Source organism: Corythoichthys intestinalis, chromosome 18 (genome assembly GCF_030265065.1).
Source record: "Corythoichthys intestinalis isolate RoL2023-P3 chromosome 18, ASM3026506v1, whole genome shotgun sequence".
Taxonomy (NCBI): Eukaryota; Metazoa; Chordata; class Actinopteri; order Syngnathiformes; family Syngnathidae; genus Corythoichthys; species Corythoichthys intestinalis.
This window is the reverse complement of record NC_080412.1, coordinates 13,324,371-13,380,512: the sequence shown is the minus strand read 5'-3', so window position 1 is coordinate 13,380,512 and position 56,142 is coordinate 13,324,371. Positions and strand designations below refer to the sequence as shown.

Here is a 56,142-nt window from a genome sequence, read left to right as displayed (position 1 = left end):
TTAAGAGTTATTTGGGACAATAACGACAGTGTTTTTATGCTTTATTCATTTTGAATTTATTAATGTTGTTTTTAATCAACATTTGATAAATGTATTCAGAAAAAAAAAGATATTTTTAAAAATTGATAATATATACAGTGTATCACAAAAGTGAGTACACCCCTCGCATTTCTGCAGATATTTAAGTATATCTTTTCATGGGACAACACTGACAAAATGACACTTTGACACAATGAAAAGTAGTCTGTGTGCAGCTTATATAATAAAGTTATTTTTTTCCCCTCAAAATAACTCAAAATATAGCCATTAATATGTAAACCCCTGGCAACAAAATTGAGTACACCCCTTAGAAACTACGTACATCCCTAAATGTCCAAATTGAGTACTGCTTGTCATTTTCCCTCCAAAATGTCACGTGACTCGTTACAGGAGTGCTGTCAGCATTGTTGCAGAGATTGAAGAGGTGGGGGGTCAGCCTGTTAGTGCTCAGACCATACGCCGCACTCTACATCAAATTGGTGTGCATGGCTATCACCCCAGGAGGAAGTCTCTTCTGAAGACGGTACACAAGAAAGCCCGCAAACAGTTTGCTGAATACATGTCAACAAAGCACATGGATTACTGGAACCAATTCCTATGGTCTGATGAGACGGGTGGGCTTTCTTGTGGACATTTAGGGATGTACATAGTTTCTAAGGGGTTTACTCACTTTTGATGCCAGGGATTTGGATATTAATGGCTCTATTTTGAGTTATTTTGAGGGGAAAATAAACTAACTTTATTATATAAGCTGCACACAGACTACTTTTCATTGTGTCAAAGTGTCATTTTGTCAGTGTTGTCTCATGAAAAGATATACTTAAATATCTGCAGAAATTTAGGGGTGTACTCACTTTTGTGATGCACCGTATATAATAAAGTTCAAAATGTACTACGACCTCCCGACTTGCTCCCTGAACATCTCGTCAGTCCAGAGACAAGATAAACGTACATGCCTTCTTCTGGCTAACTTGAAACCCACAGGCAACAATAAGTCCGCGATTAAATCAGCACTGTCAGGGAAAAAAAAAGAAAAATTGGGCTTCTGTCTACATCCCTACAATACACCTACCAGATTTCATTCTGATCCATCCACAAATAATGGATAAGTAGAATTTTAGTAAGCGTCCTCACCAGTGTTGTAATAACGCCGTTAGAATATAACGGCGTTACTAACGGTGTTATTTTCTTCAGTAGTGAGTAATCTAATTAATTACTTTTCTCATTTTGGCAACACCGTTACAGTTACCGAGGCGGGAAAGGCGTGCATTACTATCTCGGTTGACTGACGCCAGAAAAGTCTGAGAAAGACGGACTCACGGAGACGAGGGAGCAGAGCAGGAGTGGGGAGGAGGCAAGGGAGTGTGACACCGTTGCAAACGCGATGCTACTATGTTAGCTGGCTCCAATAATACCTGACTGTAGCCGATAGCCTACAAACTACGTCCACATGATGCTATGGTAGATATCACATATAGACCCTACCCACGTGACGTCACAACTCCGTCCTCCTGACTGGTACCGCCCAATTGTCCGTCAACACATCGTGTTTACCTGTTACGGCTACGTACATTCCTCCTCTTTACGGCGTGTTTTTCTGCTCGTTAACATTAATAATCAAAATGGTGAAGGCGTGTGTGGCGGTCGGTTGCAATAACAGAGAAGATAGACGGAGAGACTTGAAGTTCTACCGGATTCCGAGAGACCCAGAGAGGAGAGAGCAAGATGTGCTGCTGCAATTCGACGAGAAAACTGGGCTCCAAACGATTACCACAGATTATGTAGTAGTCATTTTATATCTGGTAAGATGCATTTAATATATATTTAGAGGGTTTTGGGCTGACAACCACAATTAAGATCATTGCTAGGCTAATCGCCGACAACATACACGTATGTATGTAGTGAGAGTGCTATCGCTAAACCATATAAACATTAAAAGCCCTAACTCCATTGACAAACGACATGAAATACATTAGACTTGACAGTGGATGTTAGCAATAACAAAAGATTTTGAATTGAAAATTTTGTAACTCACCTTTCCAAGCACAAGATAGATTCCTGCCGAATTTTCGTGGACGAGGACCTGTTTCACCCAACCAGCAACGAAGTATTTATAAAGTGTTTTTCAAACTTTCGTGAGAATAGGCTGATTTTGTGTGGACAAGATAGTTGTACAGTTCAGGGTAGCTAGCAGATGTCAGGCAAATACGGCAGAGACAGCGGGTCGAAAAACATCGATTTAGGCATCAAATATGGATCTGGCGAATGGATAAACTGAAGCTTTTCCACATAACGCCTTTTATGCAACGCATCAAGTGAGTTTACGGCATCCGAAAGCGCCGGGTCTTCCATGAAATGCATTATAAGTTGATCGATCAATTGAGACCATTGATAATACAGACACAAAATGACGGACAAGGGGGCGGAACAATACAGCGATCACGTGATTTTGTGACGTCGGTGGGTAGGGTCTATATACAGAACTAGATACAAATGACAGACACGACGACATTAGCAACATGTATAAAGAACTAGATTAGTAGCGTTAGTAAACATCCGCCATCTTAAAGCAGTAGACTTCTCAGGAATGCTCTGTTGTAGAGAACCTTCCAAGCGAACCTAAGTAACTTTTTATCTAAAATGCTCCTAAATCGGCAAAACTTAAATCTATCTTTAAATGATAAAACAGTTTTAAAACTTACATATGTCAAAAGTAGACAGAAGGAAACTAATGCAATAACGGGAGCAATTTTAACAACTTTAACGGTTGATTCACAACATTAAAAGACTTCCACACATAGCAAAGGTTATCGCAATACCCCTGTGTCTAGTTAAGTTTAGAGTAAAGAATTGGGCTAGGGCCAATTGTACCAAAAACCCTTTAAACTTCACATTGTGTGACCTGGGTTTTTTTTTTTTTTTCTTTCTTTCTAAAAAAATCATCACCAGTTACTTTGCTATGTCACTAATTACTCTTACGTTCAGGTAACAGAGTTACTAACGCAATTACTTTTGGGCAGAAGTAATTTGTAACTGTAATTAATTATTTTTTAAAGTAAGATCAACAACACTGGTCCTCACCAAAAAAATAAAATAAAATAACAAGAAAACGTAGCAAGTGAGAACGTGAGCCCTCCCTCCAGACGGTCTAATAAAACCAACCAAAACATAGTCACTGGCTGTAGTCAGTGTTAAACTACAAGCTCTTATTTTGAAACTTGGATCCTCCTACTTCCTGTCACATGCGCAAGTCATTAACAGGACTAAGTAAAGTTTGTCACGTCGGAGGAGGGGACAAACTTGCTTGTCCCGCCAGTAGGCGGGAGACTGTAGACAAGAGACCGGTCGATGAGAGGATGGACGCCGGCGCGTGGGTCTCCGTGTCGGCGCTGGCCGTCGCGGTGCTGCTCAGCGAGCTGCTCCGCCGTGCCGCCGCGCGTTCCCTCCGCGGAGTTGCCGGAGCTTTGGCTCTGGAGGCGGCGTCCACCTTTCAGCTCTGCTGCTGCACACACGAACTCAAGCTGCTCGGGAACGCCGGGCTGATGGAACCGGCATACGGCCTGACGCTGGGTTACGCGGTCACGGTCGTGCACTTGCTGTCTTTCCGGGGAGCTTCGTGCAACCCCTGCGGCGTTGTGGAGCGCGCGTGCCGGGGAACGTGCCGAGGCAGTGCGGCCCTCGCCCTGGTCGCCGGCCAGTTCGGCGCCGCGTTGGCCGCCCGCTACGCCGCAGCCTCCGTCTGGTCGCTGGGGCTGGCGGAGCACCACGTTCAGCAAGGACGCTTCGGCTTCAGGTGCTTCGACCCGTTAGGCGGCACCGTGCTGGAGGCCGCCGCCGTGGAGTTGGCCTGCGCTTTTGCGGTCCAGACGGCGGCTCTTCACATCCACAAGGTGGATGACAAACTCCGCGTCCACGTCATCGCCGCGCTCATCACTGCGCTGGCTTACGCAGGTGAGTCACGAAATTATTCAATTAACTTCAACATAGTTCCCTGGTTGAAGAGTAACAGGAAGAAAAACAGCTAGACATGCGAGCACAGGCCATGTGTTAAGCGGTGATTTCATTTGATCAATAATGTTTTATAATCATTTCAATAATTTTTAAATTAATATGGTGATATGCAGCGATACTTTGTTACCCAAATGATTATCAATTGGCTCCTGCCAAGAATCGATATGTCGATTTTTATTAATGAAATAATAATAATGACCCCCAAATTTTCCACTAGAATAGTGTCTGGTAGGCCTGCACCAGGGTCGCCAAACTACGGCCCGCGGGCCGGATACGGCCGGCCTCCACATTTGGTCCAGCGCCCTGAACATTTAAAAAAAAAAATTTCCATCTCAATAGTGTTATTCATTTCCTTTCTTTTTTCTGTGAAGAACCCAGAGAGGGTTATTTGGTTATTATCTATTTAATTAATAGTGTTATTATTATATTATATTTTATATATATATATATATATTTTTTTTATTCACTTTTGTTCCGTGAAGAATCCAGAAAGGGTTATTCGATTGTGGCTTTCTGAAAAACAATTAAAAATATTTATTTAGGCACTCCTGCAATCGTCACATCTTTTCTGTTACAAACTGACCCTGGCCCCTCATCAGAGAAGGGAAAAGTTATGTGGCCCTCACAGGAAAATGTTTGGGGACCTCTGGCCTGCTCAATATATCGTTTAAATATCGCCATCATGATGTTTGAATGTGTAACCGGTTTGTCCACGCCGTACCTGCGTTCCGATCCACCTTGCTCAGGTCAAGACTCGAACCCGCGCCGCGCCCACTCAGCAGGCGGAAACACTAATCGCTAGGCCATAAGCTCGAGCTGACGGCCCAGCCGCCAGCGCATCCACATGAAGGCATCGGAGGGAAGGTTTTCCACGCATCGCTCACGCATGCAGACCTGCGTGTACCCGTTACACTTACCCCCGAAAACCTTCGCTGCCGATCCGGGTCAGCGTGACCATGTGACGTCACCGCCGTGCGACGTCAACAACAATAGCGAGCTACTAGATTATTTTTTTATTTAAATTTTTAAAATTTTTATTAAAACGTAAACATTAAGGGGTTTTAATATCAAATTATCGTAACTTGTACTAACATTTATCTTTTAAGAACTACATGTCTTTCTATCCAAAGTACTCTTTAACATGCGTCATTCACACCTGCTAGGGACATCCTGTAAAAGACAGGAAATTCACAAGTTTTCATGGTAACATTAGCTGTTGCTGTTAAGTCTAGACTCAAAATTTCCATCAAAGTATTCTTCAGTAATAGGTAATAACTAGGGATGTCCCGTTATGAGACTGTTATAAAACCGTCATAACCATGACATGACACTGTCATGGGAATTAAAGAATGCTTATGACAGATGTCAACTGGCAAATTTTGTCACTAACTCCATTTACGTCCAGCTTGGATCTTTAACATCCATCCAAAAGTGAGCTATAGTAGTACCTCTACATACGAAGTTAATTTGTTCCAGGACCTTGTTTGTAAGCCGAAATGGTTGTATGAAGAGTAGGATTTTCCTATAAGAATACATTGTAATTTCATTAACTCCTTCCACAACCCGAAAACCTACACTAAATCCTTAATAAATGCTGCTGGTACTATTCCAAATAGCAATTACACAGAGCAAAACAAATAAATTATGAATAAAAATCAGAATAATTATATGATAATAGTAATGATGATAAACCTGTAATACCTGTAATAATGTAACGAATCGGGTTCTAATGTGGCGGATGTGTTTTGCGTGGTGTACCTGAACGCACTGCGTGGCCGACTTTTTACTTCCACTTTTCATGTTTAGCTGCGACGGACAGTAAGAATGTTGTGTTGCACAACTTCTGAAATAAATTATTAAAAACCTCACGAAGCTGGTGATTTTTTTGGTGATGTAACCACAATAATAAATGTCACCTTAAAGCAGAAATGTAAAGTAATTTCATAACATGCCAAATAGGGTCACAATTAAAGTAATTAAACATTGTCCAACAAATAAAGCATGAAAAAATTATTTATATGTTGTATATTTGACAAAATAATCGCGTTTCCGAAGTTCGAGCCTGAAAGGGGACGAACCCGGAAGTGATACGTCACACCGTGAACAGCGATAGCAGCTCCATACATACGGCCGCCATACAAAGCCCTTCAAACAATGATTCAAACAGCGATATAAGCGATAGATTGAGTGCAAGGGAGGAGATCCAAGTTTTTATAAGAGTTGGAGGAAGAAGAGGAGGTTGGAATTTTATGTTGGACCTAACATGTATTAGCCAGAGGCTAATCAGGATGCAAACAATGTGCCTAGACTACCTGACATGGAATGGATACAAGACCCATCGAGATTACAAGATTGGTAAGATATAGGCTGTTATTATTTTCATGATTTGAAGATGCAGGCATTTGCACATAATTTTATGTTTTTGTCTATTTGATGACATTGTTTAAAAAAATAAAAATCAGACTTCATGTTCATTTTGGCAGATCCGGCAGCTCTTGTGCATATAAAATATTAATATAAAAACGTTGGGTGGAAAGAAGGAAATGAGTCGTTGATGGCTTTCTCCACTTTATTGTGGCAACAATAAGAAAACAAAATGATAGCGGACTGCCGCCACATTCGATCGCAAAGTTTTGCTTCTCGCTGATCTCCTCCTCGCCTCCTACTATTCCAGCGTCTCTTAAACGGATCGTGCATAGTGTCTTGTTATGAGCGTTTTGTTTACAAATGTATCGATTACAAGACGTGCTGACAACTTTGTTTCTTTATTAACACATGGAGCTAACACAGCTTGGGGCTCTCGGCAGGAAGTAGCGTCTAATGGCGTGAGGAAATGTATTTTTTTCACACAAGCAAACAGATTACAAAGCACCTCTTCAGTGTTGTCCCGAGACCACATTTTCCATGATTCACTGCGTGACTTGAGCCGCTCGCTGATTCGCTGCGAGATTGACTCAATGCCAACACACTACTTGTCACCTGTCAGCGGCTTTCGTACGTAAAACACAAACTAGAAGGCTATCAAGCAATCACCGTGAAAGAAACGCCGAAACGTACAAATGCAATGCAATGCTTGAAGGATGAAGGTGGAAATACATAATACAAATACAAATAAATGTGCACAAACTCACCGCCGGTGTGTGTCTCTTACGGCAACGTGACTGTGCATTACCGCGACGCCGACCCGCTTATATGCACATCCACACCCCTTTCCTGATTGACAGTGGATTAACCCTTTCGGACAAGATCGTAGATGACGCACAATTTAAACATGCTTAACCTAGCGAACGGAACAAGAACTATGATCGGGGATTGCCACGAGTTAACTTTCGGCTAACTTCGCTAGCTTATACTGTTCATTCCACAACAGTTGGCAGCTCTGCTTTGACAAAGTCATCAGTCATCTATCCAAAAATCACACTTTTTGGCAAATCCTTGATCATAAGCAGACCGGTTAAGGAAGCAGGCATCTTCGAAGTGTTTGCAGCAGAGAACACTACTCAATGATGGCGTGAAATTCATTCGCTTCGTGCGAACGAAAGATGTTCATTTACGTGCCCTGCTATCCTTTGGCCACTCATACAACTTTTCGTTTGAGTGAGAACAAAACATCGCCACACATCGCCGTCGCCGTGGCATTTTACCGAGAAGCAATGCAATAAACAATACTGTTCTATGGCGGACTTCCCTCGCACTTCCCGGTGTGACGTAATTTCCGAAGATTTCCGAAGATTGCCGAAGAAAACCATTTTTGTTGTCAAGGGCGTTGCTATGGGTTAAACAAAGAATCTGGAAGGGTTGCGTTAAAAGAAATAATGAAAATACGCTTATAATTGTTTAGCCATTAATATTATTCAAAAACATGGTTGGCCAACCTTAGTTCACATTTCCGCTTTAACTTATAAAGACTGGCGAACGGAGATCGGAGGGGGACCGTCGGGATCGTAGACATTCTTCGGCCGGTTGACCCCCAAATTTTCCACTAGAATAGTGTCTAGTCGGCCTGCACGATATATCGATTAAATATCGCCATTATGATGTGCGCATGTGTTACCAGTGTGTCACCGCCGAACCCGCGTTCAGATCCACCTCTTTCAGGTCAAGACTCGAACTCGTGCCGCGTCCACTCGGCAGGCAAAAACACTAACCACTAGGCCATAAACTCAAGCTGAAGGCCCAGCCGCCAGCGCACCCACATGAAGGCATCGGAGGGAAGGTTTTCCACGCACCGCTCACACACGCGGATCTGCGTGTACCCGTTACACTCACCCCCCGAAAACCTTTGCTGCCGATCCAGGTCCAGGCACCAATGTAACCGGTGAACCCGCGCCGCACGACGCGTCCACTTGGCAGGGTGACGCGGCACGGGTTCAAGTCTTGACCTGAGCAAGGTGGATTGGAACACTGGTGCGGCGCAGACACATCTGTTACACATTCCCAACAGTGCTATCGCAGGATGTGTGATTATTATTATTTTTATTTTATTTTTTTTTACATGAAAGCTTTAGGTTTGCTTCATAAAAGCAGAAAGCGTGCAGAGACATGTATCCTTTTTATATACAGCAATTTTCATCATTCACAGATAAACCCCCTTAACCTGGATTAAAAGGTGTTATATGAATACAATTAGGGCTGCAGCTATCGATTATTTTAGTAGTCGATTAATCGATGAACTAGTTAGTTCGAATAATCGAGTAATCTGATAAGGAACATGAAAAAATACCTGAGGTGAGCCTTAAACGGTATAAAAAATAAATAAGGATCAACAAAAGAACAATGGCTAACTTACACAGCGAAAGTCTGCTAACTTAAATGCTATAAAACGCTGACACTTTTTTTTTTCTTTTTACAGTGCTCTTGACAAATGGTTCAGACACATATTCCCACAAAATAAAACTGCTAAATATACCAATAAACTAAATTATGAATGTATTTAAAAAAAAGAAACATTAACTCAAACAAAAACTTGGCTTATGTTGGTCTTAACATGGAGCAGCTGGATCCAGCCATGTGAAATGAGGCAGACTGGAGGGCAGTTTATCGCTTTAATTAAACGAATACTCGAAGCAGCAAAATTGAATTCGAATCTTTTTTCTTTAATCGAATACTCGAGTTAATCGATTAATCGTTTCAGCACTAAATACAATCCTATATCGCGGTTTTCCCATTTTTTCCACCTTCAGTTCTTAAATAAATAAAATAAATAATAAATAAATACAATTGAACCACCTTAAATCTATAAGACAACAATAAAAAAAACACAGAACCTAAGATTAAAAGAAGAATAGGATAAATTGTTTAAAGAATATAAAGAAAAAAATAAGAATACAAGGATAAATGAGGAAAAACAAGGGGGAAACTCAGGAAAAACAATCACATAAAATACTGAATGCAATACACTAATACAAAAACGTGACGAGTCAACCATAGTCTTCCCAAACTGTGCTATTCAAGTCATTTTGTGAAAATTCTTTGTTTTTATATTGCAATATATATCGCAAACCCCCAAAAAGTCGCAATGTAAGTTTTTTCCAATATCATTCAGCGCTAGTGTTTGTTAGGGTGCCATTGAAAGCACTATAGAGGGCCAATTAATTTTGACTAAAAGAGGGCGAATAAACATTCCAGTCAAAATGAATTGGTCCTTTAGTGCTGTCACTGCACTGAAACATGACTCGGAGATTTTCGACCTGAGGAGGAATTTCCCTGAAATCTAATTTCACTTTTCTTTTTCTATGCGGGTTACATATTTTGAAACCGAAAATCAAAAGTTTTACTGTCTTACCATCTTTTTGCTTCTTAGAAGCAAAATTAAGGTTGTTCCGGTCACCTAATTTTGAATCATATTAACGATATAGAAAAAAAGAATAATTAAATGAGTTACAAAACATGCAATTTTTCTCTTCTAAAGGCAGATTGAAATACTCATTAATTACCCTCCCCCCTGCGCTACACATGCTTTTATTGCCTAATTTTTGCAGCGAATTAATAAGAAGGTGCTCGATTTTTATTTTGAGGTGGAAACATTTCCGGGGCCGTGTTTAACCCGGTCCTAGCCTTCTCCATCAACTTCCCCTGCAGTGGCCACACCTACCTGGACTATTGCTTCATTTACTGGCTGGGACCTGCCTTGGGTAAGCATAACCTAAACCCACCACAAATTAGTTTGCTCATTAGCTCATTTCGTCAATTCCCGGTTGTGTTGTGGCCTTCAGGTGTCGCCGGCTGCATCCTGCTCTTCGAAAAGATCCTCCCGTTCCTCTCCGGTAGGAATTCAGCAGGCCGAGAGGTCGGCGCTCACAAGCACAAGTCGCACTAGTCATGTGACAGGTTCTATCTGAATGTTCAAATACACAACCGTTTATTTGAGTTACTTGGCAGTCAGAGGCACAAAATGTTTTTGTCATTGTTTGTTTTTAAAAATAATACTGCATACTGTGAGCAATCATCAATATTTGCTGCCACACCTTCCCAGTCCAAATGCATTGGACAACAATAGTCGTTAAAGCACAAACAACCTGTGAAAGTAGTATTGCTACTGGACTTTTAACTAACTACAGTATTATTACTAACATGATTGGTAATCCTTTTTCTTTTAATTTTGGGGTGAAAAAAATTTCCAGTGAGAAATTTCAAAGTGCTAGAAATGTTGATATTCTACTCAAAACTGATGAGCCATCTATCTATTGTATTATTTTTCATTGTTTGACATACCAAAACTGTGAAGCATTTATTTACTTGGTTGTGCTCGTTTCTTTTTTGTATGAGGGCCAGGCAATGAAAGAAATGTGAGAATAATGTCGTAATATTCCGAGAATAATAAAGTATTACCAGAGTAGAGTGGTAATGTTGTGTGAATAAAGTAGTCATGTTATTAGAAAAAAAGTTGTAATGTTACAACATTAAAATCGTAATATTACGTAATTTTATGTACATTACGTAATATCAAGGGCGTAGGTTCGCATAGGGACGGTAGGGACATAACACTACCAACTTTTCAGGATGCGCAAATCATCCCCACCAACGTTTTTTCCCCCAAAATATTTTTCTTGACTTTTCACACATTAATAGAATGGATACAGGCAAACACAGCAAACATACATTCCCTGACAAGAGTCTTGTCGCTTATCCATTTTCAGTGTTGTCAGTAACGTAACACGTTACTGTAACCTGATTACTTTCTTTCAGTAACGAGCAATGTCACGCGTTCATTTTTCCAAGCCAGTAATCTGATTAAAGTTAGTTTCCTCGGTGCCTGTGCGTTTTGTTGTTGCCTCATACTGTATGTAGAATGAAGAATGTTGTAGTCATCTACGAAGAGCATTTGAAAATACTGCGCTTGAGTTTGGGAGTGACATCACATCTCACGTTTTCTCATCGGGGGGGGAAAAAAACGGGTCATGTGTATTACCATCCTGCCTGTGCGCGTGCCGTCTGCCACGGCGGTCAACAACATAGCCTGGCTAGTGGCTACCTATCAGGATGCTAACAGTAAAGGAGCCGGAGAGATACAACAAAAGGCTGCATTTGCTCACTGGAGATACAGCCATTACTTCACATATCCGTCCAGTAAAGATGACAAAAATATCTCCGTGCGTTGCAAACTCTGCGCAGGCTCAGAAAGACTGTCGACCGCTAAAAACTCGACATCCAATTCAACAAGGAAGCACTTGGAATTACAGCACAACGCGAAAAAACTCGAATCAAAGCCAACAGGTAACGAGACAGCCAGCACTTCTACAGTTTGTAACCAGCCTTTATAATATGTGTAATTATGTACATTTTATACTTAGAGTTTGTAATCATAGGCAAAGTTTTACATTTGTGGGACTGGGGGAAAAGCATGTTGAAGACTGAAACAAAAGTCAAAAGTTTGGACACACTTCATGATTTTTGCATTTTATATAGTTTCACTACTATTGTATATTCTCACTGAAGACATCAAAACTATGAAAGAACATGTGGAATGGCAAAAAAAAAGTGAAAACTGAAAACAGGTTTTGTGTTCTACATTCTTCAAAGTATCCACCTTTGAGGTGTCTCCAAACTTTTGGCCAATACTGTATATATATATATGTATATACACATCTTGACACTGTTCGAGTTCAATCAACTGTTCAAGTTGTTGGCAGCGTTTGAAAGCTTAGGTTTAAAGAAATTCTAAATATCCATCTTGCCTCCCCTGGCAACTTTACGTTGTAGGATTTTTCATTCATTTAATTTATTTTTATTGTTTGTTTTATTGCTTTACAACTTTTGGAGACAACATTTTAACGGCTAGGTCTTTATTTCAAAGGGGAAGTTCAGAATTTTTTACATTAGGCTTAATCTTGGAGTTAGTGGGGGTTTAATTAGTCGTTGGAGTTGATTTAAACCAATTTTGTGCAATTTGTCAGTTATTTAAACCCCCGCTAACTCAAAGATTAAGCCTTATGTGAAAAACTCAATTACACGCGATGACAGTTTTCAGTTATTTTTATGTTGAGGCAGCAAAAGGAAAAAAAATTGGTAAAACGTAATTGATAAGTTACTTTTAAAGTAACTTAGTTACTTTGATAATAAAGTAATCAGTAAAGTAACTAGATTACTTTTTTAGGTGTAATCAGTAATTAAATTACTTTTTAAAATAATCCGTGACAACACTGTCCATTTTGTAGAAACAATTGCTAGTATAACCTGACTTTTAATTATTCAGTTGGTTTCAGAAATGGCTCATATGAAAGCTAAGACCCTCGCAAATTATGTTGAATGTAAAAAATATATATATGAACTTTTTCCTTTCAAATATTTTTATTCAAATATAATGTATATAGAATATATATGAACTTTTGATTTTCGGTTTCAAAATATGTCACCCGCATAGAAAAGGAAAAGTGAAATTAGATTTCGGGGAAATTCCTCCTTAGGTGGAAATCTTTGACTCATGTTTCAGTGCCATAATGTACAAAATGGATAAGCGACAAGACATTTGTCAGGGACTGTTGAGAGACAAGTGAATAATAAAGTTTAGATGACACAGAATTAACTTCTCCCTGAAAAAGTCAAGATAAATGTACCCTCCCAGCCACAAACAAGACAACAAACATTATCATTCACAACTTAGACACCACAAAGTAAACAGGTTAACTAAATAGGAAGGAAGATAAATAACTTAATTAAAGAAAAAAAAAAAAAGGTTTTATTGGTAGCTCAATGGTTTTCGGCTTCAATAGTTGTGGAATCTAAATGGAGTAGAAAAGGCTGCCAAGACCTACAACCTCTAGCAAAAAGTATGGAATCACCAGTCTCGGACGAGCGCTCACTCAGACATTTTAGTATATAGAACAAACTCAGATAAAAAGCTTGTAAAAATAGTGAATTAGTTCAAAAGTGCAACTCCTTGGCATTCAGAAACACTAAAAGAAATGAATAGAAAACACTGTGGTGGTCAGTAAATGTTACTTTTATAGAGCAAGTGCAGGGAAATACTGTAAATATAGAATCACTCCATTCTGAAGAAAAAAAATATGGAATCACTCCATTTTGAGTAGAAAATACAGACACACCCAGTCAATTTCCTTTCCTTATATGGGCCCCTGCCTCAGATTAGATCTGCTCGTTCGTCGGCAGTTAAAAACAGTGCAGTTATCACACCTTGGAGGGTTGTTGGACCAAGTGAATTCACAAGAATCATGGCTCCAAAAAGAGAGATGTCTCTTGAGACCAAGGAGAGGATTATCAAATGTCTTGAAGAAGGTTGCCAAAGATGTGTGTGTTCACAGTCAGCTGTATCAAAAATCTGGACCAAGTACAAAACAGCATGGCAAGGTTGTTAAAGTTAAGCGTACTGGTAGACCGAGGAAGACATCCAAACGTTATGACGAATAACTAAAGGCCATATGTCTTGAAAACAGAAGATGTACAACAAGACAAATGAAGAAGAAATGGGAGGAAGCTAGAGTCAAGGTATGTGACAGAACTGTGCAAAATTGCCTTAAGGAAATTCATACAGGAAAGCTAAAAGGAAACCATCATTGACACTTAAACAGAAAAGAACAAGACTGCAATGGGCTAAGGAGATGCAATCATGGACTGTGAATGACTGGATGAAGGTTATTTTCAGTGATGAGTCAAGAATCTGCATTGGACAAGGTAATGATGCTGGAACTTTTGTTTGGTGCCGTTCCAGTGGGATTTACAAAGATGACTGCCTGAAGAAAACATAAAAATTCCCTCAGTCCTTGATGATATGGGGCTGCATGTCAGGCAAAGGCTCTGTGGTTAAATCTTCAATAAATGCACAAGTTTAATTGAAGTTTTAGACAGCTTTCTTATCCCTTCAATTGAAAATATGTTTGGGATAATGAAATCATTTTCCAAGATGACTATGCATCATGCCACAGAGCTAAAACTGTTAATGCATTCCTTGGAGAAAGACTCATCCAGTCAATGTCATGGCCTGCAAATAGCCCAGATCTCAACCCTATTGAAAACCTGTGGTGGAAATGGATTTTAAAAAAAAAAAAAAAAAAGGTCCACAGGAAGGCTCCGACCTGCAAGGATGATCTGGCAACTGCAATCAAAGAGAGTTGGCACCAAATTGATGAAGAACACTGTTTGTCACTCATCAAGTCCATGGCTCAGAGACTGCAAGCTGACATAAAAACCAGAGGTGGTGCAACTAAATACTAGAGATGTGTTTTGATTTTTATTTCTTTGTTTGTTTCTCATGATTCCATATATTTTTCCACAGAATGGATAGATTCTATATTTATTTCCCTGCACTTGCTCTATAAAAGTAAGATCTACTGAGCCACCACATACATAATAAATTGTCTGAGTGAGTGCTCGTCCGAGACTGGTGATTCCATACTTTTTGCTCGGGGTTCTATCAGAGGCCTGCGGGGAACCTTTTAGGGAAAATCTGATTCAATTCTCAAGTTCTGCAAAATTTCTTGGATCCATTTTTTGTGTGTAGTTTGGAATGAGTGAGTCCACTTAAGAAGAATAAGCATCCTAGCAAGTAGGTTGGTGAAAGCAATGACTTTCCTTGATAATTTAGACGAAGTGGTTAAGGGAAATGTTTCAAAAATTGCAATTAGAGGGGGTCAGGGTTCAGCTTGGTACAGAGCACTTTTCCTAACGTTTCAAAAACAGTTTGGCAAAAGACATTTCCCACCAAATTCCTAAGCAACCTTATTTGCATTATTTATATAATCTGTTCAGTCATATAGGTAATTTAGATTATCCTCCCATATGTTGTAAGCAGTGTTGTTAATCTTACTTTAAAGAAGTAATTAATTACAGTTACAAATTACTTCTCCCAAAAAGTAATTCAGTTAGTAACTCAGTTACCTGAATCTAAGAGTAATTAGTTACTTGGCAAAGTAACTGGTGTTACCTTTCATGTTTTTTTTCAGCCCCCCAACAAAACAAAAAAAAAACATAGTAACCTTTGCTATGTTTGGAAGTCATTTAATGTTGTGAATGTTTTTAAAATTGCTCCCGTTATTGCATTAGTTCTCTTCTGTCTACTTTTGGCACGTGAATGTTTTAAAACAGTTTCATCGTTTAAAGATGGATTCAAGTCAAGATTTTGCCGATTTAGAAGTATTCTAGATAAAAAGTTACTTAGGTTCATTAGGAAGGTTCTCTACAATAGAGCCTTCCTTAGAAGTATACTGCTTTAAGATGGCGGCTGTTTACTCACGACGGTTTGTCGATCATTTCGCATCTAGTTCTCTAAACATGTGCTAACGCCGCCGTGTCTGTCATTTTGCATTTAGTTATATATGGCGGAAAACACAGACAAGGCTGAAAAATCAGTTTCTGCTCTTGCAACCCTCTTTAAAATAAACTGCTGTATTTTAAGCCAAAAGAACTGTTGTGTCTGATAGAACAATATGACTATATGCTGCCATAGCAGAATCATGTCACATAAAGCCCCCAAACTATTTTCAATTTGTCTGTTTTACCCCGGAGACCCCCGTTTACAGACGTCGCGCAAGGTAAGTAATTATATTCACTACTCGAAATCTGTCATTGTTTTAGATTAGAATCATTAATTGATGTCTAATATTTAGTTTAAAAAAAAAAACTTTTAAAAAATTAGTCGCATATTTTAAAATTTTAAACAAATTACTAGAGACATCCCGATCGATCACGTCATTTTCAATGTATCGAAATCGACAAAAAAATATCCGACATGCCTTTTTTTGATATATTTTTTTTTAAATAAATCGTTTTCTAATTGTATTTAACGTTACAGACATAATATGTTACACTCATCCAGAGTCTTTAGTTTTGGCTTAAGGTAGGGTTATCAAATTTATCCCGATAATGGCAGTAATTAATTTTTTAAAAATTGTATGATGTTAAAATATTTAATGCAATTAATGCATGCGCTGCAGGACCCACTCACGCATTGTCGCGCTCAATCTGTAATGGCGCCGTTTTACCTATATGGAGAGCTAAAAGGCAGCGTAAAATGGGTAGAGTGAATTTTGGAAGCCTTTGAAGCCTTTTTTTAATTGGCTAAAGCCTTACAATCCCTCTCCCTACGATTAGAGCTATCGTGGGAAGCAATGTGGGGAAGCAAGGTAGTAAATGATCTTTTTCTTAACACCATATTTTATTTCCCAACGCAGAGAAGATATCTCAATTGGTAGCACTACGCACAGTCATGGTTCCACTTCCCATCATGCATTTGGGCGTGGCTACAGTATCATTTACTGAAAGCTCAACAAATACACTAGATGGCAATATTTAGTCACAATATACAAAGTCACATTTGTCCTTTAAGAATTACAAGTCTTTCTATCCGTGGATCCCTCTCACAGAAAGAATGTTAATAATGTAAATGCCATCTTGAGGATTTATTGTCATAATAAACAAATACAGTACTTATGTACTGGATGTTGAATGTATATATTCGTCCGAGTTTTATTCATTTTTTTCTTAATGCATTGCCAAAATGTATATGATCGGGAAAAATTATCGCGAATGATTGGAATTGAATCGGAGGCAAAAAAAAGCAATCGGATCGGGAAATATCGGGATCAGCAGATACTCAAACTAAAACGATCGGGATCGGATCGGGAGCAAAAAAACGTGATCAGAACAACCCTACAAATTACGTCACAATGCAAAAAAGGGTGTCTGTAAATAAGTCAGGGATATCTACTTCATAATTATCGCTTGATTGTATTTTTTTTTTTTTTTTTGTTACTACCGCGTTTTCCCCAATACTTTAGATGATAAATAATCGATCCAAACAAAGAAAAATTGAAAAAAACCATTTTTTAAGGCTAAATATATGAAAAAGAATCTCGACCACTCCTTGATGTCTGCGATTTCTGCATCGCGACTCCATGTTATATTACCATGTTTCACCCATAAAATCTCCAAAAAATCTGGCTGTGGCCTTTCACAGCTGTGTCTTGAAACTCTGTGATACATGCTACATGGAGTTTTTGGATTGAAAAGAGGCAAGTACGCGATAATATCTCGTTAAAATCATGGCGTCTGTAATTATGCTCTCTCATGCGCTCACCTCTAGTTAGGGTTTTGCTGTTTTTTTTTTCTTTTTTTTTTTTAAATGCCCTCCTGTTCAAAGTTTTCCTTCCCCAGAAAATTGAGATTTTAAGCTTTGCAATGATGAATCATACATGCATATAGGACAATTTTTAAATTTGGCCAAATTGGAGGTCTCAGGGCGGAACTTCAAGCCACCTGAGTGTTTTCCGCCATATACATATGATATCTACCTTAGCATTATTTTGGCGTAATTTTTAGGCTATCAGCTACAGTCAGGTATTATTGGAGCCACCTAGCATCGCGTTTGCAACGGCATCACAACTCCCTTCCCTTTACCCCACTCCCGCTCTGCTCTCTCGTCTATGTGAGTCCGTGTCTCTTTTCTTGCGTCATTCAACCAACGCAGTAACGCATAGTAACGCACACCTTTACATCTTCAGCAACGGTAACGGCCTTGCCAAGATAAGACAAGTAATTAATTAGAATTTATTAGAATTACTACTGAAAAAAAAATAACGCAGTTAGTAACGCCGTTATACTCTTAACGCCGTCATTAACAACACTGGTTGTAAGGATTTAATTGACCCTACCATTAGTAAGGGTTTATTTTCATTCTGTTCAGACTTCCATTTACCGCTTTTCACAATGTGCCAGTCCATTTTTTCCCCTCAAACGCAAGTTTGATTGGCTGCCACCACCACAACCACAACACAAATACATGTCAAAATGCCGCCTCCTCTGCTCCCTTCGAAGAGGAAGGACATTAGAATTTTTTTTCGGCCAGCAGCAGCCACTGTAAGCAATGTAAAAAGACACCAATGTTGTGGAGGTGGTGAACACGGCACAAATTTTGCTAGTGAAAGTCCGACCTGCACCAAAGTTAGCATAACATTAAACTGTGTGAACTTGCTCACCTGCAAAACTCAAGCAAGAAGCTGCTTAGAGAGAGGCCCCAGTCTGTTTCACAGGAAAGTGTTGATAGTCAAAAAAAAAAAAAAACACTTGCTGCTGACGCCATGTTTATTTCATATTTCACGCGGTGTTTTATGCTCCTGAATGAAATGGACCCCTTGGATGTGTGTGGAAGAGATGGATTTATATATTCAATTTTTGAATCCCGTGCCATGAAAATGAGTGACTTCCAGCTTCAGTCTCGGGTTTAGGACGAATGTGAATGTGACGTCACCCGGGTTAGCGTCTCCCAATACAGCATTGCTTTATAGCGTGCAGATGGATGGACTGCGGATTCATCTGATTTTGCGGATTAATTAGTTTATTTTTCGCATCACGCCAGCCAAACGGCTGCAGAAAATTGTTGCCGCACCAGGGAGAGGCATATGAGCCTGGTTGGGTTTCAAAAGGTTCCCGTTCACCGCGGATATTGGTCAAAACAAGCCCTACTACTGTGGGACCATTGGACTTACCAGGAAGTGAGTAAACATCGTATTTTGTATTATGTCAAATACTGGGATCATGGCACACGTTTTAATACGGAGGCAGCTTGCATTTTGTGGCTGATTATCCACCGAAAATGCCACTCCGCCGACGACCGGCGGCTTGTTGCACACACCCCAGTCGGGAGAGCGCTATACTCGGCATACTGCCCTCTTCGTGTGCCCGGTGTTCTGTCAAATTTTCAACCCCATCAGCAATTGCAACTTTGTGTTAAAAATGGCCGCGAATACAGCGATTATAAAGTAAACACTTCAAACTGTCTATAAATAAAGGACTATTTACTTTCGTTTGATCATGAACGGAAATGTAGAAAAGTTCTCCTCAGACACATCCTGCCATGTTAGCTGCACAACAACTGCATGCCGCTCTCTGTTTAAGTCTTTGCCGTGTAGTAAAGCAATATTTTTACGCCATATTCGAGTTGACCATATGACAGCTACGCGCTCCTCCGACGTCGGCCGGTTTGTCCGGCGGTACTCTCCATTGCTTCCCCGGCAAGCTTTCCTGTCCGTAGCTGGGGGACGAGTTGTAACTTGTTCGCCACCGGGCGGGTGGCCAATCGGCGAAGACTAGGGATGGGAATTGATAGGATTTTTACGATTCCGATTCCATTATCGATATTGCTTAACGATTCGATTCTTTATCGATTCTCTTATCGATTCTAATTTGGGGGAAAAGAACAAACGTTTTGATTGGCATCGAGTTTAATCAGAAGTCACAACCTTACAAACTCACAACGAGGTCAAAAGAGGCCCACAGCCTCAATATTAACTGTGGCAATAAGTGGCAAATGCACAAGAATGTGTAACATTTTACTGAAACATTTTTCTAATAGAAATAAAAAATATGAAAATGAATGAATGAATGAATATTGGCATATAGGTCGTTGTTCTGCCGTTGGCAATATGTGTTAAAGCAGGGGTCCCCAAACTTTTTCCTGTGAGGGCCACATAACTTTTAACTGATGAGGGGCCGGGGTCAGTTTGAACAGAACACAGAAAAAGTGTGACGATTGCAGGAGTGCCGAAATGTAAAAAATTATTGCTTTTCAGAAAGCCGCAATCAAATAACCCTTTCTGGATTCTTTACAGAACAAAAGTAACTAAAATAATAATAATATGATATAATAATAAATAATAATAACACTATTAATCAGGGAGGGTTATTTGGTTATTATCTATTTGAGTTCTTCACAGAAAAAGGCCAGAAAATAAAGAACACTATTAAGAAAAAAAAAATTTCCAAATGCTCTCTGGTATTGTTCAGGGGCCGGACCAAATGTGGGGGCGGGCCGTAGTTTGGGGACCCCTGTTAAAGTGTATTATTTACCAGTATATTGAAATGCATTAGTTTTTATGGCGCTTTCACGCTCAAGTGGGGGCGCCCTTGCGCTTCCTCACGTGAAGAAGAGCGCGCTTACACGCGAAGAAGAAATGCCGCATCCAAGCGAGTGAGCCAGTTAGTGAGAGAGGGGAAACACTGCTACGAGCCTACGTTCTTTTTTAATGTTTGTAAAATATCTACAGAGGCAACGCCTGTATGTATCGTCTTTTGTGTTGTTGTTGTTGTGTGCTTCCACTCGCGATCGGACACTTAAATCCAGTTGTGTAGTAGATTGAACGATGTGCTAATGTTAGCGAACGCATGCTAACTGTTTAGCTGTATTAGCAGCTAATCATCGCTGATTTACGTTGATGCAAACCTGTTTGTTATTGGGGACGAAATTGATTTGTTTCATTTCTATTTTTAGTTTCACTATTCAAGTGGTGGTTGAATAAAGTCAGCAAATTATACCAACGTCTTCTGTATCCTCATTTGGGAGTTTAGCTAGCTATATAGCCAGGACTAAGCCTTAGCGTCTCTGTGAGGACAGTGCAGTCTTATTCCCTCCCGATGCAGTTATCTCCACCTTGCAAGACTGCAAGTCGTTTTGTTGTAATTTTTCCTCGTGAAGTAAAGACACACTTTCGAGCGTTTGAACCTACGTGCTGTCATTGTTATGTTTACGGCTGCAATGCTCGTGCTAAACCATCGTAACCTTTCATTTTCACCTTCTTTCCTGGTGAAGTGTAGCCAAACTTTGGAGCGGGTGGTTCTTGGAGCCATGCTAGTTTGATGCGTCTGGACAACAAGACACGTCACAACGCAATATGCGTCTTTAGGAATCGTTAAAGGGATCGTTCAGGCTTTTTCATTGTGATGTCGAGGCCTCGAAACACAAGGAACCGGTTCTGAATTGGAATCGGATTTCGGATTCCATTTAGCACAAGACTTATTTTCCATGACCATACCATTTATTTAGCAATTGGGGAAAAATATTGGAGTAGATTAACTTAAACAATGACATTTTGCGGCTCTCTTTGTCGCGTTGTCCTCGTTCTGAATAATTACCCTTCAATGGGTTGAATTGTAAATCAGATGAAACCATGACCCTGCTGACATTATCCTCCTGTTGGGGACACTATAGCCCTATAATGGTAGGTGTGGCTAAACGGCAGATTAAAAGACTAATTTCTAGTCATCTGAGCTTTGCCAAATTGTTGTATAGGGTATAGTCGAAATTTCTCAAAATATGATTCTAATTCACATAATAATGCTATTTAATACTTTTTTATCCTTTCGTATGCACTTTGAGTAGTTATCTCTAAAAAAAAAAAAAAAAAAAAAAGAAATACAAGAAACCACTAGTGTAAATTTCCTTGATATGAAACAAGATGGAAACACTTTAGCATATTTGTGAGAAATGTAGCCCTCACCCCGTTCACCCTATTTGTTTGGTCTGTCCCGTCCCCAGAAAAAAGTGTACATGCTTGTTCTGCAGTTCTTGTGTCCCTACCAATGTTAAGCCAAACTACGCCTTGGCATATGTATGGCTGCAACACGGCTACATAAATTTATGTTGTATAATGAGCTGTGATATTAATATTACGGCTGTCAAAATTATCGCGTTAACAGGCGGTAATTAATTTTTTTAATTAATCATGTTAAAATATTTGACACAATTAACGCATATGCCCCGCTCAGACAGATTTAAATGACAGTACAGTGAAATGCCCACTTGTTAATTGTGTTTGATGGAGTTTTGCCACCCTCTGCTGGCGCTTGGGTGCGACTGATTTTATAGGCTTCAGCAACCATGAGCATTGTGTAAGTAATTGACATCAACAATGGCGGGCTACTAGTTTATTTTTTTGATTGAAAATTTTACAAATTTTATTAAAACGAAAACATGAAGAGGGGTTTTAATATAAAATTTCTATAACTTGTACTAACATTTATCTTTTAAGAACTACAAGTCTTTCTATCCATGGATCGCTTTAACAGAATATTAATGTTAATGACATCTTGTTGATTTATTGTTAGAATAAATAAATACAGTCCTTATGTACCGTATGTTGAATGTATATATCCATCTTGTGTCTTATCTTTCCATTCCAACAATAATTTACAGAAAAATATGGCATATTTTATAGGTGGTTTGAATTGCAATTAATTACGATTAATTAATTTTTAAGCTGTAATTAACTCGATTAAAAATTGTAATTGTTTGACAGCCCTAATTAATACATTTCGAAATATTTGTGTAAACTGTTTTTTTTTTAGCGTGGAGCATCACCTATAAATACTACCTCTTCTGATATTACACAAAAGTTGTTAGGTCGTAATATTACGATTTGGCTTTGCTGCAACCATACATATTACGTTAAATTACATAACGTTACGACTTTAATCATGTAAAATTACGATATCTCATTTCTTTCTTTGCATGTTCCTCATACCCTGTTGTAGTTTTGGAAGTGTCCATGGGTTAATATTTTACTTCATTACATCATGTCTTAATAATCATCTTAAATTGTGACACAACTGCACAATGTACTGTAAATAAGATTAACGTGTACATGGCCACACTTGTTTGTAAAACTGACATCACGATGACCAACATTTTATCATGTTATCTTGAAAATGTGACTTTGTTCAAGCCTGAGATCATTTTCGTGCAGTAAATGGAGGCTACGAGGGTTTTATGATTGTCACTTTAGACATTTTCGTGCCGCCTGCGTATTCAAATGTCATCTGCCTCAACATCTGACACTTGTTGCACAACCCGACCTTTGAGCCATCTCTCTGTACTCGGAACATTTAACACGTTAACAATTACACACGTTGGAGGACAGGCTTTCCCAAAGTACTCAAAGTCAAATGAAAATCAGGCTTCGGAGCAGCTTTTATTATAACAAATGTACAAGATAAGAAATAACAGTTAACAAAAAAGGGGTCAGCTAAGTTCTATACACAAAGGTTTTTCTTCCCACATTCATTGCAAGGTAACATGGGAAAAATATTCCACTCATTTGCAAGTCTTTTTCCCCATGCAGCTACTGCTTATATCAACCATACAACAGTCAGAACCACATTTTTTTCCTTTTTTTACTCAGCATGTATTGATAAATAGTGGTCCGTGCTGGTTCTGGGGCCACGTTTGGACCCCTTAGGGGCATCTTGAGCCGACGCGCCGTGCAATTCTAAAATGAGGTACTCTTATTAAAAAAAAAAAAAAAAGAGACAATAATACAAAAACAGGTTACTTTAAAAACGTTTGTACATAGAAAATAATACTCTTTACATTGTTTTTGCCAGACCACAAGCAATGAACACGGACATTGAAACCCCAGATATTGAACCAAGAAAATGTAAACTTATTAGTTGCCATTGACGTAGACATCCAATCCATTTCAAATGGATTGGACATCTACTATTGATAAACTATTTGTTTTTCAGAGCCACATTATTGGACATCTATCATCGTCAATGGCACGAAAAAGTTAACATTAACGTGGTCAACTTCATAAGTTCCACTGTATATAAAACCATACATTATATATATAGTTTTAAAAAAATTGGTATTCACACCCAAAACGTAGAAAAAAAGAAAGAAAAATCACAAATGGCAGTTAAAATGGTTTTTGTGTACAATATACAAAAACTAGTCATCTATTATTTTATATAAGTATACATTCACACCTTCACATATATGCATGACACTTTAATATTGGCGTATAAAAACTAGGGAATAGTGTTATTACCTGTCCTAGCGGAATGATCACTGGAAACGGGAGACTTTATTACATGAAGACGTCAGGGAATATAAAAAAATACAAGAGGATAAAAAATGAAATCATACACCATTATGTTTTTTTTTTGTTTTCTACAATTGTTCGTTATTGCAGACGTAGTCCACGAGGTCCGTGACACCCAGCAGGTCGTCTTCGTCTTCCTCGTCCTTGGCGGTCTGTCCGTTGTTGCAGTCCGACGGGTTGGTTGCTTTCACCTCCTCCCCGGGCTTTTCTTCAGAAACCTTTTCCTCCGGAAGCTTCTTTTCCTTTGGTTTTTCTTCTTCTTGGTCTTCGTCGTCGTCCGAGTCGATGCGGTTGACGCGTTTGCGGACGGGGCGGTCCTCCTCGGAGGACTCGTCAGAGTCGTCGTCAGAGTCTTCCTCCTCTTCTGACGCTCTCCGCCGCTTCAAGGCCAGACGACGGCGGCGCTGTCTCGACTCGCGTTTTCCCTCGTCGTCTTCCGAGGAGCCCGCTCGCCGTTTGGAGCGACGTTCCCTCGACGCGTCCTCGGAATCTCTGGAGAAGCTCGCTGAGAAAGAAAAATACAAGCCAACTTGAAATCTAGGTGACATTCAGGTTGTCGATAATGTTGCAACGATGAATCGTTTAACTCGAGTAATTCGATTAGAAAAAAAAAAAAGCTTAATCATTTTGCTACTTTGAGGATTCGTTTAATTAGAGTGGCGGTGTAATGGTTTGTTTTGAACGTGTTTGCATTTAGTTTTATTGATTTCGGTGGATACACAGCTCTCTAGTGGCAACAGCGAATATGGCACAACTCATTTAACCTGGCTGAATTCAGCTACTCCCTGCTAAGACCAACAAAAGGTAAGTTTGGTTTTTTGAGCATTTTTTTATGCATTTGTAATTTTGTGTATGCATATATTTAGCAGTTTTTTTTTTTTATCGGATTATGTGTTTGAACAATTTGTTGAGAATTGTAAAAAAAAAAAAAAAAAAAATTTTTTTAATTGCATTTGATACCATTTAAGCTAGATTACCTTTTCTATGCAAGTTAGCCAGTTGTTTGTTGTACTTTGATCCTCATTGATTCATTTTTTTCATACTGTTTGAGGCTAAACTCAGGTATTTTAATATATTTTTAGATAAAAGTTCAATTCTGCAACATTCGGGAATTTTATTTTGTATCCGCATTTGATAGTCTTTTCATATTGCAATCTTAGCAAGCCTTTTTTTTTTTTTTTTTAACATCTCCTGAAATTTCTATTGCAACGCATTAAATGTTCCTAATCGGATTTTTCGAACTAAGTAGTTTATAGAATAATCGATTACTCAAATAATCGATAGCTACAGCCCTAATCTGAAAGGGCGCCAATCAGGCATTAAAATTAAGGGGTTGGCATTGGCTAGTAGTAAGAAATAACGTGCCGATTCCAGGCAATATGTACTTGTAGAGATTTAGGCCGTGTCTACACATAGCAGGGTATTTGGCAAAAATAACTTTTTCTACAATTTGGCCTATCATCCACACACACATCTAATAGAGGGTTCTTAAAAACTGTCCAAAGTGGAGATGTGCGAATTCTGCGTTAGTGGTGTCATTATGTAGACACTGATAACCAAAGATTTAACTGTGAAAATGTCACTGACTGCGACAAACTTTGTCCCTACGTCACACATGAGATCAACGTTTACATTTGGAGTAAATTAGAAGGGTGCTTTTTTTACTTCCATTTATTTACAAACTCTAGCATGCTTCATATTGAAGAACATATGCGAAGAATGGGGGTTTTATGGACAATTATTTTTAGCGCATTGTTATGAATGTACAGTGATACCTCTACATACGAAGTTAATTTGTTCCAGGACCTTGTTTGTAAGTCAAAATGGTCGTATATCGAGCGACATCAAGAGATATTCTACGGCCGTATTGTCGAGCCCGTTCACACATGCCCACAGAACCGTCATATTTATCTTATCATTTCCATCTTCATTTCAATAGTAAGCATCCCCTTTTCCTTTTTTCACCACCTGCACTAACATTCTCGCAACCTATGTTGATTTCTCTCCCAAAAATCAGCCGTGTGTACGTCTTGCGGGAAAACAAACTGCAGCGCGGTCATAAATTGTCTTATTTCGAGCATGTCGTCGGACGTAGAAAGAAATGGCGCGTCAAATTTTACGTCTGATGTCGAAAAAAATCGTATGTCGAGGTACCACTGTACTTGAAAAGTAATTAATTCGGTTGGCTGTGTAAGTTGTTTTTTTTCTACAAACGTGCTGGTGTGGACGTCATTATTTTTTCCCGACATATTAGGGCAGGATCCTTGCTTTGAAAAAAAAAAAAACTGCTAGGTGTAGACATGGCCTTAGTCTCCAACCGCTGGTCGCCCTACCCAAAATGGCTGTCAAGTCAAAACGCCCCTTTAAAAGAAGCAGTGCTTGTCACCCTTTAAAAGATGGCCACCAATTATGAACGCCGCCAAAGAAGAGGAAAAATAAGTATTTTTGAGTCTGGTTTTTATTCTGCTGGTGTTGAATCTGCTCATTTAGCAGCAGTATTTCCAACCGCCCCTTGAATGCAATCGTCCTGGTTCAGAAACAAAAATACTGAGCTTTCAAGGGACACACCTTATACCGTATTATCATGAAACTCGAAAGTAGCGTCTTATTAGGAGCGCGAACAAAACTGGTTTTACAAGAATATGCAGGAAAAAGTAATATGCAGGGAAACATATCCCCCCCAACTTTCCTGCTTTTTGAACAATGACGATATGAAATCACACTCATCTCATCGGCCGAGGTACTGTCGCTTGCCATGATGAAAACAGAAGACAACATAAGAGTGTGGGAGATAAGGGGTGAGTGAAGCGCAAGTAAAAAGCATGTTCAAAATTATGATCATTTGTTTTCTTGTTTTTCTGTGTGTACAGTGGTACCTCTACTGTATGTGTATGTGTGTATCCCAGCATCCTTTTCATTCGCCCCTCGTGTTCCGACAGCTTTACATGAGTGTATTAACTTTTATTCTTTATCCACAACTCAGATTTTATGTTCATTGTGCAATAATTGAAATTGCAACATGTATTTGTTACATGTTTTGATGCATTTTTATGCATTATAAAATATTTATGTCTGAATTTTGTGGGGCTTGGAACGGATTAGGGCATTTACAGTGCCTTGCAAAAGTATTCGGCCCCCTTGAACCTTGCAACCTTTCGCCACAATTCAGGCTTCAAACATAAAGATATAAAATTTTAATTTTTTGTCAAGAATCAACAACAAGTGGGACACAATCTTGAAGTGGAACAAAGTTTATTGGATAATTTAAACTTTTTTAACAAATAAAAAACTGAAAAGTGGGGCGTGCAATATTATTCGGCCCCCTTGCGTTAATACTTTGTAGCGCCACCTTTTGCTCCAATTACAGCTGCAAGTCGCTTGGGGTATGTTTCTATCAGTTTTGCACATCGAGAGACTGACATTCTTGCCCATTCTTCCTTGCAAAACAGCTCGAGCTCAGTGAGGTTGGATGGAGAGTGTTTGTGAACAGCAGTCTTCAGCTCTTTCCACAGATTCTCGATTGGATTCAGGTCTGGACTTTGACTTGGCCATTCTAACACCTGGATACGTTTATTTTTGAACTATTCCATTGTAGATTTGGCTTCATGTTTTGGATCATTGTCCTGTTGGAAGATAAATCTCCGTCCCAGTCTCAGGTCTTGTGCAGATACCAACAGGTTTTCTTCCAGAATGTTCCTGTATTTGGCTGCATCCATCTTCCCGTCAATTTTAACCATCTTCCCTGTCCCTGCTGAAGAAAAGCAGGCCCAAACCATGATGCTGCCACCACCATGTTTGACAGTGGGGATGGTGTGTTCAGGGTAATGAGCTGTGTTGCTTTTACGCCAAACATATCGTTTTGCATTGTGGCCAAAAAGTTCAATTTTGGTTTCATCTGACCAGAGCACCTTCTTCCACATGTTTGGTGTGTCTCCCAGGTGGCTTGTGGCAAACTTTAAATGAGACTTTTTATGGATATCTTTGAGAAATGGCTTTCTTCTTGCCACTCTTCCATAAAGGCCAGATTTGTGCAGTGTACGACTGATTGTTGTCCTATGGACAGACTCTCCCACCTCAGCTGTAGATCTCTGCAGTTCATCCAGAGTGATCATGGGCCTCTTGGCTGCATCTCTGATCAGTTTTCTCCTTGTTTGAGAAGAAAGTTTGGAAGGACGGCCGGGTCTTGGTAGATTTGCAGTGGTCTGATGCTCCTTCCATTTCAATATGATGGCTTGCACAGTGCTCCTTGAGATGTTTAAAGCTTGGGAAATCTTTTTGTATCCAAATCCGGCTTTAAACTTCTCCACAACAGTATCTCGGACCTGCCTGGTGTGTTCCTTGGTTTTCATAATGCTCTCTGCACTTTAAACAGAACCCTGAGTCTATCACAGAGCAGGTGCATTTATACGGAGACTTGATTACACACAGGTGGATTCTATTTATCATCATCGGTCATTTAGGACAACATTGGATCATTCAGAGATCCTCACTGAACTTCTGGAGTGAGTTTGCTGCACTGAAAGTAAAGGGGCCGAATAATATTGCACGCCCCACTTTTCAGTTTTTTATTTGTTAAAAAAGTTTAAATTATCCAATAAATGTTGTTCCACTTCACGATTGTGTCCCACTTGTTGTTGATTCTTGACAAAAAAAATAAATTTCATATCTTTATGTTTGAAGCCTGAAATGTGGCGAAAGGTCGCAAGATTCAAGGGGGCCGAATACTTTTGCAAGGCACTGTACATGGAAAATGTGTCTCTACTTTTAATTTTGAGTGAAGAAACTACTTCCAGAACCAATTAAATTCATAAGTAGAGGGACCACTGTACTATATTTTTAATAATTGTATTATATTTTTGTGTTTTCTCAATTTCATTTTTTATTCCTACATTATATTTGGAGTGATCATTTGCGAAAATGTTATTGTCGTGAGGGGGCTTTGAATGTACCTAAGTTGTAGAGAAAAAAAAAGGTTTACCTCAGAGTGTATGTTTGCATTTTTAAAAAAAAGTTTATTAAAAAAAAAAAAGGGTTAATGATAAGGGTTAAATTATATAGTTTAAAATTTTGCAGAACAGATACAAATTTTCTAGTGTTTTTGTACTAAAAATACCTTTTGAATAATTATGTTTTTTCCATGTTCTTATATCACACATATATGTACCTAATTCAGTTTAGAGAATTATTATTATAATATTAAAAAATTACAAAATAAAGGGTGACGGTTATTGGGCCATATGGCTCTAACAAGGAAGTTTCCTTTATTTTCCCATGGACTCAGCAACCATGGGTATAATGGCAGTGACTGGACTTAATATTTGTTTACTATAGGGTTTGATACCAAATTGAACAAATATTGATAAAACAACATTTTGGCTTTTGAGAGCATTTTAAGTCAAGTTTTAGAGGAGTTCATTCATTTATTGTTACCCATACCGGGAAGGTACCAATTTTGTTAAGCAGTGTCTGACCAAGCCATGATAGCAATAATTTTACATTCCAGTGAGTACACAGAAGAGATACAGATTATCGGCGCCGACATTTGGAAATTTGAGGTATGTCACTATCTGCCTTTTTTTTAAAAATCCGAACGGCCGATATGAAAAAGATTAGGGGTGTAACGGCACACAAAAAATACGGTTCGGTACGTACCTCGGTTTTGAGTTCACGGTTTGGTTCATTTTCGGTACAGTAAGAAAACAAAATGCAAAATATAAATGTGCTAGTTGTTTATTACACACTTTTGTGCTTTCAATAATAAGAACAGTAGCCTATACAAAGCTAGAATTCTGCTCAAAAAGTAGCAGGTATTTAAAGATAATAATCCAACAACAATTTGCCTTTCAGACCCCACGTATTGGTCAGCTTTCTTTCTGAAAGAAAGAAGAAAAAAGTCCTGTGCTAAAGAGAAAAGCAAGCCCAATGACAAAGATTTTAACATGTATTTTACAAATGAAATGCCTAAATGAATCTTTTTTTTTTCTTATGAACAGTTTTCAAAAGCTTTATTGGTGGATTTTCTCAAGCTAAAGTGCCACACAGAAATTAATAAATTTAATTGTGTAAGCAGGATCTGTGTTATTTTTATTATTTAATTACAGGTTTTTTAGCTCATTTCAATTTATTTGATTTAAATGGGCTATTATTTATTTTATTATGTGTTTGTATTTTACAAATGTGATGTAATATTCATTTATATTGTATATTTTATGTTGTATAACTTTAGTTCCTATGTGAATATTAGTTCCTCCTTGTTTTGTTGTGGTAGAAGGCTTTTGTATTGAACACGGGGCCGTGTTGGTTATTGTTATAGCAGAGAAGACAACTGTAAATCAACAAAGACAAGTCAACTGTGCCCCGATCTACCACTCAAGAGATCTGATGGACTCAAAACGTGGGTTACGATTGCATATTAGTTTGAAAATCGACCGGACCCACCGTATTTTTATACGAGTGACTTCCGGTCTGCTAGCTAGTAGTATTGACGCAGGAGGGCCGCGTCTCGCGTCAAATAATAAACTCTACCGTTCTTTTAGGGTGCATTGCGTTGAGCCGCTTCTGGGAAGCGTCTAACACGTGGCCGCACTGCGACCGGTGTGCATTGGCTGATTGACTTTAACCGCTGCGTTTCACTGCTTTCTCGCGGCGGCCACATTGTCGCGCCGTTGACGTTTCTTACTGTCCTACCGTGTTGGTCCTCATTATAGTAGAGAAGACGGAGTAAATATAATCTACACAAAGAAACTGTAACCCGATCGACTCACAGCCTCGAAAAGTAAGGGTTACATTACGTCAGAAACTCGTTCGGTACGTCTCCGTTCCGAACCGAGCACCAAGTACCGAAACGGTTCAATACAAATACATGTGCCGTTACACCCTTAAAAAAGATCAATTTAAAACTGGGTTATTTCAGCTCAGATTTAGCCACGCCTCTCTCTCTTGCACCATTATTCACCCCGTCCTCTGATTGGTTAAATGGTAAATGGAGTTACACTTGTATTGCGCCTTTTCAACTTTTGAAGGCCCTCAAACCCCTTCACACTATATCCTCACCTACCTACTGGAGCAGTGTGGGGTTTAGTATCTTGCTTAAGGATACTTAAACGAGGTAATCAAGACGGAGAATTGCACCCACAACCTCTGGGTTTGGAAACTACCACTGAATCGCGCCATCCCATAGCTATTGTTTTCTATTTCTGTGATTTAAAAACAATGCTTTAGGCATTTCAATGAAATTCAGTGTTTGCATTATACTTTTTTAAAGCCAATTTTTATACTTTTACTGCAAATGAATATCGGCTCCAAAAATCGGATATCAGCCCCTCTAACGACTAATATTAATCGGTATCGGTCCTGAAAAACCAATAACCCGTCGATCTCTAGTACACAGTAACTTAGTACTAAAAGGGGAAAAAAATTGTATGTTTAAAATAAAAAAAAACATGGTACTGGTGCAGTATCAGCATCGAGTGATACCACACAGTCGGGTAACGGAAACAGTATCAGGATCCAAAATTAATGTATCTCTGCAACATTAGTCGTCGACAGTGTTGGTTAATCTGTTCTCACCTTCGCTTTCCGAGCTGTCCAGACGCCGTCTGGGTTTGCTTTTTTCCCGATTGGTTCCGGCCTGGGATCCTTCCGACTCGGACGTCTCGCAGTAGTTGACTTGAGCCTTGTGACTCCTCCGCGAGCGCCGCTGGCTCACGTCCAGGTCGCTGTCGCTGTACTCGCTGGAACCTTGACTCACTGTCAAACATCACACAAAAAAAAATTCTAAAACATCTGCGTTATCACGATAATAGACGTCCAATCGCATAGCTTTTAGAAACTAAATTAAAACTCTTTAAATTAATCTGTCACTAGTAAACATCCAATCCACAAATCCTCCATGTCAATGGATTGGGCCCTTATAGCCTTAAATAAAAGCCAATGACTTTGACCCTTTCTACGTCATTAAACAAAACGGAAAAAAAAAAAAAAAAAAGATGAGACACTAGAGGTACATTAGGCAAGTTGACTTCCGCCTAGGCAGTCAAATTCAAAGCATTGCCATATATCTGACCTCTGTGATCTTTGACCCTTTTTCTTATATCACCTACACTGCAATTTTGAGTTAACATAATCCTGTATCATGTTATGGGGATGGCGTGGCTCAGTGGTAGAGTAGTCGTCCCCCAACCTAGAGGCTGTAGATTCAATTCTCTGCCCTGATGAACTCGCCTAAGTATCCTTGAGCAAGATACTGAACCCCACATTGCTCCTGGTGCTGCGTCACCAGTAGGTAGATGGTGATGTAGTGTAAAGTGCTTTGAGCGCCTTTAAAGGTGGAAAAGCGCTATATAACTCCATTTATCACTAAATAACTTCTGACCTCTTTGACCTAATGACCCCAAAATTTAATCACCTCTTTCATTTCGTATTACAAAAGGGAAGGCTGGTAGAGAACACCAACCTTTCAGTTCATAGGGATTGGACGTTTATTCCTGTCCGTAGTGGCCAAAATTTTATTTATTTATTTTCCTATTCAGCTGTCTCGACACGGAGAATGGGAATCTGAATGTCTTAAATGTGCCACATGGGAGTTTAGTGGGCTCATACCGATTTCCTCTTCTTCGTCATCCTCATCCGTCTCCACTTCCTCGTCGTCAGAGTAGCCTTTGGGTCGCCGCCGCTTTCGAGAGCTACGTCGTCGCTCGGGTGAGTTCCGGACGCGGGACTTAGACGAGCGACGTTTACCACTGTCGTTGCTGCCGTTGGAATCGCCGTCCGTTTCTGCCGCCGTCTCGTTGTCGGACACCGCAAAGTCTTCCTCGGAGCTGGAGGAAAATATACTTTACAAGAGCTGCACTCGGAACACATTTTGGGGTATGTTTACCTATCGCTGAGGCAGAACTCATCCTCGCTCTCATCATCGTCCATGGTGCTGTCGCTGTCCAGGTCGTTGAGGCGCCGCCGCTTCTTCTTTCGTTGCCCGGCGTTAGGCCGAGGCGGCCGGCCGTTCTCCTTGCCCTCCTCCGATTGGATAATGGTGGTCATGTCCTTCCCCCGGCTTCCCGTGATGTTGGCCATGTCTTTGCCGCGTCCGGCTCCTGTGCAACACAATGTCATTAGAGTCTGGCCGGTAGTAGCGGAACAAAAATGCATCCAAATACCTCCTCCCTCGGCTTCTTTGACGTCCTCCTCGATGGCCTCCTCGATGGCCTCGTCAAACTCGTCGAATCTGTAGCTGATGTTCTTCTTGGCCCTGGTGGAGCGTCGGCCCCAGCTCTTACTCCGCTTGGCTTCTTTCTCCTTGACGATCAGGTCCTGCGCATCCTCCTCCAACACCGCCTGAGACAAAAGAAAAATCAGACTACGAACAAAACAACCGTTTTTTCATCTTTTCGGCGTTCTCACAGAGGGCGTGATAATGTTTTCCACGCTGATTCCAACATAAATAAGACGCTCTTTCCTAAAAAAAAAAAAAAAAAAAAATTGAGTAACAATTCAAAGCCAATTCAGAAAGAAGTGCAATTGCGAGGCCATACCTTCTCTCCGCCCGCTGTTTCTTCCTCAACGCGGCGTCAAGGCTTACCAGCTGCTCTTCCAGTTTGTCACACAGTTTTTTCTGCAGAAGAAGGTACACAGTTTTTCCCAGGTCATTCTTTAAAACACCTCGCTACATTTAAATAGAACACGTACGTGCTGACAGGGCGGGCAGAACCACTCTCCGTCGGGGATGATCATGAGGGGCGGCCTCAGGCAAGCCGTGTGGTAGCCGCTGTCGCACGAATCGCACAATAAAATCTGGAACATGTATTTAATTTGTGATATTAATAACTCAAGAACGAATAACAGGCTTAAGACGATTGCTTAAAATCCGAGTAAATGCTTGGATTTAAATTTCAGTCAAGTGCTTGTAAATGGTCAGAAGTGTTAACTCATGGGCGATAAACGTGCAATCCATTTAAAGTGGCAGGTTTGGCAGCAATGTTCCCTCTTAGCCACGCACGTGCACAATCGCGCACTGCTAGCAAATACTCAACGCACAAAAAAATTTATGCTGCGCACAAAATAAAATTAAACAGAAATGTATTGTAGCATGACTAGCATCACTAGGTCTACTGTTGGCACCGCAGTGGTGTGTCCAATTCAGAAACGCGGCGCTCCCATAGGTGCATTCGATACAGCATCACGAAGCTCCCATTGGTGAGTTACTACACCACCATTGTATATACAGTGGTACCCCTACATACGAATTTAATTCGTTCCAGGACCTGGGTTGTATGTCGAAATGGTCGTATGTGGAGCGGGATTTTCCCATAATAATACATTATAACTCGATTAACTCAATTCCACAGCCCAAAAACCTACACCAAATCCTTTATAAATACTGCAGGTACAATTACAAATGGCAAAAGCACATAGCAAAACAAATAAATTATAAATACATTTCGTGTAATAAGAATAAGAATGTAACGAATTGGGTTCTAATGTGGCGATTGTGTTTTGCATGCTGCTCCTGAACGCACCGTGTGACTGACGAGAGAGTGAGAGAGGTGCGGCAGAGTTTTAACTTTCTCTTTCTATGTTCTGTTGTTGGTGTTGGCGTACATGTTGTTGTGCACAAGTTTTGAAATCTAAATGATTAGAAACCTGACGAAGTTGGCGACTTCCTTGCCGATGTTACAATAATAATAATGATAAGAGTCATCCCCGAGATCTTAGAATATTCCGGCCGGATTGTCGAGCCACTTCACTGACGTCCACACCACGGTCATATTTTTCTATCATTTCCTTCTTAATTTCAACGGTAAGGGTACCATTTTCCTGTTTTCATCACCTGCAGTAACCTTCTTAAGACCCATGTTGATTTCTGTCACAGGAAAATCCACCGTGCGTCCGTCTTGCGGTTAAACAATGAAATTGCGACGCAGTTAGGGCTGCAGCTACAGTGGGGAGAACAAGTATTTGATACACTGCCGATTTTGCTGGTTTTCCCACTTGCAAAGCATGTAGAGGTCTGTAATTTGTATCATAAGTTCTCTTCAACTGTGAGACACGGAATCTAATACAAAAAAACAGAAAATCACGTATGATTTTTAAAAAATAAATTTTAATTTATTTGCATGAAATAAGTATTTGATACGTCACAAAAATCGAACGTAATATTTGGTAGAGAAACCTTTGTTTGCTATTTCAGATACCAAACGTTTCCTGTTGTCCTTGACAAGGTTTGCACACACTGCAGCAGGGATTTTGGCCCACTCCTCCATGCAGATCTTCTCCAGAGCCTTCAGGTTTCAGGGCTGCTGCCGGGCAATACGGACTTTCAGCTCCCTCCATAGATTTTCTATCGGGTTCATGTCTGGTGACTGGCTAGGCCACTCCAGGACCTTAAGATGCTTCTTACGGAGCCACTCTTTAGTTGCCTTGGCTGTGTGCTTTGGGTCGTTGTCATGCTGGAAGACCCAGCCACGACCCATCTTCAGGGCTCTCACTGAAGGAAGGAGGTTGTCAGCCAAGATCTGGCGATACATAGCCCCATCCATTCTCCCCTCAATACGGTGTCGTCGTCCTGTAATCTTGGCAGAGAAGCAGCCCCAAAAAATGATGTTTCCTCCTCCATGTTTCACGGTTGGGACGGTGTTCTTGGGGTTGTACTCATCCTTCTTTTTGCTCCAAACACGACAAGCCGAGTTTAGACCAAAAAGTTCCATTTTGGTCTCATCCGACCACATGACCTTCTCCCATTGCTCCTCTGGATCATCCAGATGGTCAGTGGCAAACTTCAGACGTCTCTGGACATGCACTGGGACCTTGCGTGCGCTGTAGGATTGTAATCCATGACGGCGTAATGTGTTTCCGATGGTTTTCTTCGAGACTGTGGTTCCAGCTCTCTCCAGGTCATTGACCAGGTCCTGCCGGGTAGTTCTGGGCTGATCCCTCACCTTCCTCATGATCACTGATGCCCCACGAGGTGAGATCTTGCATGGAGCCCCAGAACGAGGCAGATTGACCGTCAACTTGAACTTCTTCCATTTTCTAATAATCACTCCAACAGTTGTTACATTCTCACAAAGCTGCGTGCTTATTTTCCTGTAGCCCATCCCGGCCTTGTGCAGCTCTATTATTTTATCCCTAATGTCCTTACACAGCTCTTTGGTCTTGGCCATTGTGGAGAGGTTGGAGTTTGTTTGTTTGAGCATGTGAACAGGTGTCTTTTATACAGGTAACAAGTTCAAACAGGTGCAGTTACTTCCGGTAATGAGTGGAGAACAGGAGGGGTTCTTAAAGAACTAAGAGCTGAAATATTTACTAGTTGGTAATGTATCAAATACTTATTTCATGCAGTTAAATACAAATTTATTACTGAAAAATTATACAATGTGATTTTCTGGATTTTTGTATTAGATTCCGTCCCTCACAGTTGAAGAGAACTTATGATACAAATTACAGACCTCTACATGGCGTGCAAGTGGGAAAACCAGCAAAATCGGCAGCGTATCAAATACTTGTTCTCCCCACTTTGTTGATTATTTTAGCAGTCGATTAATCGATGAACTAATTAGTCAGAAAAATCAAGTCATCAAGTCCGTTAGCTTGAATGCTATAATTGTTTTTTTTTTTTTTTTACAATGCTCTTAACAAATGGTTCACATATTCCCAAAAAAAACGTCTAAATATACCTAAAAACTAAATTACAAATACATTAAAGAAAATATTTGCTCAAACATAAACTCATGTTGGTCTTAACAGGGAGCAGATGGACTCAGCCCTGTGAAATGAGTTATTTCAAATTCACTGTTGCCACTAGAGGGCAGTCTATGCACCCAAATCAATAAAACTAAATGCTAACACTTTCAAAACAAACCACTACGACGCCACTTTAGTTAAAGAAATACTCGACACAGCAAAATTTTATTTGGATCTTTTTTTGTAATCGAATTACTCGAGTTCTAGCACTAGACGCAGTCATAAATCGTCAAATTTCAAGCATGTCGAAACAAACGACGAGTCAAATTTTATGTCGAATGTCGAAAGGATCATAAGTCAAGGTACCACTGTAGTTGTGAGGTGCATTACCTGGGTGGGTGGGGAGAAAAAACGAAGTGAGAAAAGTCAGCTAGACTCCTCGGTAAAATTTTGCTGCCAATTTTTGCAAGCATTACAGTATTAATTCATATCTAATATTAGAACTCATATAACGTAGTTAATTAGACCAACAAAAAATGTTTTCTGTACCATTTTGCAATGTCACTCAATGAGCAACATGTGTCAAGCCAATAATACAATACAGTTCACCTCACTTACGCTACGCAGCCAATCATAGCAGTGACATTGTTGCAAGTATGTGCCCTGTCCAAACACACCGTGCAGGGTAGCAGATTTAAGAGGCGCAAATGCTAACCCCTTGTCATGGCGAAAGGAATGGGCAGCAATACAACACTCATGAATCCAAAGTAAAAAAGAAATTTGTTTCTTTTTAAATGGAATGGCTGTCAGAGTATGTGCAAATAGAAGAACAAGCGGTGAAACAGATTTTTTTTTTTTTTAACTGTCCTGTATAGCTGCTTAGACGCGGAGAATATGAATCTCGAGCGTCCGTATTGTCTGAACAGTTTTAATATGGGAGTAGAGCTGGGTGGTAAACCGAAAATTTACCATCACCGAAATTCTTCACGATGACCGACGTAATTTTGACCATGTCGGTAAATTCGCTAAATTAATAAAACAAGAAAATAGTCTTTTCATCCCGCTTTGACTCTGTGTTGTTCGTCTATGCTCATTCCCCTTTAAGAAAGCAGTGAATGTACTTACGTAGGGAGTCACGTGATCATCAGGAAGCCAATCAAACAGAAGCCCGGTAAGCTAACGCTAGCAGCTAATGCTACAAGCAAAACGTGATGGAGTGTGGCTTAAGGGAGGTTCGCCAAACTTTCACCCGACATTTAATAGACTCTTGGTGGCATCCAGACGGGCTTTCACCAGCTGTCCTCCCTTGTTCTCACAATTTCCGGAGATGGTGCTTTCAGTGCTTTCTACCGGTAGCCAGGCCACAGGCTAACGCTAGCCGCTAACGCTAGCGGCCGCTAGCGGCTAATGCTACAAATGAACGTGATGGAGTCGGATAGCGGCTCTAACCTTGTCGAAACGGCTGAATTTAATGAGTGGATTGGGCATGGACTGCATCTAGCAATTACTATGTCGCGTTATTTTGTATCTGACTGTGTGTGATTTCTCTGATAGCTTTTGTGATGGTAAAGCATTCAGCATAAAGCACAAATGGCCCCAGCTATTTTTCTGTATGTGTTTAATTCTGTGTCATTATTGCTATCATAAAATCTTAAGTGTTTCATTTGCAGAAGATCAATATAGCTTTAATGTGTGTCTGTCTGTTTGGGGGTTCATGTATGTGTGCATTTATTAAAAAATGCACTGGGGGGGGAGACCCTGAAACCATAAAGTAAACACTTGTATTGAATAATTATGTCACAGCAGCCATTAACAATAAATTGTCTTTTTGAAGTGTACTGTTCGAGCTGCAAGTCATTTGTGTTACAATGACATGTTTGCACAGGCATATCGATTTTGACAATGTACATTGTTCAAGCCATACACTCTGTTATAAATGCTCATACTTGAATTCTTATTGTTTACAATTCATTTGTATAAACCTAATGTCTAGACTGCATGTACATTTGTTAAATATATCAAATTGAATGCTGGTAACTAAATCAACAAGAAACTGTTAATCTGTATTTCATGCATTGATTCAGATTTTCAAATTATATAACAGTCCGCTTGGACGACTTTATCGTCATTTATCGTTATCGAGATAAATCTGCTCCATTTATCGTGATACATGTTTAAGGCCATATCGCCCACCCCTATATGGGAGTTTGATATACTCTCATTGTGCTTGTTAATATGCAGTATGTTTTATTAATTGACTCATCCAAGCCACCACTGGACGTTACCCAGGCCAAAGCAGGACTTTTACTATGGTTAACGCACTCTCACATATAACATAGTACACATCTAATGAACAATGAAATTTTTGTCTTTTCCTTTTAAGCGGGCCACATCTAGTATGTCAAAAGTAAACAAGAAATTGCTGCTGTAATTTCATTCTTTTAATAACCCATATAACTTGCTATGATCCAAGTTTTGAGCAAGTGTGATACAGGTGTGTGGCCACAGCGTGCACATCAGATGTTGCTCACAGCGGTCCTCAGTGTGCTCAGGAAGCTTGTGTGTCAGCTCAGACACATGAAAAATTAGAATTCGTCAACTAGAGTTAAACTTTCACTGATTGGACGCCACAAGATTGGACGTTTATGCAATCGCGCCACCACTCACCAGTTCAGGGTGGTTGGGAAGGCCACAGTGTTTGCAGGGGTCATCGTTTGGCGGAAGGTCCTCGTCGGTGGACGTGGACGAGTTGGAGCTGCGGCGCTCTCGGTTGCGTCGGCGCCTCTTGGGTCCCCGCTCCACCTTGTAGTCCTCATCACTGTCATCCTCTTGCTCCTCGCTCTCGTCGTCCTCGCTGGACTCCTCCGCACTGTCCTCGTCATCGTCCTCGGAGCCTTTCCTTTTGTGGCGGGGACGCACGTTAGACCAGCGTGTCTTCCGTCGCTTTCTCCCCTAAAAAAAAATAGAAACGAACCCTGACTTTAGCTAAGGCAAAAACAGAAAGTGAGGGGGAGAACTCACTTTTGGCTTGGCCTGACCATCCTGGTCCACCTTCTTCTCTCTAGGCTTCCTTACAACAACTTTCACCTCTTCTTCCTCCTCGTCTTCGTCTTCATCCTCCTCTTCCTCTTTCTTCTCCAGGACCTCTGCCACTTTTTGCACGGGTTTGGATATCCTTGGCGATCGCCTTAAGGACATCCCGCAGGTGTTAGTGTCCGACTCAGAGTCTCCCTGCTTGTCCTCCTGCTGAAGTTTTGCTCTGCGGCGTTGGGCCACTGTCTTGACTCTCCGTCGGGCGCCCGTTTTCCTTTCGCTTTCATCAGCTTCGTCTGCCGGTCCTTCTAGGCGCCCGCATTCTGCACTCGCGTTACCGTCGTCGGGTTTCTCTGTTTTGGATTGTGCGTCCTCAGGAACGTCCTTTTGACTGAGATTATCAGTAGAAGAATCCTTTTCATTCTTTTGACGCCGATGTTTGTTGTCCGGCGGACTCTCGGCCTCTTCAAGGTTTTTGCTTTTAGCTGCCTTATTTTTCTCTGCCGCGTTATCATTTTTGGAAGTTTTTCTTGCAGTGGACTCCTTCTGGCTTTCCTGCCATTTACGATTTCCAGTTTTAGCCTGAACCTTGACGTCACAACACTCTATCGTCTTTGTATCGTCGGGTTTCGCATTCATTGTTTCATTGGTTTCTGGAACATCTTGAGTGGGATGCTTTATGTTTCCTTGACAGTTCTGCTTTGCGGCCGGCAAAGTTTTGTCAACGGTTTGCACTTTTTTCTTGCTTTTGTCTTCTGATTGTTCGGGTTTAGCCTTGATTTTGCCGTCACTCTCATCAGTCTCTTTTTGGGCATTAGGTTTGGCTGTTACGTTTTTTTCTGATTTGGAATCCTTCTGACATTTGAGCTGTGTGTCCGGCAGACTCTCAGTTTTGCCATTAGTTGCTTTACCAGTATGATCCAATGGTTCAATTCTCACTGTTGTTTTGACGCCATGCTGTGCGATTGCTTTGGGATCATTAGATTTTGCAGTTTGTGATCCGTCAGTAGGGTCATTCTCCATTGCTCTGGAGAGTTTTTCTGTTTTTGAATCATTTTGAAATGTAACCTTTGCGTCCTGTGAGTCTTTGACATTATCCCCCTCCTTACTAGACTCTTCCTCAGTTCTTATGTTTGTATCAATAAATTTCACAATTTCTGATTCATCTGGAGAAACTTTCTCCTTTGTTTTGGAGAGTTGATCGGCTTTGGAATCCTTTTTACATTGAAGGTTTGCATCTGGCAGAGCCTTGCTGCCATTTTTTGCTTCTTTCTTACACGCTTCCTCCTTTGTGCATTTTTTCACCTCTTGAGCAGCCAGTTCTTCACTCTTGCTTGTGCTTTTTGATTGTTTAGTTTCTGCCAGTTTGTCGTCACATTCTTCTGTTCTTTGGTCGCCGGGTCTAGCTGTTTTGGATCCTTCTTCTATCACTGTAATTTTGTCAATTCGGGATTCTGATTTACTTTCTTGAAGTTTGAGCTTGAGGTCTGGTCGAGATCGGTCGCTGCTTTCCGCCTCTTTCTTGAACTCGTCTTCCTCGTTTTTGCTTTTGGCTCCTTGAGTTTTGATGACGCTTTCTTCAGTCGTGCTTTGGCCAGTGGGTTTTGCTGCTTTGATTTCATCTATGGCATCTTTCGTGATCGTTTTTTTGCGACTTGAAAGTTCATCCCTTGTGGATTCCTTTAGGCTTTTGCCCTCTGGAGATTCATGCTTCTTCTTGGCATTGTCGTCCTTGTTGTTTTCCAAAGATGGTGCCCCCTGATCTAAGCCGGGCTCTATTGCAACAGCGTTTTTTGGCGTTTTAAATGCAACAGTTTTAAGTTGATCATTCTGTTGTAATTTTTTCAGGTCAGGTTTGGAAATATTTACATCTTCTTTTGCAGTCTTAAGCAGTGAGTCGCCCCTTTTGGCGTCATCCAAACACTGGTCGTCTTTATTCGTTTCTGATTTTGTTGGTTTTTCTGATTTGGTAGCCGTAGCACCATTTGCTCTCGCGGGCTCGCTATTAACCGTGTCCTGACACGACTCTAGCAAGTGCGCCTTTTTGATTACAGACGACTCCGATAATTCTTGAGATTTCTGGCTTGCCGCCGCGTCAGCCTTTTTAATGACTGACAGATTTTGCGCTACCTCTTGGCTCCCCACGGAATCTTTTTGCACTTCCTCGATTTTGGTCCCAGCTTTGTTCTTCTGCGATTCCTCTGCAGCAACCTGCGAGCAATCTTTTTTACTATCGCTGATATGCTTTTCTTTCAGCTCCGACTTCATTTCTTCTCTTGCAATGTCCACATTCTCGAATTTTTTAGTTTTTTCTGAATCTTTTGAGCTGTGCTCTTTGTCTGTGACCTCGTGATTTGAGGTCTCCCAGTTCTTTGAATTCAAACCCATTTTCTCTAATGTGTCCACACTGCTCTTTGTGGACAATTCAATGTCTTTATCTGTGGGCTTGGCCTTGACTAAATTCCTATCTTTTTTTTGATCGGACGACTTGTCTTTAGCTTTCTCAGAACATGACGACAACAATTTCTTCTCTGTTGGAACCTTCTCCGGACAGTGAGGTTCCTTCTGTTCCTTTGCGGAGTCATTTCCACTTAAATGAGGCTGTGACGTGGGCTGGACTTCGCCATTGATGTGGTCATTCCCGTCGCGTATCCGTTCGAGTCCAGTGTTGGGTTTGGTGTTGTCCTTGAGCTGAGACACTGGTGTGAATTTCATGCCTCTTTTCTTTAGAGGGATCTTGGCCTGCTGCTCATTCTTCATTTGCTGGATCTCGTCCACGTTGTTCCTCTTGGACTCCTCGGGGGAGTGCTTAGGGGAAGGATTCCCGCACGGCATCTCCGTGCTGGTTTCGGAGGTATCCATTGGCTCTTCTTTAATTGCTACACTGTGATCACCCGATTTCTCTGACGTGCTGTTAGGTATGCCGTTCACGGATGGTTTTAGCTCAGTCGTTTCGGATTTGAGCTCATCTGCGGGATCGACTTTTCCATTGCTTTCCATCTTGGGTGATAAATGGAGAGCCGCTTTGTTGGAGTCTTTGTTCTCTTCATCTGATGAACTCTCACCTTTCTTCACGTTACCTGAAATTAAAAAGTGGGTGATTGTTAAACTCTTTCAGCATACATTCAGCAAGACAGGCATCTACATCATACAGGTTTTCCATCTTTGTGCTGGAGTTTGTTTGTAGAAAACGTCAAATCCATTTTATTTGGGAGGGCTGGCAATGTTCATTCGTTGTCAGCCCTCCCAGTTCAAATGGATTGGACGTCTACCGCTATCAATGGCAGCCAATGAGTTAATTTTAGAGTTAAACTGCTTGTTAAAGCTGCCACTCAAAGTTAACTGGCGCCAACTCTCGGCCTGTAGCGATAACAAATTTTAGTAGGTGATATATTGGCTCATAAATGATTGCCGATATGCAATATTATTGTCATTTTTTTTCTTCTTTTCGTCATGCATGCGGTGTCAGTAAAAGATTTTTTTCGTTTGCAAATGCTGTTAACCAGCAATCATTCATGTTGGAAGTGTCACCTTTTAACCACAATTTTGCGTTTTGGAGAAGACTGCCAATGTTTTATAGCGGGCTAAAATAGTTAGTACAATGTCTTTTTTTCCATTAGCTTCAATGCAGCCATGCTAAAGTTTTACAACGTTTAATATAGATGAGTTTCGTTATTTTGTATGTTTGAACTTTAATTCTACGACATGATGACCAATAAACATCTGTGAAAGGAACTGGAGTCTCATAAGCCATCAAAACGCACGAGTGCCGAGTGCATGCAGCACACTCAAGCACAAATGTCTGCACGCACGCGGTGATTAATTGCAACCAAGAAAATTACCGCCCTCATTTTTGTTTACCCCGCGATAAATTAGAGCCGGTGTTGTGCCGAAAAATAGCCGCCCCGCATGAAATGTCCCCCCTGACGGAAACGCTTATATATAACGCTTTATTGAGCGCTTATTATATTTATTTTATTTTATTTATCTATTTTATTATTGAGCACCCACACGTCACTCGTACAAACAGCTTTTTCTTACCAATCGATGGACATGGAAACGATTTTCTTGTACTGCGAATATGTATTATTTTAATCTGCTTGAGCTACTAAATGTCATACCTGTGTGATTGTCATTGGGATATGGTCGTGAAAACCTGTAGACTAATACATTTCTGTTCAAAGATGGTTATGTGGCCCAGTGCACGATTTGTTACTAAAATAAAGTACCGTATTGGCCCGAATATAAGACGACCCCGATTATAAGACGACCCCCTCTTTTTCAAGACTCAAGTTTGAAAAAAGACTTTTTGAACACCAAATTAATTTTTATACAGAAACGACCACGGAAAGCTTTTCTCTGACTGTGAGCATTTTTTAGGCGATCTTTTTGAGCTCTACATCTCCGTACATTACACTCTGTGACACCATATTTCACAGCCGCTTTGCAGTTGTTTGAAGACACCGCCTCATTTATCACCATCAACTTGAAGTTTGCGTCATAACTTCTCCTCAGCTGCCGGTGTTCTGCCAAAATGTCCTACATCGGCGAAACGTCCTACATTAGTCGAATTTGACACCTAAATTACTACCGTGTGCTCTAAACTTGTTTTGTTTAGATGCATACAGGAATAACGTACTAAAGAAATGCCTGCAGAAAATACTTAAATGTAGTTATGTCAAATAAGGACGGTTTAAATACGCTACGTGACTAATGTGGTCAACTGCTTCAAAGCTAACACAAAAAAACACAATGGTTAAAAGTATGAGAGGGTAATACATGCAAAAAGTATCTTTGAGGCTGTGAAAAGGTTCTAAATAACTAAATAAAAACAAAAATAGTGAGTACTCGCCGCTTCCAACCGATGTGCGCATGCGTGTGAATGCATATGCAAGCGCCCTGAGCATTGTGTAGGACGTTTCGCCGCGTAGTAAGGAATGGCCAAACACCGGTTAACCTGGCCAATCTTCGACCCACTTTTCTCCAAATTGTCGCGAAGTTTCTCCATTTTCGGTTATCTCTTCTATTACCGGTATTTTCTTCTCTTTTCCTTCTTACCACTTTCTTCTTCGTGTCAGGGGTTCGCTTTGGCCGCCCGAGTCGCGTTCAGCATTCGATTCATTGATGACTGGCGCCATCAAGCGTCGTGAATGGGTATATGTCTAGGCCGCAGTTTTTTTTTTTTTTTTTTTTTTTTTTTTTTTTTAGGCCGCAGTTATAAGACGACCTCCTCTTTTTCAATCTTATTTCAGTGCAAAAAACATCGTCTTATATTCGGGCCAATACGGTACTATTATTTCCGTAATATATTTATTTAAAACTGATTTAACAGTTGTAAATCCATTACTGTAATGCGTCCATAAAAACATTTGATGTTTTCACCTCAATAAAGTGTTATAAATAAGCGTTCCCGTCAGGGGGGACATTTCACGCGGGGGGGGGGGGGGGGGGGGGGGGCATTTTTCGGCATAACACCGGGCGTTATACCGAAAATTTAGCATTACCGAAATTCTTCACGATGACCGACGTAATTTTGACCATGTCTGTAAATTCAGTAATTTAATAAAACAAGAAAATAGTCTTTTCATCCCGCTTTGACTCTGTATTGTTCGGCTATGTTCATTCCCCTTTAAGAAATCAGTCAGTGTGCTTACGTATGAAGTCATGTGGTTATCATGAAATCAAACAAACAGAAGACCGGTAGGCTAATGCTAGCGACTAACGCTACAAGCAAACATGATGGAGTCGGGCTTAAGGGAGCTTCGCCAAACTTTCACCCGACATTAAGTAGACGCTTGGCGGCCTCCAGAATGCCTTTCACCCACTGTCCTCTCTGGTTCTCACGATTTCAGGAAAGGGTGCTTTCAGTGCTTTCTAATGGTAGCCAGGCCACAGGTTAATGCTAGCGGCTAACACTACAAAAGAACGTGATGGAGTCTCTTAGCGGCTTTAACCTTGTCAACGGCTGAACTTAAATAGTGGATTGGGCACAGAACGCATCCATCAATCAGTATGTCGCGTTATTTTGTATCTCTGTGCATGTGTGTGATTTCTCTGATAACTTTTATCAGGCATGAAAATGGGTCAGGGGTTAAAAAGGTGAGAAGGGTGTGGAGGAAATATGTTCCAGTACACTGTACACCCCAACAAAATATTGAGCTCTGTCGACCCACACTGTGTTTCAGCAGGGACGTGCAGAGACCGGTGGAGGGGCGGGTGCTCGTAGATCAAAAGGAGCACATGAACAAGTATTTAATGCACCTTAAAACAACATAACTTCAATTTTAACCAGCTTTAGATAATAATTGGCTGCGACTGTGACATACTTTAATTGGGAGGAGGCAACAGTGAATAGAAATCAAAACTGTCATCAACACTTTCTGGCTGTGACTCAGTCAGTCTAGCTCTTTTCTTCCTTCAACCTCTGCATCAAAACTTCCTTCCTCAACTTGTTCATCTGAGAACAAACCACATCAGATGGTCACTGAGCCACCAACAGCACAGTTTTCTCAAAACTATTATTTCATTATTACCCATACGTAACAACTCTAGCACCTAATGATTAATAAAGCAATGACATAAAATCTTATAGAAAAATAACATTGTAATTGTGTTTATAATTGTTTTTAATACCCGACTATCCTTGCAAACTTGTTCTTACCAGGTTTGCTATTCACCCAGCTGATGAGGTATCCACTGCCTTTAGCAGCCTCATCCAACTCCTTTTTTTTATCCCTAAATCTCCTTTCCCTACGAGGCATGTCTATGTAATGAAATATAAATATTTAAGAAAAAAAAAAACAGACTCCCCGGTGGCTTTTAGTTTTAAAGCTTTCTTAATTTCTTTCTCTCTCAATAACGATGGAGGTAGATTTGTGTTTTTATTATTCAATCAAAAAACAAAGTTACTTCTATCATAAACAAAGTTGCTTCAATCAAAATACAGTATAAACTTTTAATCCCAAAAAAGTCACTTCAATAAAAAACATTGTTTTTGATTGCAAAAATAAATTTGAGACAAAAAAAGCATTTGAAAACTATTTTTCTTGATTGAAACACATTTTTCCTTTGAAGTAATGTTGTTTTGCGTTTGGGCCACATTTTGGCTAGGACATTTGTGTCTTTATTATTCAATCAAATAAGTTGCTTCAAACAAAAAAATATATATAAAAAGAAAAACTTTGCACATGTGTCAATCACCGTTTAACAAAGCCTGAGAGTGTTTGAGTAGACTCACTATGAAGCATTTAATAAAGCCAAGCATTTTCTTACTACTTTATTCTTGTTTAAAAATAATTTGGTGGGGCAGTAACATGTTTAAAACTTATCATAATTCTTACATTTTGAAGTGCTTGAAAACCATTTATAAATGATACTTTGGTGAAAAAAGTGAAAAAACATGTCTTGAATATATGTATCTTTTTTCCAATGTAAAATCTGAATAAATACATTGAGCACGCACAAAAAAATGGGGGCGGGGGGGTCGCTACTTCGCGCTTATCACTTATTGCGGCGGGTTTTGGTCCCCATTAACCGCGAAAAACGAGGGATCCCTGTATTTCTGAAAAGCTTTAAGAAGCAAGAGTCATTCCCACCACTCGTCGGCCGGTGTTGTGCCGACACCGGCCGTCAGCTCAAGTCACAGCCGAAAATAACGCGTCTCGGGCGAACGACGGAAGCGATGCGAGGCGCCCCCCTCCATCCGAGAGCATGCTGCTTAATTTGACTCAACAGTGTGTTTCTTCATTTATATTACCGCTAAATACACAAGCTTGACGCCAATTTAACGGGAGCTATTTTTTCACGGGAGATTTGGCTAGCTCTGGCAGTGTTCAACGCAAGCTGCAACGAATGGCAGTAACTTTTTTATATCGCAAAATGTGAAAACGATTGAAACCATTACTCACCAAATTCAATCTGCTGGCAAATACAGGCAAGTGTGTATGCTGCGCTCTGGTCTGCCCCAGTGTGGATAAGGCCTGCGTTTTGTTTTCGCAGCTTTTCAATGCAACCAAAGGCTCTCCAAGCACTCCATTTACACGTAGAGTGCGCGCGATTGGAATAATGGAACGCTATTTGGGCCGATGATTGGTTCTCGTCTGCGAATCATCTCGAAGGATTTGCTGACTGTCCAAGTGTCACTTTTATAAAGAACCGATTTCTTAAGTGCTCAGTTTACGTACTAAGTTAATCACATGATGATAATAATAATTAAATAAAACCTCCCGACCCCCCCCCCCCCTCCTCCCAAAAAGAATTTCTCCTCGGATCTACGCAATTCACGTAGGTCGCCCTTTTTGACTTCAAAACGGCGAATTTCGCCGAAAGGTGAGAGATTTTCATGCCTGTTTTATGATGGTAAAGCATTCAGTATAAAATATAATCCAACAGTGAAGCCTATAATATGAACGTTTAATGGCCACAGCTATTTTTCTGTATGTGCTTGGTTTATTCTGTGTCATTACTGCCATCATAAAGTCTTAAATGTTTAATTGGCATAAGAGCAATATAGCTTTAAATTGGTTGTGTCTGTGTGGGGCGTGCATGTGTACCTGCATGTATTTAAAAAATGCTCTGGAAAAAAAACCTGAAACCTTGAAGTAAACACTTGGGTTGAGTAATTATGTCACATTGTGTCTGTTCAAGCTGTAAGTCATTTGTGTTACAATGACATGTTTGCACAGTCGCCGAATTGATTTTTATAATGTAGTACATTGTTCAAGTCGTACAAGCTGTTATAAATGTTCATACTTGAATTCTTATTGTTTACAAGAAATTCTTATACAATTGTTAAATTGAAAGCTGGTAAATAAATCAATGAGAAACTGTTAATTTCTATTTCATGCATTGATTCAGATTTTCAAATTATATAACCGCTTGGGCAAATTTATCGTCAATTATCGTTATCGGGGTAAATCTGCTTAAATTACCGTGATATGTACAGTGGGGAGAACAACTATTTGATACACAGCCAATGTGGCAGTGTATCAAATACTTGTTCTCCCCACTGTATTTAAGGCCATATCGCCCAGCCCTACGATAAATTGACTACTTGCATATCATGAAAGGCTCGGTTAGCCAACTCAGCTCTGGACAAAATGAGGAAAAGCGCTATTAAAAAAATGAGTGGATGGTAAATTAGTAGATATTAAACAAATACTATAAAAAATCTAGAATTTACCTGATTTGTCTTCTTCACTTTTGGCATCACTCTTCAAGAGCTCCGGATCAATGTCCGTCTTCAGCAAAGCCACCACTTGCGCCAGGTCGTTGCGATCTCTAAGCGGACGAACGAAACAAGCGTCAACAAAAAATACCGGCCGCCACACCTCTCACGCTCCTCGTACCTGACTATGCACTTCCACGAGGCGCCATCCAGGTCGTCCTGCTCCTCCACGTAGAGGCGGACATTGTTGTCCTGGTCCAGCTGGAACCAATACATCTGGCCGTCTTTGTCGCGGCCGATGGGCTGCAGGCGCATCTTTTCCGGTTCCTCCTCATTGATGGCGTTCTTGAACTTCAAGTTATCGTCAAACTGACACTCACACAGATACTGCAGAGAGGAATATGACACATTGGACTTTTTAATACATTGTTACTGTGGGTTCGGACATGCCCATTGGACTATGAAGTGGAATAATTGATCAGGGTTTTTTTTTTTTTTAAATGGATTTAGAGCAATTAATATATGTGCATGTTTACTTTAAGGATAGCTGTCTTGCTTTCTACTGTCATGCTCTTGTAGCCTTTTTCTTCCAGCTCCCATGCCCATGCGGTGTTGAACTCTTGGCATATCTGCAAGGTAACAAGAACATAATAAATTATCAGAATGAAGTCACCGGTTGCCAATGAGGGACCTCCCAGTTCAATACATTGGACGTACATCACCAGGGAGTGAGTTTACTCATTGTCTGCCATTAATGGCAAAGGACGTCCAATCCATTTGAACCAGGAGGGTTGGCAGCGAATGATCATTCAGTACTGGTCGAGTTAATGTCATAATGGCATACTTTACCTTTAAAAATGGAAACTCATAGATTTTAACACGATTTCAACACTTAATTATTCATGATTTTATTTCTTTACCTTGACTAGATACTTTTCCCATCTGTCCGCTGACACCGATTTCCCAATCTTCCTCAGCAACTTGACGTGAAGATCGACTAGCAATTTAGGGACTTAAAAAAAAAAAAAAAATTAAGAAACAGAAATAATAACAAAATGATAAATAAATAATAGCGACCAAAGTTAAAGTTAAATGAGACAAAATGGAAATATTCAATAACAAATTAAGCAAAATTGTTTTCATTCTTTTGCAAGGCGCTACAATTTTTTAGTAGAAATAATCAACCTTAAGACGGTTTACCTTGACATTTTCTTACAGAAATCAAATAATAAATACGATTATTTATGACTAGACATGCATCAATTAATGCAATTCAATCAATGATCTGTTCAATTACAATGTTAAACTTCAATTATTTGATTAAAATGTCCACGTTAAAGAAGCTCCGATGAGCTCTACCACAGGAAGTATTTTGACTGCGTTCGAGACAACCGAACGCGTGCCTTTAATTTGAAAGCACGCAGCGGAACTAATGCGGGCGAGCAGCTAAGCGCCACTTAAATGAGTGTTTTAACAGTGATTAAAGTGCACGTTTCATCTAACTTCGTTGGCATTAAAACAATCTGGGTGCCAGTTGGAGCACTCGCGTTGCTTTCCGTCAACTAGCATCACCTTAGCAACACGGAAAATGGGCTTAAACGAGCTAGTCGCCTGTGCGTGTTGTGTTCAGGAGCGACGAATAAAGGCTCGCAAAGCGGAGGGGGGGACTAAAAAGCTTATAAAGTGACACAAACACAGGGTCAGTTTGGTAAATCGACACTCGAATAACCACATCCTTGCAAAAAAGTACACATACGAACTTCAATATAGGGTCGTGTCTTTGTTCAACGTGCGTTAGAGTGAAGGTAAAGGTGAGTAAAGCACACAATAACACAGCAATGCTAACGCAGCTAGCCCAGTTAGCTCGGTCTCCTCCTGCCTCCTCCCCCTCGGTTCTTTTCCCGAGCCCTACCTGAGGATGTGTCCCGCAGGTATCGCTCTAACTGCGGGAAGGTTAGCTCCGGCAGGTCCAGCTGCGCTCCGTACCGCTCGAGAAAGGAGCAAATGACAGCGTAATTGGGGCACAGGGCAGAGGGACAACTCGCCGTTGCCGCCGAAGCAGCCATTTTCCCCCTCCACACCAACCTGTCAAGCGCGCATGCGTGGGGAGAACGCTTGCTGGGATTTCCGCTGGTAGCAAAGTAAAACAGGAAGATAGAGAAAACACGGAAGCGTATTGTATTCACATGAAAAATAAAAAATTGGGGGGCTGTTTTTTAAGTATTTTTTTCCCCCAACTCTCCGTTTCTCTGAGTAATTTATTTTGGAGGTCTTTTTTCCCCCTTTTTTTGGAGTAATTTTTGGGGTTTTTTTTGGAATATTTTTTTCCCCTAACTTTGTTTTTCTGAGTAATAGGGAATGGGACGTACTACGTCACTGTTTGGCTAGGCCGCCATGCTGGCAATATGCTTCCGGCAGGCTCAACGGGGATTGTAACGTGTGGTAGTGCTAACCTAATTCCTTCGGTGTATTAGAAAGAAAATATGGGTGTGCATTGTTGTGTTACCGGGTGCAACAGTGTCTCCTGCGACAAAAAAAAAAAGGGCGAGGAAAACTGGACTCACTTCTCACCGTTTTTCTGCATGGAGGACCAAATATCAGATCACGAAGGCACGACGGATGGCTGGGTTGCAGCGGTTCGTCGGAAAAGCATTTCTTTTGATCATATTTCTGCTGGAATGAGAGCGTGTTCCCGTCATCTCTACTCTTGTAAGTTGAACGATTTATCCGTTTTGGTTTCAATACGTTTTTTTATTTTATTTTTTTACCGTTGTGTAAATCTGCCTCGGTAGCAATGCTAACCTACTCCTCCTTCTCACCTACCTGTTGTGTTACTAGGTAAACCTGCTGACAAGACATCCCGATTGGTCACCATCTCTCTTCTTGGATTATTTGACAAAGAAAATTTGTTCAATTGAGTGGTTCCATTTGTCTTGTGTCGGAATCAAACAAGCCCCTGCAGCAGACGTCGTCTGGGTCTGCCTTTCTTGCTGATAAACTGCGGGCTTTTAACTTGTGAAAATGCAAGAACTTTAATGCACATATTTATTCTGCCTGGCTATTTAACTAAGGCCAGTGAAGTGTTGTTTTTTTTAACCACTTTGACAAAGACACGTTTCATTGTAATGTTGAATTGATAAATTCTATTATTATTTATAATTATTCTTGTTTGCACTAATGTAGACTTTAGACTGTCAATTCAAATAGTGTTGGAAAAGTTGCAATACCTAAAATAGAAATGCAAGAACTGTAATGTACATATTTATACACCTTTATCTACCTGAGGTCACTGAATGTTTTTTTAACTGCTTTGAAAAATACAGGTTTTGTTGTGATCTTGTATTTATATAGTATATAGCTTTTTATAATGTATTATGTATTATAATATTTGCTACCCCCTGTCAGAGTGTGGGCCATTTTGCACTAAAAGGATTTTAAACTGTCAGTTCAAATATTGTGTTGGAGAACTTGCAATACCTAAAATGGAAATGCAAGAACTTTAAACCACATATTTATTCTGTCTGGCAATTTACCCAAGGCCAGTAAATAGTTTTTAAACTGCTTTGACAAAGACACATTTATGTTAAACTTGTATATATTATAATTATATAATATTTGCTGACCCTATCAGAGGGTGGGCCTTGTTTGCACTAATTTAAAGATTTTAAACTGTCAGCTCAAATATTGTATTGGAGAAGTTGCATTACTTGAAATAAATCTATTGCAACTTATCAGTCCCAGTTCTTGTCTACAACACTGTCCACACATTGTCAATGCATATTCCAAATAGAATAACAAAATTAAGTCACCTGACTTTGTAATTATTACACCTGTTTATTATGAAGACCTGAAGTAAACAACAAGCAGTTACAGTTTGTCAGGAAGTTGTTCAAGTCATGTTTTGGTATTCATATTTTATTGACTTTTCACAACAACACTTGGGATCGTGTTTGTAAGAGCAGAGCAAACTGAAGTTTCAGCGTGCACTCTTCGCCTTTCCAACCTCTCATAACGCTCCGATGTGGTGCGCTTGACCTCAGAATAACCCAAGAAGAGATATGGTGACCAATCGGGATGTGTTGTCAGCATTTCATATGCAGGTTTTCCTAGTAACACAACAGGTAGGTGAGGAGGAGGAGTAGGTTAGCATTGCTACCGAGGCAGATTTACACAACGGTAAAAAAAAAATAAAAAAACGTATTGAAACCAAAACGGATAAATCGTTCTACTTACAAGAGTAGAGATGACGGGAACACGCTCTCATTCCAGCAGAAATATGATCAAAAGAAATGCTTTTCCGACGAACCGCTGCAACCCAGCCATCCGTCGTGCCTTCGTGATCTGATATTTGGCCCTCCATGCAGAAAAACGGTGAGAAGTGAGTCCAGTTTTCCTTGCCCTTTTTGTTTTTGTCGCAGGAGACACTGTTGCACCCGGTGACACAACAATGCACACCCATATTTTCTTTCTAATACACCGAAGGAATTAGGTTAGCACTACCACACGTTACAATCCCCATTGAGCCTGCCGGAAGCATATTGCCAACATGGCGGCCTAGCCAAACAGTGACGTAGTACGTCCCATTCCCTATTTATTTTTGGGTTCATTCATTCATTCATTTTCCATGCCGCTTTATTTATTTTTTCCAACTTTGTTTTTCAAATAAATTTTTATTCAAATTATTTTTTTCTCCCGGATTAAAAAAAATCCTGATCTTGGCTTCCAAGGAAAAAAATATTCAAAATTCAAGCACTCGTGAGTTATCAAGGTACTTGTAAGTTTCGTGCGAAATGCATCCTGCAAGTTCAATACTGGAAGACACCTATCGCGACACCTTCAAACGGCCGTTTGTCGAGAATTTTTTTTTTTTTTCTTAATTACTCAGAAAAACAAAGTTGGAAAAAAATAACAATTCAAAAAACAAACCCAAAAATAAATTATTCAGAAAAACAAAGGTGAAAAAAAAAATAGTTCAAAAATAGCCCCCTAATTTTTTATTTTTCATGTGAATGCAATACGCTGCCGTAACAAAGAACACATCTACACAATTAACTTTACTGTGTGTACACAGATATACAGTACTGTATTTGTACGGGTAAAGTATACAGAATTTTGAACAAAATTAAAACTTGGCTACTTTATAGAATGTTTTGTTTTGAACAAACACACCTATATTAAAATGATACACTTTTAAATATAATACAACTGTATGAACAGACATTTCCACAATAAATAAAAACATTAACGTTTAATTGGACAAGTGACTATTTTTGCTCATTCAAAAACATTTTTTTAACTGAACCCAATGAAGACTTGGCTTCCACATAGAGTATGTGGATATTGTACTTTATTTATTTATTTATTTCATTTATTTTTTTAGGGTCAGTGCACGTCGATGAACATCTAAAAGATGTAAATATGCCAGATTGTAGCAAAAATTCCCTAGTCCCTGGGCAGGTAACACAAAGACACACACAAACAAAACAAAAGATTACAATAAAACAGCACAGTACAATACATCACACTTTGGGTCTTGTAAGCCACAGTATTAACATTTGGTATACAAGCGTGGCCTACCCTACATGACCCAAAATGGAATGTCTACACATGTGGACCCCAGGTCTCAACTATGATTATATAGATTTTTATTATTTTTATATGAGTTTCTATGAATAAATAGTTATTAAAAATTAAAATCAATTAATTAAAATAACAAATAAAGTCTGCTAATGGCCCCTGATAACGGTCAGAAGTTGGTAAATAATAAATGAAATAGTAATAATAACAATATTTTTAAACATTTGTTTCTAAATACAAAAAAAAAAAAAAAAAAAACTTTTAAATAGAGACTTGTAGTTTTAAATTTTCTGTTAAGGCTATTTAAAAAATAATAATAATAAAGAGAATATTTATCATTTTTCCACTTTTTAAGCAAAAAATGTAAAAAGAAACTAAGTCAAAAACTTTCTTTTTTTTAAATAAGAGAACATAGACTTCAAATGTATTGCCACTGCAAAACGCCTTCAAGCAGGGGGCCCCATCCCACAATCCGTTTCAGTTATTCGCAGTCGGTCGCAGCGACACATGCAGTAATTCAACGCCGGATTTCGGATAAAAGTACGAAAGCTGTACCACATACAAACAGGAAGGATTGTCTCAGGAATGATTTGTTCGAGGATTCAAGGAAATTATTATATTTTTGTACCATGCATGTATTATGAAACGTGACAAAAATCAAGGGGAGAAATTAGCCGCCACAGCATTGGCATCACAGGTTGCAATATTTACGTAAAATAAATGCTTACTGCCCGGTTCTTTGCTCTTTTAACAAAGAATCGAGACTGTTTTACGTCCATATCTATAAAGATTTCAGAGATTTAAGCATTTATTCACAAGAATTTCAACGTAAAAAGCTCTTTGTTGTGGTAAGGCGGCGCCACAGTGACTTAAAGACGAGCAGCACATTTGACATATTTACGTAAAATGAATTATACTGCCCGTTTTTTTTTGTCTTCTTTTAACCAAGAATCCAGACTGTTTTACATTCATATCTATAAAAAATTCAGGGATTTAAGCATTTATTCACAAGAATTTTAAAATAAAAAGCTCTTCCACAGTGACTTAAAGTCTAGCAGCACATTCGACATATTTACGACTTAAAATAAATGCTAACTGCAGTTTTTTTTTTTGCTTTTAACCGAAAATCTATAAAGATTTGTGGGATTTATGCATTTATTCACAAGAATTTTCAAGGTAAAAAGCTCTTTGTCATCATTTCCACTCGGCCAGTTTTGACGGAGATAAGCCCCTTATTAATTGGCCCCGTGCCCCATGTCCCATCAATATCTTTATGACATGGGTGTCCAAACCTGTCCAAAAGGGCCGCTGTGGGTCCTGGTTTTTGTTCCCACCAATCGAGCACAAACAGTTTAACCAATGAAGTTTGTACTAAAACAAGCAGCACCTGACTGCCATCAACTGATTACACTTGTGAGACAACAGATTGGTGAAAAGATTTCATCTTGTTTTGTAGGAATGTAATCCAGCACCCACTGCGGCCCTATGTGGAATAGTTTGGACACCACTGCTTTATGAAGTCTATGGCAG

The 56,142-nt window shown here is 39.9% G+C and overlaps 2 protein-coding genes across 2 annotated transcripts; one reads left to right on the top strand and one right to left on the bottom strand.

Moving 5' to 3' along the window:
- The first annotated feature begins 3,295 nt into the window (after positions 1-3,295).
- On the top strand, positions 3,296-24,996 carry aqp11 (aquaporin 11). The gene is made up of 3 exons (XM_057820799.1): positions 3,296-3,990; positions 10,068-10,184; positions 10,266-24,996. The coding sequence occupies exons 1-3, from the start codon at positions 3,396-3,398 to the stop codon at positions 10,367-10,369; spliced, it is 816 nt and encodes a 271-aa protein (XP_057676782.1). The 5' UTR covers positions 3,296-3,395; the 3' UTR covers positions 10,370-24,996.
- On the bottom strand, positions 23,228-51,145 carry rsf1b.1 (remodeling and spacing factor 1b, tandem duplicate 1). Its single transcript, XM_057820798.1, has 15 exons — positions 50,948-51,145; positions 49,956-50,047; positions 49,572-49,664; positions 49,217-49,422; positions 49,051-49,148; positions 39,858-42,949; positions 39,504-39,788; positions 33,843-33,947; positions 33,689-33,768; positions 33,558-33,612; positions 33,314-33,491; positions 33,037-33,250; positions 32,760-32,977; positions 31,728-31,907; positions 23,228-24,663 (listed from the first exon to the last, which is right to left on the bottom strand). The coding sequence occupies exons 1-15, from the start codon at positions 51,099-51,101 to the stop codon at positions 24,227-24,229; spliced, it is 5,487 nt and encodes a 1,828-aa protein (XP_057676781.1). The 5' UTR covers positions 51,102-51,145; the 3' UTR covers positions 23,228-24,226.
- Between the last annotated feature and the right edge of the window lie 4,997 nt (positions 51,146-56,142).

Excerpts from the sequence above, each read along its gene's own strand:
- aqp11 (XM_057820799.1), top strand. The coding sequence starts at position 3,396 with ATGGACGCCGGCGCGTGGGTCTCCGTGTCGGCGCTGGCCGTCGCGGTG. Across the intron at positions 3,991-10,067 it reads CACTGCGCTGGCTTACGCAG|GTGGAAACATTTCCGGGGCC; the intron begins GTGAGTCACGAA and ends TTTTATTTTGAG. Across the intron at positions 10,185-10,265 it reads CTGGCTGGGACCTGCCTTGG|GTGTCGCCGGCTGCATCCTG; the intron begins GTAAGCATAACC and ends TGTGGCCTTCAG.
- rsf1b.1 (XM_057820798.1), bottom strand. The coding sequence starts at position 51,101 with ATGGCTGCTTCGGCGGCAACGGCGAGTTGTCCCTCTGCCCTGTGCCCC. Across the intron at positions 33,948-39,503 it reads TTCCCAACCACCCTGAACTG|ATTTTATTGTGCGATTCGTG; the intron begins GTGAGTGGTGGC and ends TACATGTTCCAG. Across the intron at positions 33,492-33,557 it reads AAAACATTATCACGCCCTCT|GCGGTGTTGGAGGAGGATGC; the intron begins GTGAGAACGCCG and ends CTTTTGTCTCAG.